Raw genomic sequence first — 72,089 nt, 5'->3', positions numbered from 1 at the left:
CTACTTGGCAGATTAATGGTTAAGGACAAAAACACTCATGTGCCTAGGAGTGTACATGATATCCAGGCTGTGGGTGTGAATTACTGTGAAAAGAAATGTTAGCTTATATGGTAGCAATTTTATTCACACATAAGAGAAGCAGGGATTATAATGCATGTGGCACCACTCTTAAACAGGAATGAAAATAAGGTATTCTGGCAACTGGTTCTACTAGATTTTTTTATTTACATGTTTTAATGCCATAAATTTGATACATTTTTATTGCTCAAAATGAAAATTTGAATCCTTTAGTCCTTTGTGACATATTTTTGTATAGTTTGAAAGTTGTGCTGGAATCACACACACACACACACACACACACAATTATATATTAAAATAACCTTTGAAGATTGCACTAAACTTTTGTGACACTGAGTATAGAAATAACAAGTTAAAATGGTCTGGAATTACCAATAAAGAATCATTATAAAAAGCAGCAGAGTAGGATCAACAGTAGTATTTGTCTATTTCACATTGTATATTTCTGACGTGATTAATTTGGAAAACATAATAAAGTAAAATATGTTGTAACTATCTCATTATAAATGAAATAACTGTAATATGGTATAGAAAAACAATACATTAGAAGACTTGAAGCCCATAAAGTTAAATGATATGCTTTAGCCAATCAAATAAATTTTGTGTCTTACTCTAAAGAATTTACTTAAAAGAAAATGTGTAAATTGACACATCTATGTAAGGAGCAATAAAACCACCTTACTAAGCTGTATAAGTGTGTGTGCATATTAATATATAGAGAGAGTTTTACTTTTCATTAAAGTTTGCACAGTATAATGCAAAACATTTAAAATTTGGGCTTATGACATTGCATGTGTGCTTTTTATTTTATAGTTAAATATATGTCTAAATAGAAAGCAAGTCATATTAAATAAAAAATGTGTTAGCTCGAAATTTCTGGTTCTCTTTTGAACCAACCAGCAGATAAAAATCTTCTTTAGTAACGATTGATTGAGGTAATCACAAATCTAAATGAAGTATCTCTTTTCATAATCCCCATATACTCCTCTCAGCCAAACACATAATAAAGACTACACATGTCTGCAATGAGCAGATTATTTAGAAAAAGCTAGCTATTTTTGTTTGTTTCAATTTTAAAATAATTACCTTTTTTCTGCATTTTACTTTGTCTATAGAGGGAATTGAACATTTTACCTCAAGAAAAGTTATTCCTAAAAAAAAAAAAGATAAAACCAAAAAAATCCATTAGATTTATTCTAGATCTGCTAATTTTCTTAAGTCCAACATGTGACCCAGTGTCATGATACCAAGATACTATCCTCTGTTAACATTCATTATCACCTGGCAATATTTCTACTTGTTATTTATATATAATCAAAAGAAGAGTATTTAAATATTGACTATAGCCTGCAAACTTGGTCAATATATTTCTATTCAAATATAGAAGCTTGTATATAAAAACTCTATAGGTATATATTGCAACATGTGCATATTATTTTTTACATGGAAATTTAATCATGTGGCACTATATTGAATACTTTATCAAGATGTAATGCTGATTTTTTGGAGATATCTCCACTTAAGTTATGTGACAGGTTCTTTTTCTTTCATTTTTGCTACTGCTAACGTACTTCACATAGCTCCTTTGGCTTGTTAAAATTCATGCTCATGTTTTATCATGATTAACAGCAGTGAAGGGATCTCTCTGTCCATAAGTGCTGTTGCAAATATGTTTACTGATGTTTTTTCCTTTATATCCCAACTTATACTTCTCAAACCCACATGATAATTTTTTTTGAAAATATATAGAAAAATCAATCACTGTGGGAAATGGAGTAGTGATATAGGCACTTGTGGCCAGATTTTGTCAGACTTGGTAATGATTGGTTTAGCCAGGTGTTAAATTAGGGTCATTATGATGTTTAATTAACATTCAAAACTTTAGAAATTTGGACGTTTTCTTTTTCTTTCACATACTCCTGCAACATCTTTTTTAGGCTAGTGTTTATAATCACATTAGCAGTTATTATAAACCTACCAACTTGATTTTTTTTCAGTACAATGAATTGAAATAATAATAATTGTTGCAAACTAGTAACTGCCTAACATATGAACCTGGTTTAATTAAAAGATAGAATTAGTCTCATGACTGCTTATTTCTATTAAACATTAGGTGTTCCTCTGAAATTGTATTTGGATCTAAAACAGCTTCCAGGGATAAAATTTTCAGAATAAACACAACCATTTAATATTGTCAGAAAAACACCAAATCAAAACTAATTTTACCCATTTCTTTTGTCACAAATGACTAAAAAGATTTATTTTTTTCTTATGCTTTCTCTTTATCATATGGCTGATTTCTTCTACTTTTTCAAATATCTGGTTATCTGTGTATATTTTGTTGCTTTGTTGTTTATTTTCTTTCTTATTGAACTGAATAAAATTTTTACAATATTGAAATTTTGAGCTCTCTATTCTTATGTGCACATGAAAAATACACTATTTTGTCAATCCTAAGGCTAGTCCACTCAGAAGGTAAAAGAAAAGGTAACAAACAAGAACTTGAGGATTTTATGACCTGGATGCTTGAATTCTAAAACTAGGAAAACTGCTTTTAATTCAATTTAACATACATCCACACAGTCACTTTTCAAAAGAGATTCTTATTTAATTGCAAGAAAAAGACATACACTGGTTTAGATAAAGAGAAACTTATTGTGAAGTGCTGGTAGAGCAAAAATATTTACAGAATCTCATGTATATCCAAGAATTCAAGGAAGATCATCTGGTCCTAAGGCTTTTTAAAAGACCTCTAAAACAGGAATGTTGTTTCAAATAAAGGTTCAGGATCAAAATTGCTTAGAGCTAGCTCTAAGCTCCATCACTCATTAGGAGTTTAATTTTAGACAAATTATTTAAAAATTCAGAGTATTTTTTTTTGCATCTTAAAAATGAGGATGGTAATAACTACCTTGTGGAGATGTGAGGATTAAATGAGATTATTCATGTTGCTAAATTTTTTTCATGGTAGATTTAGTGCATGGTAAATCATTACTACTGAAATTATGTATGTTTGCTTCTTTCAGCCCCACTCCAGAATGCCAACAATGTTTGTACTTCTAATCCTGAGAAAGTATTTGTTCATTTATAAATATTATATCTATATGGAAGCAACTCTTTGAGCCAAGATATGTCATTGCTTGCTGGACAACCCATAGATGATACATCCTTGGATACAGTTAGCTGCTGCTGAGAGAAACAGAGTCATGTGTTGTGAAATTACTTCCTAGGCAACAGGGACTTGAAATGGTGAGACTTCCATAAGATGGAGATTTGGGCATATCAGACAATAATTGAAGGCATCGCCTAATATAATTACTTTTTGACAAATGGTGGACATGTATAACATATAATCTTCCAACATCAAAAACAATAATAAAAGTAGTATATTGAGAATGAAGAGGTGACCTTTTAGAGGAGCAATGAACAGACTAAGAAGCTGTATGAAACAGAGAGATTTTTCTATTGTTGCTTTCAAAAATGGATAGTGGGGTTTGAGTATATATTGTAAAGCATCTTGAATGACAAACAAAAATATCTGAAAAAAGGCTTCCCATTAATGATTTTGTTTAATTCTAATTGTTCATGAATATCTTTATCCTAGTTTTTATAGTTGTTATCCATGAGCAAGTGAACAACTGATATTTAATTGTATAGTAGCCAGCATTCTCAATTATTTTGACAGAGTAACCAATTAACTGTTTCAATTCTTACTTCATTTTCATGGGTAGGTAGCATTAAGAGAGATTCTTACCTTCTCTTTTTATTTTATACAGCATTTCTATATTTCACTATTCATTAATACACAAATGGCTGCCCATAGAGTATCTGACATATGTTGTAAATTGTGTAAAATCAGTTAAATTGGTGGGCATTTAAAGGAAATAGGCAAAGAAATTAAGAACCAGAGTTTAAAAATAATAACGTAAATTTTGTATTTATACTTTTAACCTGGTAAATATAAATAGTAGGTCACGTTGTTTCTTCTTACATCTTTGTAATAGATTTTGAATCAGTTTCCATTTGCAAAAAATTGCATGTTAGTTCAGTTAGTCTTTCACTTAAAATAAACCGTAAAGTTGAATGCCAGAAAGTTAAAATAGTGAGTCATTTTTCCTTTTGAGCTAAAGTAACTTTATTACTACCACAATGATTATTAAGACATCACTATTCCATTAATTAGGATTTGAGTAACCCCAATTCTTGCCTAATTGCTCTTATTTTTTTCTCATTAAGAACATTTTAATAGAAAGATATTTTTCCTGTTGTAAGCAAGAAGGTGAGTTGATATTAAAATCATTTCTGTTATTTCATTAAATTGGGTTAACAAGGTGAATATTTTATAGCACGACAAAGGTGCATAATATAGTACTTGTCAATGTCATTCTTAATAATTTACTCTCCCATCTCTGTTTTATGAATTATGCTTCCCTTTGAACTATTTCTGTGGTTTTTCTTTTAATTTTACTTTTATGTTTAATTGATATTGCTTCATTCAGCCATTACTAGAAGTCTCCTCAATGCTATTCACGTTTTATAATTGTTTCATTATTCAAATAAGCTGCAATTCAAAATGTTGCTCTTTAGTCTCTTTTAATTACCTCAGTCTACTCACACTAGCCCCTTAGTCTGCTTCCATTGTTTTGGTGTTTGTGTGTGTGTGTGTGTGTGTGTGTGTGTTTCTGCTCCGACTTTGTACTCTGTCCATTCATTTCAAAAAAAAATAGCCTAGGGGCTTCCCTGGTGGCGCAGTGGTTGAGAGTCCACCTGCCGATGCAGGGGACACGGGTTCGTGCCCTGGTCCGGGAAGATCCCACATGCCGCGGGGCGGCTGGACCTGTGAGCCATGGCCGCTGAGCATGCGCGTCCAGAGCCTGTGCTCCACAATGGCAGAGGCCACAACAGTGAGAGGCCCACGTACTGCAAAACAACAACAACAACAAAAGCCTCTATCAATTCATCCATGTTTTATTGCAATTGCTACAATTCAGAAAGTGCCATTTTTCCATCTAATAATGAAAATAAAAGCATGAATCACTGAATAGTAGGAATTATAAGAATTTGTTCTTCTAATAAAGGATTTCTGTGAATAAGGAAGGGGAAAAAATGGAGTATCTTTCTATTACATATTTTTTAAACAACATATTTTTCCAAAAATGAGAGAGTAGGAACAGACAAGCATTGCTACTACCTAATTCAAACCACCATTTCTTCTCTGGATTACTAAAACAAATGCATCTTGTCTCTCTGCCTTTACTCTAGTCATAACCTATTCCACACAACAAGTGCAATAAACATTCTCAAGGGTAAATGAAATTGTATCAGACCCTTAAACTCCAGTGGCTCCCCACAATATCCAAAATATTAACCAGTTTATCATAACCTATGAGGCCCCTGAATAGTTCCCCTGCTTCACCTCTTTCCATTCTTGCCACCAGTCATTGTATTCAGCCTCACTGGCCTTTTTCTTCTCCTTAAATACTCCAAGCTGTATCTCATATCAAGACATTTAGTACCAAGTCTTCCTGGAAAAACTTTACCCCATATTTTTGCTTTGCTGCTTCCTTCCCATCATTCAAGTCTCAATTAAGTATCCCCTCCTCAGATGCGCTTTCAATAACCACTATAAATAAATTAGTACCATGCTGCTATTCGCTTCCAAATAGAATTTTATTCTATTTACATGTGATGATAGTAACAAATCAGTCACTTGAGTTTTCACAACATGTTACTCTTGGAAATAGAAAACAATTGGGCTTTTTCTTTTTTTTTTTTGATCTAAGAATTACCTCATCATTAAAATATATTGGTGCTATCTCTTGGCTGAAGAGTTTTTCAAAAAAGTTAAGCTATTAAAAATATTTTTTCAAATTCTGGTATCAGATCAAATAATAAAATAAAATATCATATTAAATAGTAAAGTTGATTGCTTTATTGACTACAGTGTTGAACAGACTTCAGTGTGAGCTTCTAAAACCTGGTGTATAAGGCTATTCAGTTTCATTCATTCCATGGGCTCTGTGACAGTCATAAGGTATTAAATTTCACTAACACAATAATTGGAATGAGTTGTGGTTCTTTTTATACAGCTATATAAACAGAAACTAGAATTATTAGTGATTAATATCTAAGTATACCATTCTATTTATTATATACTTCTTTTCCTCCTATTATTAGTATCAATTATTTCTTTTTACTACATGAAAATACTAAATTCATGCTCATTACATTTAATCTAAATTGTGAAATTTTTCTAAGACTGTTTCCATTAGTAATTATCATTGATCCTTTAAACACACATTTTTCTGGAAAAAAGAAAAGTAGGGATTTACAAAGCAATTTGAAAATAAGAAAAGAAAAATGATAGTAGTTGAGAAGTAACATTTCAGTGACTGTGTAACCTGGAAAAAAGAAACACTGCTAATTGATTTAGAGCTACATTTGCAATGTCATAACTCTTATGAAGTATGATGAACTGTTAATTAGGCCAAAGTTACACAACTATCCACACAGTTGAATGCAAACTCATTGAAGATATTTAGCATTCATTTTATAATCATGAAAAAAGTGGTTGAGATGGGAATTGTCTGAGATAGGAAGGTGATTAGCCTTGAGATTACCTCTTTGACTATTCTCACTGATCTCTAACAGCTTTTTCTAGTTTGTATTTAAAAGGGAATGTTTGTTATATATGTTTTAAAGTTAGGGATCTTCCTTAATATTTATTTCCCAAAGGAGAATGGATAATTTACTTTGGGTTTATATAAGAAGAGAATTATACATTTAAAATTCATGGTTTAAGATATCATTTATCTAAGTATAGTGCCATATTTGTGTCCATCTCTAATACACAACAGCACAAATTTGAAATTAATTTGAACTATTTTATTTAGATTAGTCAAAATTGGATCCCCAGCAACAGTCAGATATAACAGATCTAACAGAACTGTCAATTTAATGTCAGTGCTGTGTTTGTTTTGAAAGATTATTAGAATCCTCAAATTCTACTTAATGTTGAATAAGTAAAAGGGAGCTATGTGTGAAAAGCAGGCATCTGTTTATTATTAAGTTATAAAAGGAAACACTACATTTTCTAGAGAGTAAAACTTTCTACAAAAGTTTCCTCTGTTCAAGATTATAATGAAGCAGCTTCCCTGGTGGCACAGTAGTTAAGAATCCACCTGCCAATGTAGGGGACATGGGTTTGAGCCCTGGTATGGGAAGACCCCACATGCCGCAGAGCAACTAAACCTGTGCACCACAACTACTGAGCCTGTGCTCTAGAGCCCACGAGCCACAACTACTGAGCCCACGTGCCACAACTACTGAAGCTCACGTACATACAGCCTGTGCTCTCTAGGCAACATGAGAAGCTGCTTCAATGAGAAGCCCATTCAACGCAATGAAGAGTAACCCCCACTTGCTGCAACTAGAGAAAACCCCCACACAGCAATGAAGAACCAATGCAGCCAAAAATAAATAAATAAAATAAGTTTATTTAAAAAAAGATTATAGTGAAATAATTTATGATCATTTACCTTTATCTGTTTTGCTATCATGTTGAATTTCAAAGCCATATATAAAATTATTTTCTTAAGTTTCATATTCTACCCATTAATATCTTCAATATGATCTACTTTGTTACCATGTCTAGTAAGTTCAGCTTCAGAGCAACTAAACAAGATCCCACTAAGTTTCTTCATGTGCCAGGCACTATATTATAAACTGGATACACACATGATTGAAAAAGATTTACTGCCCTCAAGGATCTCTTGAAGGGAAAAAGTCAAGTAAAAAATGAATACAGTACACTATGATTCATATGATAATTCAGATATGTTCAAGAATAGAAAAAAAAGTGATTAACTGGGATGGGGAAGGCGTGGAAAGAAGTATTTTATTGACGGTTTGGATTTTGAAGACAGAATGATTGTTTTTCTCGAAGAGGTAATATGTGGGGCATTGCAATCCTAGGAATTTCCAAGTGAAAAGGCAGTGAAGGTAGGAAAGGGTATGAGTACTTCATGGTGAAACAAAGAGCTCAAGTTTGCTAAAATGGAAAAGGGTGAATAGGAGTCTAGCAGAGGACAAAACTGAAGAATTCATCAGACTATGAAGATTTTCTCCTGATATCCTAGGTAGCTTGAAATATGTAAAAATTGAATCACTAAATTATTTTTCCTATGAATTTTCACTGCATTGTTCTCATTCCCTTGAGTTTAAGTGGATACAAATAAGGACACTATTTTATTCTTCTACCATGCTACAGGACATTAACCAAAACTCTGGTTCAAAAGTGTCTGTCTTTTGTCAGTCAAGATATTGGTAATTTCATCCATCAACCAATTTCAAATAATTTTAATACAACTCAAATTTATTTTTATTTATGAATAATAGGAGAAAAATAATAGCACAACTAAGAACAAACATGTCTCTAAATGAAATTTTATACATCATCCTTCTCCAATGTGAGTGTCATCCTGAGGAACAAACAGAAAAAGCCTTTTTCAATTCAATGATTAGTCACTGATCATTGGTGTAATAGTTTAATAAACATAGCCCTAAATTTTGTTTCCATTTTTACGCACATATTAGATGTAAAATATCCCACCAATGAAATAAGGTCTTAGGAAAACATAGCAAGATTCTGAGCACTTCTGTGTGTTTATTAATTGCTAATTATGATTACAAACTGTTTTAGCTTTTTAGGAATTGACCTCTAATTTTCCATTCACATTTTTTCATATTAAAACAGCCTATTATAGATAATTAGGTAATTGTAATTAGGTACACAGTTATGGTAATCATGTAATTATCTGGAAGTTAACTGGGCATGCAATGGATGCATTCTGTCATGAATACTGAGTTTATATATGCAAACATAGTTTCAGAATGCACAGTTGTTAATTGCAAGTCTTGACATCAAATTCTGTTTATTTTCGAGTGTATTAATGGACTTAGGCATTGGCTGATGTGTACTAATATCACAGAAAGAAAGACAACCACCCAGACAGCAATGCCTCCTGATATCAACACAATCTATAGTGTATTCTTGCCACTCTTCTACCCCCAAAAATAATCTAAGTCTTATTAAGCCTCTGGATCCAACTACCAATTTATAGGAACTATAGAGGACAGAGGAACATATTAAACAACCCCACAGGGATGCAATCGACAAAATTCACACCATGGGAAATTCTATACATACATGATATGTATTTTTTAGCAAATAAAGTATAATGGCAAAAATATTAATAGAGAACCAATGGATTAAAAAAGTCATAAGAGACATAAAACCAACTGCATTGTATCTACATAATTTTCATCATGAAAAAAATATACACTGAATTGTGTGTGTGTGTGTGTGTGTGTGTGTGTGTGTGTGGTGAGAAAGAGAGGGAAACATTTTGGGGAGAAATAGAAATTTGAATACTGACTGGATATTTGATGAAAGTATGGAAGTACTAGATATGATAATGGTATTGTAGTTATGATTTTTAAAGACCCTTATTTATTTCTTAACTATTTGTTTTAAAATAATTATAGATTCACAGAAAGTTTTAAATATAGAGCAGAGTTTCTACATAACCTTCAGTTTCACTCAATGGTAACATTTTGAATAAATCATCAAAATCAGGAGACTGGCATTGGTAAAATCCACCAAACTTATTCAGATGTCACTAGTTTTACATTCATTCATTTGTGTGTGTGTGTGTGTGTATTTAGTTCTATGTAGTTTTGTCAAATGTGTAGATTTTTGTGACCATAATCACAGTCAAGATATAGAACAGCTCCAACACCTCGAGGATCTCACTTACTTCTCTTTTATAACCACAGCCACCTCCTTTCTTTTCCTCTTTCCAAAGTCTGACAATGAAAAATTTGTCTTCTCTCTATATAAGTTGTTCATTTCAAGAATGTTATATTAATGGAATCATACAGTATGTAAACGTTTGGAATTGGCTTTTTCACTCATCGTAATTCCCTTGAGATTCATTCAGGTTGTGTGTTCAACAACTCATTTCTTTTTATTGCTAAGTAGTATTTCATGGTATGTATGTACCATAATTAGTTTAAACATTCACCCATTAAAGGACATATAGATTGTTTTCAGGTTTGGGCTATTATGAACAAAGCTGCTATAAATATTCATGCATGGGTTTTGTGTAAATGGAAGTTTTAATTTCTCTGTGATAAATGCCATAGAGTATGATTTCTGGGTCATATGGTAGTTGCATGCTTAGTTTTAAAAGTAACTATCAAATGGATTTCAAACACAGTATGCACACCATTATACATTCCCACCAGCAATGTATAAATTATCCAGTTTCTCTGCACCCTCATATGCATTTGGTGTTGTCACTGCTTTTTAATTTTAGATATTCTGATAGATGTGCATTGATATCTTATTGTGATTTTAATTTGTATTTCTCTCATGGTTAATAATATTAAACATCTTTTCATGTACTTAGTTTGCCAGCTGCTAAAATTGCTTGGGTAAAATATCTGTTTATGTATTTTACCCATTTTTGAGTTGGAGAGCTTTGTTTTGTTTTTAACTATTAAGTTTTGAGAGTTATCCATATATTCTAGATTTAAGTCTTTGTCAGATATGTGTTGTGCAAACATTTTCTCCCACTCTGGAAGCTTGATTTTTCATTCTATTGTCAAGATATTTCTTACAGCAAAAATTTAAATTTTTGTGATGTGCAATTGATCATATATCTCTTTTATGGTTCATACCTTTGGTATCATGTCTAAAAAATCTTTGCCTAATCATAGGTCTCAGAGAATTTCATGTATGATTTCTTCTAAAAGTATTAAACTTTACATTTCATATTTAGATTTATGACCCATTTTGAGTTTATCTTTGCATAGTATGTGACACTCAAGTCAATGTTCATTATTTTGCATATCAATGTCCAATTTTTCCAACACCATTAATTAAAAGACCATCCCTCCTCCACTGAATAACCTTTGTGCCTTTGCCAGATATCATGGGCAGTGCTTGTGAGTCTATTAGTAGACACATTATTCTATTCTATCGATCTAAGTGTCTATTTCTTTGTCAACACAGTCTGTATTAATGTCATCTTAATGACAGGTATTACAGTTGTTTGAACTTTCTTCTACATTAAGAAAAAAAAAACAATTTTATCTATTCTGTTTCTCTGCTTTTACACATACATTTAAAAATCAACTTCTCTATATTTGTCTGTATAGCTATAAAAGTCTTGCTGAGATTTTGTTAGGAATTTTATTAAACCTGTAGATCTATGTGTGGAGAATTGATACCTTCACTATGTTGAATCATCTGATCTATGCACTTAGATATCTCTCAGTTTACTTAGCTTTTTTTAAACATCTTTATTGGAGTATAACTGTTTTACAATGGTGTGTTAATTTCTGCTTTACAACAAAGTGAATCAGTTATACATATACATATGTTCCCATATCTCTTCTCTCTTGTACCACCCTCCCTCCCACCCTCCCTATCCCACCCCTCTAGGTGGGCACAAAGCACAGAGCTGATCTCCCTGTGCTATGAGGCTGCTTCCCACTAGCTATCTATTTTACATTTGGTAGTGTATATATGTCCATGCCACTCTCTCACTTCGTCACAGCTTACCCTTTCCCCTCCCCATATCCTCGAGGCCATGCTCTAGTAGGTCTGTGTTTTATTTCCATCCTAACCCTAGTCTCTTCATAACATTTTTTTTCCTTAGATTCCATTTACATGTGTTAGCATATGGTATTTGTTTTTCTCCTTCTGACTTACTTCACTCTATATGACAGACTCCATGTCTATCCACCTCATTACAAATAACTCCATTTCATTTCTTTTTATGGCTGAGTAATATTCCATTGTATATATGTGCCACATCTTCTTTATCCATTCATCTGTTGATGGACACTTAGGTTGCTTCCATGTCCTGGCTATTGTAAATAGAGCTGCAATGAACATTTTGGTACATGACTCTTTTTGAATTATGGTTTTCTCAGGGTATATGCCCAGTAGTGGGATTGTGGGGTTGTGTGGTAGTTCTATTTTTAGTTTTTTAAGGAACCTCCATACTGCTCTCCATAGTGGCTGTATCAATTTACATTCCCACGAGCATTGCAAGAGTGTTCCCTTTTCTCCACACCCTCTCCCCATTTATTGTTTCTAGATTTTTTGATGATGGCCATTCTGACCGGTGTGAGATGATATCTCATTTTAGTTTTGATTTGCATTTCTCTAATGATTAATGATGTTGAGCATTCTTTCATACGTTTGTTGCTTTAAAAAAAAAAAATCTTTCATTAGCATTTTGTACTGTTCATCATGCAGATTCTGTAGATGTTTTAATAGATTTATGATTAAGTATTTAATATTTGAGGAGCCATTTTAACTGGAATTGTGTTCTTAGTTTGTTTCCATGTGTTCATTGCTAGTATTTAAATGTTATTCATTTTGGAATGTTATTCTTGCCCACAACAATTTTGAACTCACTTATTAGCGCTAGGAGGATTTTCTTTTTTTTTTTTAGATTCTCTAGTATATTCTGTATAAGTAGTCATGCCATTTTCAAACAGAGAGTTTTATTTCTTCCTTTCTAATCTGCATACCTTTTCTTTTCTTTTCTTGCCTTTTCCACAGGCTAAACTTCCAGTACTATGTTTAATATGAATGGTGATAACATCTATCTTTGCCTTGTTCTCAATCTTAGAATGAGAACATGGAGTTTTTGACCATTAATGTGATGTTAGTTTTAGTGTTTTTGGCCTGTTGATAAGTTGGATTATGTTATTTTATTAATAAATATTGAATAAGCTTTGCCTCCTTTAAATAAACTGCACATGATTGTAGAATACATATATTTTTTATATTGCTGGATTCTATTTGGTATATTCTGTCAAGGATTTTTGTGTCAAAGTGTATGAGATATATTGGTCTGTAGTTTTCTTATTTTACACTGTATGTCTGAATTTGGTATTAAGGCATACTGGCCCCATAAAATGAGCCAGTATTTTGGATTATTTGAGTCTCTATGAATTCATAATTACACAACACTTCAACAAGAAACAAAAGGAATAAAAATTGATTAATAGATGAATGAAACAAAGGGGAGAAAATATGAGGAAACAAAGGTAAAATATAGAAAAAAAGGTTGAAAATGAAATGGGTGCATCTCTTTGGATTTTCAAATAGTCTATGAAAAAAGCAGAGTTCTGATAGCTCATGACTGGAGAGTCCTCAGTAGAGTAGATGAATTCCCTTAAGAGTAGTATTACTGTAAAATTATTTATTTAGAAACAGTGATCCCTGGTTTCTTATTGTATCTTTTTCTTTTTACTGAATTTTTTTCCTTCAATGCACACCTCTCATTTTGGAAAGAAATGTTTTTCCTCAACAAAAAAGAAGCAAAATACAAATTTCTCTACTTTGTCAACAAATTTTATAATGTTACACTGACCACCACCTTAAAGCATCAATTCTGAAACTATAAGGATACAATATTTCATTTCCTTCAAAATAATTAAAATATATTATGTTTTCCTATTACAGATTTTGTTTCAGTATAATCACCACTGAAGGGGAACAATCCTTTTTCTTAGATAGTAATAGAGATATTTAATTTGCTTTAGTACTTTCCAGTTTACAATACAATTTCTCTGTCTCTTGATTCTATCACTGATTTTATGAGGTATGAGAACAATAGTTTTAAGAAGCGATTTTGAAATAGAGGTGAAACTGGTGGATAAGTCCAGTAAGTTTAAGCAGCAAAGACAAATCTCATACATAAGGATATTAACTGAAGTGATGGAACACAAATTCTTCATGTAATTAGTGACATCCTTGCAACTGTTTGACCTAAGTACTATCGTTTTTACATACCATTTAGAAAAATACAGTTGAACCTAACATCTTTAAGAAAATACAAATAAATATGATGCAATAAAAGATATACAACTAACAATTCATTAGCCATCTTAACAGTTCTGCTTTTTAAGAATATATCCTTTTGTAATCTATGTACCAATTGTCATGTCTGTCACTTGCACACTCTTCTTTAAAAAAAAAAGACTAATAATAATTTCTTATCAGGCTGGATTACATATCTGATTCACCTGTAATTTAGTTAACACCTCACACCAAAAAAAAATATATATATATATAGCCTTGGAGTGTGATCATGTTTAACTTTAAATGAATTTTATTTAATTTCAATTTTTTTTGGATATGTGCAAACTCATGGACTTGTGAGCAAAGATAAATGATTATTTTTGTATGCTGTTGGTTTGTTATGCAGCAATATTATGGTAAAAGGTAACAAATACTTCTAACAATTAATGGGATGTATCCACAAGTACAAAAAAGTGATATAAAAGTTCTCATTTGTTTAATTAATGGAATTTACTTCTGAAAATATAGCTTATATGTAATCATTATTATAATTTATAGTATATTTATATTGCTTTCTATTCTGAAGAATTTTTTGAACTTGCTCTTATTTTTAAAAATTAATTTCTATTTCTTAAAGATAATGAAAGAATGATAAAAAAAATTCAGGCACATATAAATATAATAAAATTATGTAGAAAAGTAATAGATGTGAAATATTTGTTTTGGTTAAAATGAAATATAAAAATTCTCTTTGCTAGGACATGAACAATGCTATAGACCAATTGTACCTCACAGACATGTACAAAATATTCCACCAAACAACAACAGAATGCACTTTTTTCTCAAATGTATATAGAGCATTCTCCAGAATTAGTCAAAAGACAGGCAACAATACAAATCATAAGTTTAAAAAGATTGAAATCAAAGTTCTGGAGATTTGCTTCACAACAATGTGAATATAGTTAACACTGCTGTACTGGACACTTAAAAATGATTAAATGGTAAATTTAATGTGTGTTTTTTTAATCAGAATAATAACTTAAAAAAAAAGAAAACATGAGCAGCTTCTATGACCAGTTAGAGGTCATATACAAATTGCTTTAAATGGGCAAGGTAAAAGATGACATGAGATTTAAGTTTTCTGAATTAGATATGTTCTTACAAAGTTGCTCCTTGGAACATTTGTCTTTCTGAGTTCCAAAAAAGATAGAATCTAATATGTTATTTATATTTTGGGGGGTATATACATGCATATTAATTCTAACCTGAGGGCCTTGGTCTGTTATTGAAAATAAAGATAAATTTTCAATGTTAAAAAAAAAAAAGATTGTAATAATACAAAGGGTAGGGTGGTGAGGTTGATAACTAATTTGGTAAAGCATATGGATATTAGCAAACAGAATAATGTATTACCATTAATGGGCTTATTATTTTTGAAGATATTTGGGATAGCTACCATGACATAATGTAGGAAATAAGTTTCAATAGTATATGTATGTATATTTGCTCATTATATACTTTTTAGGTTTATTTATAACTTAAGGAAAATCATTTATAGGCACCATTTTTGCTATCTTGTTATACCTTGCTGCAGCTGGTGCTTGTGGGCTCCACTTTGGAGCTCTCCCTCTAATCCTAACACTGGTGGAAATGCCCCACTGGCAGCCCTGCCCACCTCCATGCCACAATGACAACCCACAGACAAACTAGGCAATGGTCCCACCCACTGCTGACACTGAGGCCTCAGCTGCATCCCAGCTACATCAGGTAGATGTACACAACCCACAGAGAACATGTCCCTTGAGTGCTTGCCTCTGGTGGACAGGAGAGTTTGTGCTTCTGGACCCCATGGGATATATTCTGTTCAAGGCCACTTTTTCAAGACTAGTAGAGGTAGGTGATTTGCTTAATACATAGTAACATACTCAGAGATTGAGACAAAATGAGGAGACAGAGAAGTACAATCCAAATGAAAGAAAACAAGAAAACATCAAAAAAGACATGAATGAAACAGAGATCAGCAATTTGCCTGATAAAGAGTTCAAAATGTTACTCATGAATATGCTCAGTGAACTTGGGAGAAGAGTGAATGAACACAGTGAGATCTTCAACAAAGAAATAGGAAATACAAGAAAGCTCCAAACAGAAGTTACAGAGCAGAAGAACACAATAACTGAAATGAAAAGTTTACTAGAAGGTTTCAACAGCAGATTGAATGAAGCAGTAGAATAGATCAGAGAACTAGAAGAAAAAGCATTGGAACTCACCAAAACAGAGTAACAAAAAGAAAATTAATTTAAAATGTGAAGATACAATAAGGGACCTCTAGGACAATATCAAACAAAATAACACTTGCACTATAGAGTTTCCAGACAGAAAAGGGAGAGAGAAAGAGCAAGAAAATATAATTGCTGAAAATTTCCAAATTTGGGGAAGGAAATGGCCATCCATATCCAGGAAGCCCAGAGAGTCCAAAATAAGATGAGACCAAAGTAATCCACATCAAGACACATTACAATTAAAATGGTAAAAGTTAAAAAAATCTTTAAAGCATTAAGAGAATAACAACTTGTAATAGAAAAGAGAAAACCCATATGGCTATGAGCAGATTTTTAAAAATAAACTATGCAGGCCAGAAGGAAGTGGCATGACATATTCAAAGTGCTGAAAGGAAAAATCACCCAACCAAAAATTCTCTAACCAGAAAAATTATCATTCAAAAGAAATTTAAAAATTTTCCAGATAAGTAAAAGCTAAGGGAGTTCTTCACCACCAAACCAGTCTTGCAAAAAGGTAGAGGAATTTATTTTTGCCAAAAATAGACAAGATGTCAGGGTAGAAAGACTTGAGCTACCAACTTCTCAAGAAAACATCAAAATCATAACTAACTGGGGAACAAAAATACTGGAACCTACCAAAAAATATATTATACATCCAAAGACAAAGAAGAAGCCACAGCAAGATGGTAGGACAGGTGCATTCACAGTACAATCAAATCCCATACACTCCAGGTGGGTGAGCCACAAATGGCAAAATAAATATATCACAGAGTTTCTCCCATAGGACTGAGAGTTCAGAGCCCCACATAAGACTCTACAGTCTGGGGGTCTGGCATAGGGAGGAAGGGCCCCCAGAGCATTTGGTTTTGAAGGCCAGTGGGGCTTGATCACAGGCACTCCACAGGACAGTGGGAAGTGGAGACTCCACTCTTGAAGGGTGCACACAAAGTTTCATGCATACTGGGACCCAGGGAAAAGGCAGTGACTTCATAGGAGCCAGGGCCGAACCTAACTTCTGGTCTTAGGGGGTCTCCTGGGGAGGCAGCTTGTGGCTGTGGCTCTTCCTGCAGACATAGACACTGCTGGTGGAGATTTCAAGGAGTGTTCAGCTACATAAAATCTCAAGGAGGCACACATACTTCTTAGGTCATCAGCACCAAGACCTGGCCACACCAAAAGCCTGTAGGCTACAGCATTGTGACTCCTCAAGCCAAACAACCAACAAGGCAGGAACAAGTCCCACCCATAAGCAGACAGGCTGCTTAAAGTCTTCCTGAGCCCATAGCATCCTCTAATCACACCCCTGGACACAGCCATGCCCACCAGAGAAATAAGACAAAGCTCTACCCACAAGTGGGCAGGCAACAGTCCATCCCACCAAGAAGCATGCATGATCTTCTTATAGCAAACTCATCCACCAGGAGGCAGACACCAGAAATACCAGAAACTACGATCTTACAGCCTAAGGAACAGAAAACGCAAGCAAAGAAAGTTGGTCAAAATGAGACATCAGAGGACTATAATCCAGAAAAAAGAACAAGATAAAAACCCCAGGATAACAACTAAGTGAAGTGGAGATAGTCAATCTACCCGGAAAATAATTGAGGGTAATGATAGTAAAGATAATACAAGGTCTCAGAAAAAGAATGGAAGCACAGACTGAGAAGATACAAGAAACGTTTAACAAAGAGACAGAAGATATAAAGAACAGACTTGAACAGTACAAGAACAGAGTTGAACAGTACAATACTTGAAATGAAAAATACACCAAAAGGAATTGATAGCAGAAAATGAGGCAGAAGAATGGATAACTGAACTGGAAGATAGAATGGTGAAAATCATTACCACAGAACAGAATTTTAAAAAAAGAAAACAGGGGGAGCGAGAAGATGGCGGAAGAGTAAGACGCGGGGATCACTCTTCCTCCACACAGATACATCAGAAATACATCTACACGTGGAACTTCTCCTATAGAACACCCACCGAACGCTGGCAGAAGACCTCAGACCTCAGACCTCAGGCAAGAAACCCCCCCACGTACCTTGTTAAGGCAAAAGAAAAAAGAATAAACAGAGACAAAAGAATAGGGACGGGACCTGCACCAGTGGGAGGGAGCCGAGAGGGAGGAAAGGTTCCCGCACACTAGAAGCCCCTTCGCGGGAAGAGACTGCGGGTGGCGGAGTGGGAAGCTTCAGAGCCGCGGAGGAGACCACAGCCAACAGGGTGCGGAGGGCAAAGCGGAGAGATTCCCGCACGGAGGATCGGTGCCGATCAGCACTCACCAGCCCGAGAGGCTTGTCTGCTCATCCGCCGCGGCGGGCGGGGCTGGGAACTGAGCCTCGGGCGGATCCCAGGGAAAGGTCTGGTGTTGGCAGAGTGAAAACAGCCTGAAGGGGTTAGCGCACCACGGCGGGCCGGGAGGGAGTTCGGGAGAAGTCTGGAGCTGCCGAAGAGGCAAAAGACCTTTTCTTCCCTCTTTACCTCCTGCTGCGCGAGGAGAGGGGTTTAAGCGCGCCGCTTAAAGGAGCTCCAGAAACGGGCGCGGAGCTGCCGAAGAGACAAGAGACTTTTTCTTGCCTCTTCGCTTCCTGGGGCGCGAGGAAAGGGAATTAAGGGCACCACATAAAGGAGCCCCAGAAACGGGCGCGAGCTGCGGCTGTCGGCGCGGACAACAGAGACGGGTGTGGGGCGCTACGGTTGCTGCTGCCGCCACCAAGAGGCCTGTGTGCGAGCGCAGGTCACTCTCCACACCGCCCCTCCCGGGAGCCTGTGCAGCCCGCCAGCGCCCGGGTCCCGGGATCCTGGGACAGCTTCCCCGGGAAAACGCGCGGCGTGCCTCGGGCCGGTGCAGCGTCACGCCGGCCTCTGCCGCCGCGGACTCGCCCCACATCCGTGCCCCCCCACCCACCGCCTGAGTGAGCCAGAGCCCCCGAATCAACTGCTCCGTTAACGCTGCTCCTTTGACCCCGCCCTCTCTGAGCGAAGGGCAGACGCCCTCGGACGACCTGCGCACAGAGGCGGGGCCAGGTCAAGGGCTGAGCCCCAGGAGCTGTGCGAACAAAGAGAGGGGGTGGTCCCTCCCAGCAGCCTCAGAAACAGCAGGTTAAAGCTCCACAGTCAGCTTGAAGTGCCCTGCATCTGTGGAAAACCTGAATAGACAGCGAAATATCCCAGGTTGAGGAAGTGGACTTTGGGAGCAAGATATACTATTATTTTCCCCTTTTTTCTTTGTGTGAGTGTGTATTTGGGTGCTGCTGTGTGAGACTGTGTCTGTGTAGCTTTGTTTTCACCATTTGTCCTGGGGTTAGACCGACCTTTTTTTTTTTTTTAATAGAAATTTTTCTTCTTAATAATTATTTTGATATTTTAATAACAGTATTTTACCCTACTTTATTTTGTCTTCTCCCCTTTCTTTCTTCCTTTCTTCCCTCCTTTTCCTATTTCCCTCCTTCCTTCCTTCCTCCCTTCCTTCCTTCCTCCCTTCCTTCCTTTATTCCCTCCTTCCTTCCTCCCTTCCTTTCTTTATTCCCTCCTTCCTTCCTCCTTTCCTTTCTTCCTCCCTCCCTTCCTTCCTTTATTCCCTCCTTCCTTCCTCCCTTCCTTTCTTCCTCCCTCCCTTCCTTCCTTTATTCCCTCCTTCCTTCCTCCTTTCCTTTCTTCTTCCCTCCCTTCCTTTCTTCCTCCCTCTCTTCCTTTATTCCTCCCTCCCTTCTTTATTCCCTCCTTCCTTCTTCCCTTCCTTTCTTCCTCCCTCCCTTCCTTTCTCTATTCCCTCCTTCCTTCCTCCCTTCCTTTCTTCCTCCCTCCCTTCCTTTCTTTATTCCCTACTTCCTTCCTCCCTTCCTTTCTTCCTCCCTCCCTTCCTTCCTTTACTCCCTCCTTCCTTCCTCCCTCCCTTCCTTTCTTCCTCCCTCCCTTCCTTTCTTCCTCCCTCCCTTCCTTTCTTTATTCCCTCCTTCCTTCCTCCCTCCCTTCCTTTCTTTATTCCCTCCTTCCTTCCTCCCTTCCTTTCTTCCTCCTTCCCTTCCTTTTATTCCCTTCCTTCCTCCCTTCCTTTCTTCCTCCCTCCCTTCCTTTCTTTATTCCCTCCTTCCTTCCTCCCTTCCTTTCTTCCTCCCTCCCTTCCTTTCTTCCTTCCTTCCCTCCCTTCCTCCGTTCTTCCTTCCTTTCTTGACTTTCTACTTTTTTCTCCCTTATGTTTTGAGCCGTGTGGATTAAAGGCTCTTGGCACTCCAGCCAGGTGTCAAGGCTGTGTCTCTGAGGTGGGAGAACTAACCTCAGGACACTGGTCCACAAGAGACCTCTCAGCTCCACGTAATATCAAACGGCGAAAATCTCCCAGAGATCTCCATCTCAACACCAAGACCCAGATTCACTCAAGGACCAGCAACAAACAGTGCTGGACACCCTATCCCCAACAAAGAGCGAGACAGGTCTACAGCCCCATCCATTAGCAGAGAGGCGGCCTAGAATCACAGTAAGGCTACCGACATCCCCACACACGCCCCCAGACGTGGACCTACCCACCAGGGAGACGGGATCCAGCCTCATCCACCAGAACAGGGGAACTGGTCCCCCCAAACAGGAAACCTGCTCAACCCACTGAACCAACCTCAGCCACTGGGGACAGCCACCAAAAATAGATAGAAATTCGAACCTGCAGCCTGCAAAAGGGAGATCCCAAACATAGTAAGATAAGCAAAATGAGAAGACAGAAAAACACACAGCAGATGAAGGAACAAGATAAAAGCACACCAGACCTAACAGATGAAGAGGTAATAGCCAATCTACCTGAAAGAGAATTTTAGAATAATGATGGTGAAGATGATGCAAAATCTTGGAAATAGAATAGACAAATTGCAAGAATCAGTTAATAAGGACCTAGAAGAAATAAAGAGGAAGCAAGTAACGATGAGCAACACAATAAATGAAATGAAAAATACTCTAGACGGGATCAGTAGCAGAATAACTGAGGCAGAAGGACGGATAAGTGACCTGGAAGATAAAATAGTGGAAATAACTACTGCAGAGCAGAAGAAAGAAAAAAGAATGAAAAGAACTGAGGACAGTCTCAGAGATCTCTGGGACAACATTAAATGCACCAACATTCGAATCATAGGGGTCCCAGAAGAACAAGAGAAAAAGAAAGGGACTGAGAAAATATTTGAAGAGATTATAGTTGAAAACTTCCCTAATATAGGAAAGGAAATAGTCAACCAAGTCCAGGAAGCACAGAGAGTCCCATACAGGATAAACCCAAGGATAAACACGCCGAGACACATAATAATCAAACTGTCAAAAATTAAATACAAAGAAAACATATTAAAAGCAGCAAGGGAAAAACAACAAATAACACACAAGGGAATCCCCATAAGGCTAACATCTGATCTTTCAGCAGAAACTCTACAAGCCAGAAGGGAGTGGCAGGACATATTTAAAGTGATGAAGGAAAAAAACCTACAACCAAGACTACTCTACCCAGCAAGGATCTCATTCAGATTTGATGGAGAAATTAAAACCTTTACAGACAAGCAAAAGCTGAGAGAGTACAGCACCACCAAACCAGCTTTACAACAAATGCTAAAGGAACTTCTCTAAGCAAGAAACATAAGAGAAGGAAAAGACCTACAAGAACAACGTGAAACAATTAAGTAAATGGTAATAGGAACGCACATATCAATAATTACCTTAAATGTAAATGGATTAAATGCTCCCACCAAAAGACACAGACTGGCTGAATGGATACAAAAACAGGACCCATATATATGCTGTCTACAAGAGACCCACTTCAGACCTAGGGACACGTACAGGCTGAAAGTGAGGGGATGGAAAAAGATATTCCATGCAAATGGAAATCAGAAGAAAGCTGGAGTAGCAATTCTCATATCAGACAAAATAGACTTTAAAATAAAAACTATTACAAGAGACAAAGAAGGACACTATATAATGATCAAGGGATCGATCCATGAAGAAGATATAACAATTGTAAATATTTATGCACCCAACATAGGAGCACCTCAATACATAAGGCAAATACTAACAGCCATAAAAGGGGAAATCGACAGTAACACAATCATAGTAGGGGACTTTAACACCCCACTTTCACCAATGGACAGATCATCCAAAATGAAAATAAATAAAGAAACACAAGCTTTAAATGATACATTATACAAGATGGATTTACTTGATATTTATAGGACATTCCATCCAAAAACAACAGAATACACATTTTTCTCAAGTGCCCATGGAACATTCTCCAGGATAGATCATATCTTGGGTCACAAATCTAGCCTTGGCAAATTTAAGAAAATTGAAATCGTATCAAGTATCTTTTCTGACCACAACGCTATGAGACTAGATATCAATTACAGGAAAAGATCTGTAAAAAATACAAGCACATGGAGGCTAAACAATACACTACTTAATAACGAAGTGATCACTGAAGAAATCAAAGAGGAAATCAAAAAATACTTAGAAACAAATGACAATGGAGACACGACGACCCAAAACCTATGGGATACAGCAAAAGCAGTTCTAAGAGGGAAGTTTATAGCAATACAATCATACCTTAAGAAACAGGAAGCAACTCGAATAAACAACTTAACTTTGCACCTAAAGCAATTAGAGAAGGAAGAACAAAAAAACCCCAAATTTAGCAGAAGGAAAGAAATCATAAAGATCAGATCAGAAATTAATGAAAAAGAAATGAAGGAAACAATAGCAAAGATCAATAAAAGTAAAAGCTGGTTCTTTGAGAAGATAAATAAAATTGATAAACCATTAGCCAGACTCATCAAGAAAAAAAGGGAGAAGACTCAAATCAATAGAATTAGAAATGAAAAAGGAGATGTAACAACTGACTCTGCAGAAATACAAAAGATTATTAGAGATTACTACAAGCAACTCTATGGCAATAAAATGGACAACCTGGAAGAAATGGACAAATTCTTAGAAATGCACAACCTGCCAAGACTGAACCAGGAAGAAATAGAAAACATGAACAGACCAATCACAAGCACTGAAATTGAAACTGTGATTAAAAATCTTCCAACAAACAAAAGCCCAGGACCAGATGGCTTCACAGGCGAATTCTATCAAACATTTAGAGAAGAGCTAACACCTATCCTTCTCAAACTCTTCCAAAAGATAGCAGAGGTAGGAACACTCCCAAACTCATTCTACGAGGCCACCATCACCTTGATACCAAAACCAGACAAAGACGTCACAAAGAAAGAAAACTATAGGCCAATATCACTGATGAACATAGATGCAAAAATCCTCAACAAAATACTAGCAAACAGAATCCAACAGCACATTAAAAGGATCATACAACATGATCAAGTGGGGTTTATTCCAGGAATGCAAGGATTCTTCAATATACGCAAATCAATCAACGTGATACACCATATCAACAAACTGAAGGAGAAAAACCATATGATCATCTCAATAGATGCAGAGAAAGCTTTTGACAAAATTCAACACCCGTTTATGATAAAAACCCTGCAGAAAGTAGGCATAGAGGGAACTTTCCTCAACATAATAAAGGCAATATATGACAAACCCACAGCCAGCATTGTTCTCAATGGTGAAAAACTGAAACCATTTCCACTAAGATCAGGAACAAGACAAGGTTGCCCACTCTCACCACTCTTATTCAACATAGTTTTGGAAGTTCTAGCCACAGCAATTAGAGAAAATAAAGAAATAAAAGGAATCCAAATAGGAAAAGAAGAAGTAAAGCTGTCACTGTTTGCAGATGACATGATACTATATATAGAGAATACTAAGGATGCTACCAGAAAACTACTAGAACTAATCAATGAATTTGGTAAAGTAGCAGGATACAAAGTTAATGCACAGAAATCTCTGGCATTCTTATACACTAATGATGAAAAATCTGAGAATGAAATTAAGAAAACACTCCCATTTACCATTGCAACAAAAAGAATAAAATATCTAGGAATAAACCTACCTAAGGAGACAAAAGACTTGTATGCAGAAAACTATAAGACACTGATGAAAGAAATTAAAGATGATACAAATAGGTGGAGAAATATACCATGTTCTTGGATTGGAAGAATCAACATAGTGAAAATGACTGTATTACCCAAAGCAATATACAGATTCAATGCAATCCCTATCAAATTGCCACTGGCATTTTTTACAGAACTAGAAAAAAGAATTTCACAATTTGTATGGAAACACAAAAGACCCCGAATAGCCAAAGCAATCTTGAGAACGAAAAATGGAGCTGGAGGAATCAGGCTCCCTGACTTCAGACTCTACTACAAGGCCACAGTAATCAAGACAGTATGGTACTGGCACAAAAACAGAAATATAGATCAATGGAACAGGATAGAAAGCCCAGAGATAAACCCACACACATATGGTCACCTTATCTTTGATAAAGGAGGCAAGAATATACATTGGAGAAAAGACAGCCTCTTCAATAAGTGGTGCTGGGAAAACTGGACAGCTACCTGTAGAAGTATGAAATTAGAACATTCCCTAACACCATACACAAAAATAAACTCAAAATGGGTTAAAGACCTAAATGTAAGGCCAGACACTATCAAACTCTTAGAGGAAAACATAGGCAGAACACTCTATGACATCAATCACAGCAAGATCCTTTTTGACCCATCTCCTAGAGAAATGGAAATAAAAACAAAAATAAACAAATGGGATCTAATGAAACTTAAAAGCTTTTGCACCGCAAAGGATACCATAAACAAGACCAAAAGACAACCCTCAGAATGGGAGAAAATATTTGCAAATGAAGCAACTGACAAAGGATTAATATCCAAAATTTATAAGCAACTCATGCAGCTCAATAACAAAAAACCAAACAGCCCAATCCAAAAATGGGCAGAAGAACTAAATAGACATTTCTCCAAAGAAGATATACAGATAGCCAACAAACACATGAAAGAATGCTCAACATCATTAATCATTAGAGAAATGCAAATCAAAACTACAATGAGATATCATCTCACACCGGCCAGATTGGCCATCATCAAAAACTCTAGAAACAATAAATGCTGGAGAGGGTGTGGAGAAAAGGGAACACTCTTGCACTGCTGGTGGGAATGTAAATTGATACAGCCACTATGGAGAACAGTATGGAGGTTCCTTAAAAAACTACAAATAGAACTACCATATGACCCAGCAATCCCACTACTGGGCATATACCCTGAGAAAACCATAATTCAAAAAGAGTCATGTACCAAAATGTTTATTGCAGCTCTATTTACGATAGCCAGGACATGGAAGCAACCTAAGTGTCCATCAACAGATGAATGGATAAGGAAGATGTGGCACATATATACAATGGAATATTACTCAGCCATAAAAAGAAATGAAACTGAGTTATTTGTAATGAGGTGGATAGTCCTGGAATCTGTCATACAGAGTGAAGTAAGTCAGAAGGACAAAAACAAATACCGTATGCTAACACATATATATGGAATCTAAAAAAAAAAAAAAAAAAATGTCATGAAGAGATTAGTGGTAGGAGGGAATAAAACACAGACCTACTAGAGCATGGACTTGAGGATATGGGGAGGGGGAAGGGTAAGCTGTGACGATGTGAGAGAATGGCAGGGACATATACACACTACCAAATGTAAATTAGATAGCTAGTGGGAAGCTACAGCATAGCAGAGGGAGTTCACCTCTGTACTTAGTGACCACCTAGAGGGGTGGGATAGGGAGGGTGGGAGGGAGGGTGACAAAAGAGGGAAGAGTTATGGGAACATATGTATATGTATAACTGATTCACTTTGTTGTAAAGGAGAAACTAACCCACTATTGTAAAACAGTTATACTCAAATAAAGATGTTAAAAAAAAAAAAAAAAAAGAAAACAAATGAGGACAGTTTAAGAGACATCTGGGACAACATTAAACACACCAACATTCACACTACACAGGTCCAAGAAGGAGAACAGAGACAGAAAGGGCCTGAGAAAATATTTGAAGAAATAATAGTTAAATATGTCCAGAACACGGGAAAATAAACACTCACCCAAGTCCAGGAAATTCAGTGAGTCCCACACAGGATAAAACTAAGGAGGAACACACCAAGACACATAGTAATCAAATGGATACAAATTAAAGGCAAAGATAAACTATTGAAAGCAACAAGAGAAAAGGAACAAATAACATACAAGGGAACTACCATAAGTTCATCAGCTGATTTCTCAGCAGAAACTCTGCAGGTAAGAAGGGAGTGGCATGATATACTTAAAGTGATGAAAAGGAAAACCTGCAACCAAGATTACAGTACCCAGCAAGGATCTCATTAAGATATGAAGGAGAAATCAAAAGCTTTACAGTCAAACAAAAGCTGAAAGAATTCAGCACCACCAAACCAGCTTTACAAAAAATGCTAAAGGAACTTCTCTAGGCAAGAAACACAAGAGAAGGAAAAGACATATAAAAACAAACCCAAAACAATTAAGAAAATGGTAATAGGAACATACATATTGATAATGACCTTATATGTAAATGGATTAAATGCTCCAAACAAAAAACATAGATGGGCTAAGTGGATCCAAAAACAAGACACATACATATGCTGTCTACAACAGACCCACTTAAGACCTAGAGGCACATACAAACTGAAAGTGAGGGGATGGAAAAAGATATTCCATGCAAAAGGAAATCAAAAGAAAGCTGGAGTGGCAATTCTCATATCAGACAAAATAGACTTTAAAATGAAGACCATTATAAGAGACAAAGAAGGACAGTACATAATGATCAATCCAAGTAGAAGATATAACAATTGTAAATATTTATGTACTCAACATAGGAGCACCTCAATACATAAAGCAAATGCTAACAGCCATAAAAGGGGAAATTGATGGTAACACAGTAATAGTAGGGGACTTTAACACCCCACTTTCACCAATGGACAGATCATCCAAAATGAAAATAAATAAGGAAACACAAGCATTAAATGACACATTAGACAAAAGGGACTTCACTGATATTTATACGAGATTCCAACCAAAAACAACAGAATACACTTTCTTCTCAAGTGCTCATGGAACATTCTCCAGGATAGATAATATCTTGGATCACAAATCAAGCCTTAGTAAAATTAAGAAAATTGAAATCGTATCAAGTAACTTTTCTGAACACAATGCTAAGAGACTAGATATCAATTACAGGAAAAAAAACTGTAAAAAATACAAAACATGGAGGTTAAACAATATGCTACTAAATAACCAAGAGATCACTGAAGAAATTAAAGAGGAAATTAAAAAATATATATCTAGAAACATATGACAATGAAAACATGACGTTCCAAAACATATGGGATGCAGCAACAACAGTTCTAAAAGGGAAGTTTATAGCAATACAATCCTACCTCAAGAAATAAGAAAAATCTCAAATAAACAACCTAACCTTACAACTAAAACAATTAGAGAAAGAAGAACAAAATACCCAAAGTTAGCAGACAGAAATAAATCATAAAGATTAGATCAGAAAAAAATGAAAAAGAAATGAAGGAAACAATAGCAAAGATAAATAAAACTAACAGCTAGGATTTTGAGAAGATAAACAAAATTTATAAACCATTAGTCAGACTCATCAAGAGTAAAGGGGAGAACACTCAAATCAACAGAATTAGAAATGAAAAAGGAGAAGTAACAACTGACACTGCTGAAATACAAAGGATTATGAGAGATTACTACAAGCAAGTATATGCCAATAAAATGGGCAAACTGGAAGAAATGGAAAAATTTTTAAGAAAGCACAACCATCCAAGACTGAACCAGGAAGAAACAGAAAATATGAACAGACCAATCACAAGCACTGAAATTGAAACTGTGATTAAAAGTCTTCCAACAAACAAAAGCCCAGGTCCAGATGGCTTCACAGGTGAATTCTATAAAACATTTAGAGCAGAGTTAACACCTATCCTTCTCAAACTCTTCCAAATATAGCAGAGGGAGGAACACTCCCAAACTCATTCTATGAATCCATTATCACCCTGACACAAAAACCAGACAAAGATGTCAAAAAAAGAAAACTACAGGTCAATATCTCTGATGAACATAGATGCAAAAATCCTCCAAAAATACTAGCAAACAGAATACAACAGTACATTAAAAGGATCATACACCATGATCAAGTGGAGTTTATCCCAGGAACGTTAGGATTCTTCAGTATATTGCAAATCAATCAATGTGATACACCATATTAACAAACTGAAGGATTAAAACCCTAGATAATATCAATAGATGCAGAAAAAGCTTTTGACATAATTCAACACCCATTTATGTTAAAACCTACCTACAAATCAGGAATAGAGGGAACCTACCCAACATAATAAAGGACATATATGACGAACCTGCAGCTAACATCATTCTCCATGGAGAAAAACTGAAACCATTTCCTTCAAGATCAGGAAAAAGGCATGGTTTCCCACTCTCACCACTATTATTCAACAAAGTTCTGCAAGTTGTATCTATGGAAATCAGAGAGAAAAAGAAAAGGAATCCAAATTTGAAAAGAAGAAGTAAAACGGTCACTGTTTGCATATGACAAGATACTATACATAGAGAATCCTAAAGTTGCTACTAGAAAACTACCAGAGCTAATCGATGGTAAATTTGCAGTATACAAAATTAATGCACAGAAATCTCTTGCATTCTTATACACTAATGATGAAAAATCTGAAAGAGAAATTAAGGAGACACACACATTTACAACTGAAGCATAAAAAATATAATACTTAGGAATAAACCTACCTAAGGCCACAAAAGAGCTGTATGCAGAAAACTATAATACACTGATGAAATAAATTAACAATGATACAATCAGATGGAGAGATATACCATTTTCTTCGATGGGAAGAATCAACTTTGTGAAAATGACTATACTACAAAGCAATCTACAGATTCAATACAATCCTTATCAAATTACCAATGGTATGACTCACAGAAGTAGAACAAAAAATTTCACAGTTTGTATGGATACACAAAAGACCCCAAATAGCCAAAGCAATATAGAGAAAGAAAAACAGAGCTAGAGGAATCAGGTTCCCTGACTTCAGACTATACTAGAAAGCTACAGTGATCAAGACAGTATTGTACTGGCACAAAAACAGAAATATAGATCAATGGATCCGGATAGAGACCCCAGATATAAACCCACGCACATATAGTCACCTTATCTTTGACAAAGGAGGTAAGAATATACAGTGGAGGAAAGACAGTCTCTTCAATAAGTTGTTGGGAAAACTGGACAGCTACATGTAAAAGAACAAAATTAGGACACTCCCTAAAACCATACATAAAAATAAACTCAAAATTGGTTAAAGACCTAAATATAAGGCCAAACACTATCAAACTCATAGAGGAAAACATAGGCAAAACACTCTATGACATAAATCACAGCAAGATCCTTTTTGACCCACCTCCTAGAGAAATGGAAATAAAAACAAAAATAAACAAATGGAACCTAATGAAACTTAAAATCTTTTCACAGCAAAGGAAACCATAAGAAAGACGAAAAGACAACCCTCAAAATTGGAGAATATATTTGCAAACGAAGCAACTGACAAAGCATTAATCTCCAAAATATAGAAATATCTCATGCAGCTCAATATCAAAAAACAAACCCCCCAATCCGAAAATGGGCAGAAGATGTAAAAAGTCATTTCTCCAAAGAAGATATACAGATGCCAGCAAACACATGAAAGGGTGCTCAACATCACTAATAATTAGATAAATTCAAATCAAAACTACAATGAGGTATTATCTCACACTTGTCAGAATGGCCATCATCAAAAAATCTACAAACAATTAAGGCTGGAGAGGGTGTGAAGAAAAGGGAACCTTCTTGCACTGTTGGTGGGAATGTATATTAATAATGCCAGTAGTGAGAACATTATGGAGGTTCCTTAAAAAACTAAAAAATAGAATTACCATATGACCCAGGAATACCACTACTCAGCATATACCCTGAGAAAATCAGAATTCAAAAATAGACATGTACCACAATGTTTATTGCAGCACTATTTACAATAGCCAGGACATGGAAGCAACCTAATTGTCCTTCGACAGATGAATGGATAAAGATGTGGCACATATATAGAATGGAATATGACTCAACCATAAAAAGAAACGAAATTGAGTTATTTATAGTGAGGTGGATGGACCTAGGGTCTGTCATACAGAGTGAAGTAAGTCAGAAATAGAAAAGCAAATACTCTATGTTAACACATATATATGGAACCTTAAAAAAAATGGTTCTGATGAACCTATGGGCAGGACAGGAATAAGGACACAGACCTAGGGAATGGACTTGAGGACATGGGGAGGGGAAAACATAAGCTGGGATGAAATGAGAGAGTATCATTGACATATATACACCACCAAATATAAAATAGGTAGCTAGTGGGACTCAGCTGCATAGCACAGGGAGATCAGCCTGGTGCTTTGTGAACATCTAGGGATTGGGATAGGGAGGGTGGGAGGGAGGAATAAGAGGGAGGGGATATGGCTATATATGTATACATATAACTGATTCACTTTGTTATACAGGAGAAACTAACCACATTGTAAAGCAATTATACTCCAATAAAGATGTTTAAAAAATGAAATAAAATAAAATTCTATGTCAAGTCAAATTATCATTCAATTGTGATGGTACAATAAAATCATTTTCAGAGGAAAAAAGTATACAGCCAGAATATATAAATAATACTTAAAAAGTCAACATTAAAACAATTCCTACTCAATTAAAACATGTACAAAAAATTAAATAGATATTTCCCCTAAAGAATATATACAAAAACCAGTAAATAAAAGAAGAGATGAACATCACTGATCATTTGAGAAATGTAAAGTTAAACCACAATTAGATAACCACTAAAATGGCTATAATTAAAGAGAAGATAACAAGGTCACCAAGGGTGTGGAAAAATCAGAGGATGCAACTATTTTGGAAAAAGTTTTGTAGATAATCAAAAATTTCACTTGGACCTACTAAATGTCCCAGCCATTCCACCCCTATGTATATACCCAAGAAAATTGAAAGCATATGTCCACACAAAAACATGTATATAAATCTTTATAGTAATATATTCATAATAGCCAAAAAGTAGAAACTTCTCAAATGTCCATCAACTATTTTTTTTCCATCAACTTATGAATAGACAAACAAAATGTTGTATATCATCCATACATTGGAATATCATTCAGCCACAAAAAGGAATGGTGTGCTGAAAAAGCTATAACATGAATGAACTTTGAAAATATTATGCTAAGTTAAAGTAGTCATTCAGAAAAAGTACATAGTGTGCAATTTTTTTTATATGAAATATCCTGAATAGTTAAAGCCATACAGAAAAAAAGTAAATTAGTGGTTGCTAGGAAATCAGAGGATGGGGAATGGACAATGATTGTTAATGAGTATGGAGTTTCTTTTTGGGATGATGAAACTATTCTCAAATTAGATAATGGTGATGATTGCAAAATTTTGTGAATAACCTAAAGCCACTGAATTTTATACATTAAAAGATCATTTTTATGCCATGTGAATAATATCATGGATAAAAATATTGAACCAGAGAATAAATTACTGAATTTATGAATAACAATACATCACCAATCTTTTTATTTATTTCTCATTAATTAGTTACTTATAATCTCAGAAATACACAACCTTAAAGAATATACCTAGTGGTAGTTTAAGCATGCTTCTATTGTTTGCTTGGTTGTATGTGTGAGTGTATAGTATTTGTAGTATGTTGAATGATGGCTCCCCAAAAGATATGTCCACCCAGAACCTGTAAATATGAACTTACTTGGAAAAAAGAGTCTTTGGATATGTAATTAAGTTAAGAATCTCAAGATAAGACCATCCTGATTTGTCCAGATACCCCTTAATCTAATGACAAGGGTCCTTATGAGAAGACAGGACATAGAGGAAAAAGTCAGTGTAAAGGTGGAGGCAGATATTGGAGTGATATGTTTACAAGGATTGCAAGCAGCCACTAGAAGCTGGAAGAGGCAAAGTATGATTCTTCCCTAGAGTCTTTGGAGGGAGCACTTCCTTACAGATTTCTGGTCTCCAATAAACAATATTTTTTTATTGGTTTAAACCACAAAGTTTGTGGTCATATGTTATGGTCACCCTAGGAAATAAATACATATTTTGGTACTGGGATGAAAGGTGCTGCTGTAACAAATACATAAAAATATGGAAGTGGTTGTGGAATTGTGTAATGGACAGAAGCTGGAAGAATTTTGATGTGTATTGTAGAAAAAGGCTAAATTGTCTTAAAGGGATTACTAGTGGAAATATAAATGTTAAAAGCAATTCTGGTGAGTGAGGAAGAAGAGGCAGGCACCTTAATCCGGAAGAGACAAGGAAAGATTCTCCCCTAGAGCCTTTGGAGAGGCATTTCTCTACCGACACATTGATTTTAGACTCGGCGTCCAGAACAGTGAGATAATAAATGTCTATTATTTTAGCCACCAATTCTGTTCTAATTTGTTATGGCAGCCCTAGGAAAACAATACAAATAAAAAATTCCAATGAATCTACAAAAGTATCTGAGAACAAATAAATACATTTTTCAAGATCCCAGGAAAAAAGGTCAATCCACAAAACCAGTTACATTTCTATGTAAAAATAATGAACAATTTGAACAGAATTTCAAAACCATTTACATTTTCAATAAATAACCTATTCCTTTAAAAACATACAAATGGCCAATAAACACATAAAAATATGATCAACATCATTAGTAACTAGGTAAATGCAAATAATATCCACTACTGGATACCACTTCACACCCACAGGTGTGCTATTATCAAAAAGACACACAGTAACACATGTTGAAAAGGATATAGAGAAATTGGAAATCGCATGCATTGCTGGTAGAAAGGTAAATTTGTACAGCCACTTTGGAAAACATTCTGGCAGTTCCTCAAAAAGTTATACATAGTTGCCATATGACCTAAAATTCCAACTTCTAATTGTATACCCAAGAACTGAAAGTATACATCCACCTCAAAAATTGTACAGGAATGTTTATGGCAGCATTATTCATAATAGACAAAAACTAGAAACAAACCAAATGTCCATCAACTGATGAATGGATAAATAAATGTGGGATATCTGTACAATGAAATATTAATCAACAACAAAAATGTACTGCAGCATGTTACAACATAGGTCACTCTTGAAACATTATGTTAAGTTAAAGAAGTCAGTCATAAACAAACCACATACTGTGTGATTCTATTATATGAAATGCCCAGAGTGGGCTAATTTGGAGAGAGCCGTTTGGTGGATGCTTAGGACTGAGTATGGGGTGGGGAGAAGAAATGCAGCTTTACTGCAAATAGATACAGGATTTTAATCTAAAATTAGACTGTTATTGTGGTTGTGAAATCCTGTAAATGTATTTAAAGCATTGATCTGTGCAATGTAAATGTGTTAATTGTATGATATGTGAGTCATATCTCAGTAAAGCTATTTTATACAATAAAATTTTAGGGTATAAAGCATTCTAAGAAAACATATGCAGGGTTTGTATGTCGAAAATTACAAAACGTTGGTAAAAGATATCAAAGATGTAGTGGAGATACATATTACATTCTTTCATTAAAATACTCAACATAGGAAAGATATAAATTTTCTACAAATTGACCCATAGATTTAATATGATTCCAATGAAAATGTCAGTGTGATTTTTTGGTCGATATAAAAAAGCTTATTCTGATATTGATATAAAAAGGCAAAGTCACTAGAATTGTTGAAACTATTTTTTAAAGTAAGAATAAAGTTGGAGAAATTACAATATCATTTTAATATTTATTATAAAGCTACAGTAAACAGGTGAAAGAAAATATATAAACCAGTAGAACAGAATATATAGTCTAGAACTATTCCCACAAAAATGTAATCTGTTGAATCTTGAAAAAAGTTGAAAAGCAATTCAATGGAAAACAGATAGTCCTTTCAACAATATTGTGAAATTTGAATACCCATATGAAAAAACAAATCTTGACCTAAACTTCCAACCTTATACAAAAGTTAACTAAAAATGAATCATAAATAGCTTTAAATATCAAATGTAAAGTTATACAATGTTTAGAAGAAGAGATGTGAGAAAGCTAGCTGACCTGGCATTATACAATTATTCTTAGATATGACACTGAAATCATGACTCATTAAAAAATAAATAAATAAATTGAACTTCATCAAAATTAAAAACTTTGGCTCTACAAATGACACTGGTAAAATAATGAATAACACGGTACAGACTAGCAGAAAATATGTGTTAAGTCACTTATCTGACAAAGGACTTATATTCAGAATATATACAGAATTATCAAAATTTAATAGTGAAAAAACATAAAACTCATTTTAAAATGTGCAAAAAACTTTAAGAGATACGTTACCTAGTGAGAATGCAGGGAAATTTTAACTCTTATTCATTGCTGGAGGAAAATGTAAAAGGATACAGGAGCTCTGCAAAATAGTTTGGTAGTTTCTTATGAAGTTAAACATACATTTAACATATGAGCCAGCAACCTCACTCCTAAGCATTTACTGTAGATAAATTAAAACTTATGTTTACACAAAAACCTGTAGAAATACATTTATAGCAGCTGTAATTATAATCGCCTAAATCTGGAAACAACCCAAATGTCCTTCATTGTGTAGATGAATAAGCTAACTATCATATATGCACCTAATGGAATACTGCTTAGCAATAAAAAGAATGAATGATTGATATGTGCAACAACTTGAATGAATCTCAAGTCATCATACTATGTGAAAGAATCCAATCTAAATATGTAACATACTGCATGATTTCATTTGTACGCCATTTTCAAAAATTCAAGATAATTCTAAATTCCTTGAGTTAAGGGTGGAGAGAGGGTATAACTACAAAAAGATAGCATATGGAAGTGTTGGGAATGATGGAATAGTTCTGTTTCCTGCTTGTAGTAGTGGTCAAAATTCATAGAATTATACACAAAAATGTCAATTTTATGTTAATTATAATAAATTAAAATTTAAATTAGATAAATAGAGAGAGAAGTGATCGGTGTTTTCTGATGGAAAAAAAGATAACAGAAGTCTGAGTAAGGAACATGAGTCCATAATAAATGACCAAGAACATTTGATAAAGAATTGCATTAAACTTCTTTGCATTAAATCTGTAATTACCAATTTTAAAAGCTCAGTAGTTGGCTTAAGAAATGAGCTGAAGAATTAATGGAATTTCAAGGGTTAAATGGTAACTGATTTTACTAAGAGTAAAATGTGAAATGTAAACACAAAATTTACTTTCATTTAAGTGTTATATCTATGTTATATAGATATATAACATAAATATATGTTATATTTTTATAAAAATCAATATGTTATAAAGAGTATACTTTGCAAATGTACTTTGGAAAAAGGCCATAATCACAAATTTCGAATGTAACCATCAGTTAAAATTCTTATGTTAACACTCTCAAGCATATTCCACTAAGTTGCCATAAAAATAAATATAATTTTAACACTGTCACCTAAAATCAAGTTCTTATCCCTAATATTACAATAAAGTTTCTATATTTTATGTACCCATATTTATAGTGATGTATTATCTTTCTTATTCTCTCTAAACTGCAGTAAGACATAATTGTGATGAAGTTTTGAGAAAATAAATATGAAATGTGCTCTCATATTTCTTTGCCACATAATTTTACCATTTTAGGACATGCATATGATAAACACTTTTGTACATCTATCTTTTACACTTTTAATACAGAAAGATAAATTAATTTAATCCAGAAGTAACATTTGACAAAATCTATATCGGGCACTAATTTCATAATAAATCAATGCTGAGTCATTATGGTGGTACTCAGAGTTCAAGTTTTCCTTTTCAAGTTATTGACTGCTGATATTTTAAAGAGGTGTTATTTGTATTCAATATATCATTGTAATTTTTACTTGACTTAAAATCTCTGAGTTTAAGAGAAAGTTCTACTTAGCAGAGGAAGTAATTATGCATTATACACTGTTGTGCATTATGCAATGTTTTTAATACAGCTGGAACAAGCCTTAGTTATGAAACTGAAACCTGAGTCAAGCAAAAGGAGAAATGCTGTTGCATTTTTGTGGTCTAGTACTTTTCTAAATGTAACCCTCATTTAGTTAACCTAGGAAAGGACAAAAGAATACATCTTGCTAATTTGGACTTTCATATAATCTTACATGTAGGGAAGGAAATCATGGTCCTTATTGTAGCTTTTATTAATTATGTCACAAGTGATAGTTTTGCAATATTATCCAGAAATGGAAGAAAACACATATAAAGGTTTTAAATTATATCTGTTGATCTGCTATATCTATACATGTACTAACAACCCAATTTGAGAAGTAAGAGCTTTTAGAAACTGATTGAGTGTATAAACATCTTTTTGGAGGCTGTTTGTGTCTAGGTTTTCAAATCTTACTACCAGCAATTGGACAGCAAGACTTAGCTTATAACCTTATGATTCAAAACGAAGACCATCTTCAATTGTAATTTACAGAGAAATTTAGATAAGAATATTTTATACTCGATTATTTAACTTCTTATATAAGTAAATCTATATTTTACAGGCACAAAGTATGAAGCTGATACTGTAATCCTTATAGATAAAAAGGCAATACACAATTTAGAGCCATAATTAAAGAAATTGAAATACCTATTTACTGTATGATATCTTTGCCATAAATCCTTAATGTGATAAAATCCTTATTTAGTCCTCCAGTTTAAGTAACAAAACTCATCTGATGTTTTATTTTTTTATTATTTGTGAAGAATCTATCTGTGGTTATGGGAAATTTTTCTCAGTTAAAACTTTTACATAAACATGAGCAAAATAGCTGAATAAGATGTTCCCTGTTAGTATCCCCCAGAACAACAATAATTTGGCATCCATCCATGGATAAAAGGGCCTCAGAGGGAGCTTTGATATACTAGTAGGAGTTTGTGAAACCTGGTACAGTCCAAGACTGAGCAGAGCTGTTTCAGAAGGAAGGCCTGAACCCAGATGGCTTAACTACAGCCTCAGTAGGTCTTGGTCCTGGTATCAGTACCATATGCCAAGGGACCTGGGAAAAGATATGCCCACCTATGCCTCAGGTAAAAGGCATACTGATCTCAGTCCTGTCCATAGACCCTGGTGTGGTCTGTGAACTGGCTCTATCCCCTCTTGGCTGCAGTCTGGAAACCCTTGAGGTAATCCCAATAAATTTGATAGGTACAGTCTAAAATGGGCCTGTAAATGGGCTCCAGTCTCACCCAGAAGCAGTCCATGAAGAGTCCTGTTGGCAAAATGTCCCAGCAGGAGACACCATCATCTGAGCCACTGGATACACTGAAAACTGCTCCAGCTGCCTCAAAACCACCGTCTGCCCATAGTCACAAGGGTCCAGGGTCCAAGCAGCAGACACTACTCTCTGTGTTCCCAAGACCCTGAGAGGGCCCCATACTTGGCTCCACTCTCACAGCCACATTCCTTGCTAATAATAATCTCAGTAAAGTTGCAGAATACAAAATCAAAATACAGAAATCAGTTATGTTTCTATACACTATCAACAAACTATTTGAAAAAGAAATATTTAAAAATTTCATTTGCATTAGCAACAAAAACAATGAAATACTTAGGGATAAACTTAACCCAGGAAGCAAAAGATCTATATGATGAAAGCTATAAGACATTGATGGAAAAAATTGAAGACACAAATAAATGGAAATATATCCCATATTCATGGATTGAAGGAATTAATATCATCAAACTGTCCATACTACTGAAAGAGAACTATAGATTCAATGCATTCAATGCAACTCCTATCAGCATTCCAATGGAATTTTTCACAGAAAAAAAAAATTACCCTAAAACTTGAATGAAACCACAAGAGACCCCAAATAGTCAAAGCAATCTTGAGAAAGAAGAACAAACCTGGAGGCTTCACATTTCCTGATTTTGAACCATATTACAAAGTTATAGTAATCAAAACGGTATGATACTGGTGTAAAAACAGACACACTGACCAATCAAGAAGAATCAAGAGCCTATAAATAAACTCATCCATGTACAGTAAACTACTATTTGACAAAGGAGCCAAGAATACTCAAAAGAGAAAGGTAAGTCTTTTCAATAAATTGCGCTTGGAAAACTGGATAGTCCCATGCAAAATAATGAAATTGGAACCCTTTCTTACACCACACATAAAAAAGAATTTAAAATGGATTAAAGACCTAAATGTAAAACCTGAAACTGTAAAATGTTTCTATAAGTCTGAGGAAATTGGTAAATGATACTGATATTTTATTTGCCAAAACAGCAATCAGTATCATTTTAGGGATACCTTTAGAATATGGATTAATTGATACATTCTAGGGCCTTTGTCACCCTGATCCACATAATACAACTATATCTGCTTATGAGAAAACATAGGAGTATATGCTTCTTGGGGCTAGTATATGCTTCTTTGTTCACCACTACACAGATAAAAGTTTCATTTAGGACTTGGTTACAGAAGAAAGTAGGAAAAAGTGATTTTGGCATCTTCCATTTCTCCTTTTGATTCAGAGGCAGTGACGTAGGGACTGAACCAAATGCCAAGATTAATAGCAAAGAAAGCCTTCACCACTGAAAACTTTACCTCTCCATCCTTCAGACTTGATTGAATGACTATGATAGTAACAGGAATGTTCCAATAAGCAGGGAAAATCCCTACAACTTAGTTCATGCTATCTCCCAAAGTCAAATATACTCTTATAGCAAAGAGGACAAAGTTCTAAAAATAAAATAAAACAAAATTAAGTAAAATATTAAAAAATAAATGCATATAAATGTTCAATGGAAAAGTAAATTTTCACAGCAATGAGAGCAGCACAGTGAGGGACTGATGGATGAAGTTTATGAGGCTGGGAGATAGGCAAAGCTGCTCATCTTTCTCCTTGGCCCATCTACAAGGATTTCAGGTTTGAAGTATGAGAATTTTTCTCTACCCTAGGTCTCTACTCTTGTACAGAGGACTGAAGAGAAATAAAAATGAATATTTTTTTCTTTTAGAAAAGGCAGAATAAATGATGAGGTCAGAGGCAGCAGGCAACTCTTTATAATCTTGTTCAGTAGCCTACACCAAAGATACTATCTGGGGTGAAGTATCAATTAGGGAAACTAGGTGATATTGCATACAAATTTGTCCATTCCTCCTCACATGTACTCCATTTGGGTCTACTAGATACTATAAAGATCTGAATTCTGCCTCTGGTTCTTTATGGAGCATTTGATCTTTAAGCCACAAAATTTACCAAAGCATTTTTGTTTACTCTGAACATTACCTAAAATCAATAACTTAGTCTAGCATCTTTGATGAGACTAACTGTTGTTGTTTTTTTAAGTGACTTTTTACTACTAGTTTTTTTTTTCTTTTGTGCATTTTGAAAATTAATTTTATTGGAGTATAGTTGATTTACAATGTGTTAGTTTCTGCTGTACAGCAAAGTGAATCGGTTATACATATATTACATATATCTACTCTTTTTTTATTCTATTCCCATATAGGTCATTACAGAGTATTGAGTAGAGTTCCCTGAACTATACAGTAGGTTCTTATTTGTTATCTATTTTATCTATAGTTATGTGTATATGTCAATCTCAATCTCCCAGTTTATCCCTGCCCCCACCTTTCCGCCTTGGTAACCATAAGTTAGTTTTCTACAGAGTAACTCTATTTCTGTTTTGAAAATAATTTCATTAGTACAATTATTTTAGATTCCACATATAAGAGATATCATATGATATATGTCTTTCTCTGTCTGACTTACTTCACTCAGGATGATAATCTCTAGGTCTATCCATGTCACTGCAAATGACATTATTTCATTCTTTTTTATGACTGAGTAATATCCCATTGTATATGTATATAGATATATGTATATACCACATCTTCTTTATCCATTCCTCCATTGATGTATATTTAGGTTGCATCCATGTCCTGGCTATTGAAACTAGTGCTGCAATGAACATTGGGATGCACTTATATTTTCAAATTATGGTTCTCTCTGGATATATTCTCAGAAGTGGGATTGCTGGATCATATGGTAGCTCTATTTTTAGTTTCTAAAGGAACCTCCATATTATTCTCCATAATGACTGTACCAATTTACATTCCCACCAACTGTGTGGGGGAGGTTCGCTTTTCTCCACATCCTCTCCAGCATTTATTGTTCGTAGATTTTTTGATGATGGCAATTCTGACAGGTGTGAGGTGATATCTCATTGAAGTTTTGATATGCAGTTCTCCGATAATTAGTGATAGTGAGCATCTTTTCATGTGCCTATTGGCCATATGTATGTCTTCTTTGGAGAAATATCTCTTTAGATCTTCCACCAATTTTTTGATTGGGTTGTTTGGTTTTTTTTAAATATTAACCTGCGTGAGCTATTTGTATATTTTGGAGAAAAATCCCTTGTTGGTCGCTTTGTTTGCAAATATTTTCTCCCAATTTGTAGGTTGTCTTTTTGTTTTGTTTATGGTTTCCTTTGCTGTGCAAAAGTTTTTAAGTTTCATTAGGTCCCATTTGTTTAATTTGTTTTTATTTTCATTTCTCTAGGAGGAGGATTGAAAAAGATCTTGCTGCAATTTATGTCAGAGAGTGTTCTGCCTATGTTTTCCTATAAGAGTCTTTTAGTATCTGGTCTTACATTTAGGTCTTTAATCCATTTTGTGTTTCTTTTTGTGTATGGTGTTAGAGAATATTCTAATTTCATTATTTTACATGTAGCTGTCCAGTTTTCCACTTATTGAAGAGACTGTTTTCTCCACTGTATATTCTTGCTTCCTTTGTTATAGATTGGTTGACTGCAGGTGCATGGGTTTATCTCTGGACTTTGTATCCTGTTCCATTGATCTATATTTCTGTTTTTGTGCCAGTACCATAGTATTTTGATTATTGTAGCTTTGTAATATAGTCTGAAGTCAGGGAGCCTGATTCTTCCAGATCCATTTTCTTTCTCAAGATGGCTTTGGCTATTCAGGGTCTTTTGTATTTCCATATGTAAAATTTATTTTTCTAATATTGTGAAAAATGCTATTGGTAATTTGATAGAGATTGCATTTAATCTGTAGATTACTTTGGTTAGTATAGTCATTTTGACAATATTGATTCTTCCAATCCAAGAATATAGTATATCTCTCCATCTGTTTGTGTCATCTTTGATTTCTTTCATCCACATCTTATAGTTTTCTGACTACAGGTTTTTGCCTCCTTAGGAAGGTGTATTCCTAAGTATTTTATTATTTGGATGTGATGGTAAATTAGATTGCTTCCTTAATTTCTCTTTCTTATCTTTCATTGTTAATTTATAGGAATGCAAGAGATTTCTGTGTATTAATTTTGTATCCTGCAACTTTACAAATGCGTTGATGTGCTCTTGGAGTTTTCTGGTAGCATCTTTAGGATTTTCTATGTATAGTATCATGTCATCTGTAAACAGTGACAGTTTTACTTCTTTTTTAAATTTGGATTCCTTTTTCTTCTCTGATTGCTATGGCTAAGACTTCAAAAACTATGTTGAATAAAAGTGGTGAGAGTCGACATCCTTTCCTTGTTCCTGATCATAGCGGAAATGTTTTCAGCTTTTCACATTGCAAAAGATGTTTGCTGTGGGTTTGTTGTGTATGGCATTTATTATGTTGAGGTAAGTTCCCTCTATACCCACTTTTTGGAGTGTTTTTTATCATAAATCAATGCTGAATTTTGTCAAAATCTTTTTCTGCATCTATTGAAATGATCATATGCTTTTTAGTCTTCAGTTTTTTAATGTGGTGTATCATATTCATTGACTTACATATTTTGGAGAACCCTTATACCCATGGGAAAATCCCACTTGATCATAGTGTATGATCCTTTTAAAGTGTTGGATTTGGTTTACTAGTATTTTGTTGAGGATTTTTGCATCTATTTTCATCAGTGATATTGGCCTATTTTCTTTTCTTGTGTGATATCATTGTCTGGTTTGGAGATCAAGGTGATGGAGTCTTACTGTTAATGTAAAATTGAAATTGGCATTATTTTCTTTATTTATATCATGCAAATATAGCCTGAGAATTACTCAGCTTGGTAAAAGTAAACTGAGAGGTATTAAGTATTTGCAAATTTTAATCATCTCATTTATAAAGGTAAAATTAGTATCCTACAATCCTCATTGGCAGTTCTTGAGGTCATTTCTCCAACTTTTACAGACATAGTAAACCTAGAGAAAAGTAAAAGAGTCTTCTGTCTCTATTAAATTATGTGAAACAGTAACAACTACCTGCATATAAATGTTCACAAGCACAGAGAATAAATGATAATATTCTTTAGACACAACCACTAAACACTTCCCTAAGGGCCTGACTTTTTTCCTTTAAGACTGAAAAAAAAAAATTCCAATATTCCTGACCTGGTTGTTACTGTAGCTGGAATAGCATGGTCATAGTATTTAGAAATAGCTATTTTGATCATACTATTTAATTACTGCTTTAGAAGTTATTTCAAATCCAAAATAAGGAATTAATTTTCTTAACATTCAGTTCAGCACAATTCAAGAAACATTTAATGAGTATTTGCTAGTCAATGTTCTATGTTCTAGTAATAAATAATGAATAGCATATAATGTCAGCCCTCAAAGTTCTCTCAGTATGGTAGCAATGATAGTTATGTTAATCAAATAAGTACATGATAGTGTTATACATTATCAATGAAAAATATCAGTATGCATACCGTATACAACAGCAGCATAGAAGAAGAAGTAACTCAATTGGACATCAGACCCACAGAAGTTTTCACAGAGGGTATGATATCTGAGAAATGTTGCAATGAATGAACAATATTTGCAAGGAAAACCTGTCATTGGGATTAACACTGTTGTTATAATATTCACAATCATATTAGATGTATTTAAAAGAACATATTCTTATGTTCAAAAATCTTTTCTCTTGACCTGTAGTCTAGCTTAGGGTTTCCAATCTCCACTGACAATTAAAGATGAATAATACTTTGTTGTGTGGTTCTCTCCTGTGAATTGAAGCAGCACACCTGGCCTTTACCCATTGGACGTTAGTAACACCACTCCCAATGGTGACAGTCAGCAATGTCTCCAGATATGAGTCTAGGTTAGAGCCACCAATCTAGTTGTATTTCCTATTACCCAGTTAGTTATCAGAGTATTATTTTACTGACATGTTGAAGCTTTGATTTTATCTGATTGAATTGCATCCTCTTATTTGCCTTCTATTACTGAGTCCTGTGGGCATGCAAGTTAATTTTCAAATAGATTTAGTTTTAAAATATTCAAATTACTTCCCTAACCTTTATTGTCAACAATTGCCATGATGACAAAAAAAAAAAATTGTAGTTAGTAAGGTGTATAGTTTCTAGTCTGACTGACTTTAGCAATAAAATACACTTAGAAGTTTTCTTTTACAAATAAAGTAAAGAATGAGAGATCAGGATAAGATTTTATTCCCAGAAGAGCATACAGTCCTAAAATCAAAGGAAAGTTGCCCACTGTGAATTCTACTCCTTTGTAACATTGTCCTTTGGTGATTCTGATGACAAGATTGGAAATATTGGCCTTTCTTTTTTCCTCAGTCTGTTTGATTATCTACCCTGTATATAATAGAATACTGTAAGTATTGGGATCCCTCAGTGGCATGGTCTATATACTGCACTTGCATACTACCACAGACCATAGCAAATTAATGATTTGATGTATTACTAAAAAAAATCATAGAATTTGTCATTTTATTTTTAAAATTTTACATTAAAAATTTTGATTAGCATTTCACTAATAATTAGCAATATCAAAACTACAATGAGATATCACCTCACACCAGTCAGAATGGCCATCACCAAAAAGTCTACAAATAAGAAATGCTAGAGAAGGTGTGGAGAAAAGGGAGCCCTCCTACACTGTTGGTGGGAATGTAAAATGTTATAGCCATTATGGAGAACCACATGGAGGGTCAGCAAAATTTAAAAATAGAACTACCATATGATCCAGCAATCCCACTCCTGGTCATATATCCAGAGAGAAATGTGGTTCAAAAACATACCTGCACCCCAATATTCATTGCAGCATTGTTTACAATAGCCAAGACATGGAAGTAACCTATGTGTCCATTGACAGATGAATGGATAAAGAAGATGTGGTACATATATACAATGAGATATTACTCATCCATTAAAAAGAATGAAATAATGTCATTTGCATCAACATGGATGGACCCGGAAATTATCATACTAAGTGAAGTAAGTCAGACAGAGAAAGACAAATATCATATGATATCACATATGTAGAATCTACAAAAAATGATGCAAACGAACTTATTTACAAAACAGAAGCAGACTCACAGACTTAGAGAATGAACTTACAGTAACAATGGGGGAAAGGTGGGGGGGAGGGGCAGATTGGGAGTTTCAGATTGACATGTACACATGTATATTTAAAATAGATAACCAACAAGGACCTACTGTATACCACAGGGAATTCTGATCAATACTTTGTAGTAACCTAAATGGGAAAATAATTTGAAAAAGAATAAATACATCTATATGTATAACTGAATCACATTGTTGTACACCTGAAACTAACACAACATTGCTAATCAACTCTACTCCAATATAAAATAAAAATTTTAAATTTACATTTAAAAAGTGAATGTGTAAAGTGAGTCACAAATTGTTTGGAGATATACTTAAGTATAGGCACTCTTATTAAATTCATCAATTTAACAAGATGAATTACTTTTACAACAGATGAGTATCAGAGCCACCTCTGCTTTCCTACACTCCTGTGGAAAATACCTCTCCAAATCCTTAACTTAGGGCAGTATGTTTAGTAAGTGTTAATTTTGAAAAATATTGGCTTGCAAATCCATTTCAAATGATGAGGTGAGTTGTATAAATACAATTGAATTCACTATATATGTAGCTTCATATTCCATGTCAAGACTGAATTGAAAAGGGAAATCATATATAAATATGTGTGTTTACTTTTGGCCAAAAGAAGGGAAGTGGTATACTGGTTGCTTTAATGTACTATTTTTGGTGAAATATTTAGGGAAAAGGAAGACATTTCATTATTTTTAAAATTTTCTTTCTTTCATTGTGTTGTGGAAAATTTTCTTTGGTTTTCTCTGTTAAAAAAACAAAAAAGAAAAGTGGGATGGAGCGAAGATGCCTAAGGAACCATGTGTTACAACTTGTGTGAGCTGTGTATTAATTTTGTAATATATTTTCCCTTTTAAAAAAGTAAACTTTGTAGCTAGAAACTTATTTATACTAACTAATTAGGAATATTAATTCTTGCCTTAGGAATCTTCACCATATGGTTACATGGAGACAATGTATAAGGATGAAGGGGGTAGTGTCTGAAAAGCAATACATGATAGGTAAAAGCTATCAATGCTTAAAAAACATTTTCATGTTAAACATGCATTATTGTTCTTTTGAATCATATTTTATTTTTAATCTCATCATTCCCAAGATCACTGGGCTTCTTTGATCCATGATTTCTGAATTTCTTGGAGGAAAAGCAACAAAATAAGATATATATGTCTGGATATTTTAATATTCATTTTTACTTTATCTTTAAAAGTTTTTGTAATATATATAAATAACACAACAAAGAGAAGAGTAGGAGCATGTTACTCAGGACTCAAATTTGACACCTATATAGATGCATCAACTTTTCCTTTATATTAGTTTAAATACAATCTTTATGTTAGTTTTTATTGAAAAAAGGAAAATAATTCATTATGTCAGCAAATAACTTGAATGTTTACACTGGTAAAATATATCTTGCATTTATACATTAGATTTAAGAAAGATGACAGATACATGGATAGATAGATACATTCATACATAGTCACATAAACACACAGATATATAGAACAGGGAGAGATAATTTGTTATTTATTTAGTTTTAAAATCTTTATTGTAGTATAATTGCTTTATGATGGTGTGTTATTTTCTGCTTTATAACAAAGTAAATCAACTATACATATACATATATCCCCATATCTCCTCCCTTTTGTGTCTCCCTCAGACACTTCATATCCCACCCCTCTAGATGGACACAAAGCACTGAACTGATCTCCCTGTGCTATGGGGCTGCTTCCCACTAGCTATTAATTTTACATTTGGTAGTGTATATATGTCAATGCCACTTTCTCAGTAATCCCAGCATACCCTTCCCCCTTACCTGTGTCCTCAATTCTATTCTCTACATATGTGTCCCATCCTGCCCCTACGTCCCTCAGAAACATTTTTTTTTTTACATTCCATATATATGTGTTATCATACAGTACTTTCTCTTTCCGACTTACTTCACTCTGAATGACAGACTCTAGGGCCATCCAACTTACTGCAGAAAGCTCAATTTCATTTATTTTTATGGCTGAGTAATATTCCATTGTATATATGTGCCACATCTTCTTTATCCTTCATCTGTTGATGGATTTTAGGTTGCTTCCATGCACTGGTTATTGTAAACAGTGCTTCAATGAACATTGTGATACTTGATTCTTTTTGAATTATGGTTTTCTCAGGGTATATGCCCAGTAGTGGAATTGCTAGGTCATATGGTAATTCTATTTTTAGTTTTATAAGGAACTAATATACTGTTCTCAACAGTGACTGTATCAATTTATATTCCCACCAAGAGTACAAGAGGGTTCCCTTTACTCCACACCCTCTCCAGCTTTTATTGTTTGTAGATTGTTTGATGATGGCCATTCTGAGTGGTATGAGGTGATACCTCACTGTAGTTTTCATTTGTATTTCTCCAATATTAATGATGTTCAGCATGCTTTCATGTGTGTGTTGGCAATCTGTATATCTTCTTTGGAGTAATGTCTATTTTGGTCTTCCGCCCATTTTGGGATTTTTTTTTTTTTTATTGAGCAGCATGAACTGATTGTAAATTTTGGATATAAATCCTTTGTCCGTTGTTTCATTTGCAGATATTTTCTCCCATTCTGAGGGTTGCCTTTTTGTCATGTTTATAGTTTCCTTTGCTGTGCAAAAGGATTTAAGCTTCATTAGGTTCCATTTGTTTATTTTTGTTTTTATTTGTATTTCTCTAGGAGGTGTGTCCAAAGGTATCTTGCTGTTATTTATGCTACAGAGTGTTCTATGTTTTCCTCTAAGAGTTTGTTAGTGTCTGGCCTTATATTTAAGTCTTTAATCCATTTTGAGTTTATTTTTGTGTATAGTATTAAGGCGTGGTCTAATTTCATTCTTTCACATGTAGCTGTCCAGTTTTCCCAGCACCACTTATTGAAGAGGCTGAATTTTCTCCATTGTATATTCTTACCTCCTTTATCAAAGGTAAGGTGACCATATGTATGTGGGCTTATCTCTGGGCTTTCTGTCCTGTTCCATTGATCTATATTTCTGTTTTTGCACCAATACCATACGGTCTTGATTACTGTAGCTTTGTAGTGTAGTCTGAAGTCCAGGGGCCTGATTCCTCCAGCTCCATTTTTCTTTCTCAAGATTGCTTTGGTTATTTGGGGTCTTTTGTGTTTCCATACAAATTGTAAAATGTTTTGTTCTAGGTCTGAAGAAATGCCATTGGTAGATTGATAGGGATTGCATTGAATCTGTAGATTGCTTTGGGTGGTATAGCCATTTTCACAATGCATTTACTTTGTATCCTGCTACATTACCAAATTCACCAATTAGTTCTCATTATTTTCTGGGAGCAATTTTAGAATTCCCTATGTATAGTATTATGCCATCTTCAAATAGATGACAGATTTACTTCTTTTTTTCTGATTTGGATTCTTTTATTTCTTTTTCTTCTCTGACTACTGTGGTAAAACTTCCAAACCTAGGTTGAATAATAGTGGTGAGAGTGGGCACCCTTGTCTTGTTTGTGATCTTAGAGGAAATGGTTTCAGTTTTTCACCACTGAGAATGATGTTGGCTGTGGGTTTGTCATATATGGCCTTTATTATGTTGAGGTAAGTTTCCTCTATGCCTACTTTCAGGAGGGTTTTTATCATAAATGAGTGTTGAATTGTGTTGAAAGCTTTGTCTGCATATATTGAGAACATCATATGTTTTTTCTCCTTCAATTTGTTTATATGGTTAGTCATCTTGATTGATATGTGTATATTGAAGAATCCCTGCATTCCTGGGATATACCGCAATTGATCATGGTGTATGATCTTTTTAATGTACTGTTGTATTCTTTTTGCTAGTATTTTCTGAGGATTTTTGCATCTATGTTCATCAGTGATATTGGCTTGCAGTTTTTGATATTTGTGACATTTTTGTTCGGTTTTGGTATCAGGGTGTTGGAGACCTCATACAATGAGTTTTTGAGTGTTCCTCCCTCTGCTATATTTTGGAAGAATTTGAGAAGGATACATGTTAGCTCTTCTCTAAATGTTTGATAGAATTTGTGTGTGAAGCCATCTGGTTTTGAGCTTTTGTTTCTTGGAATATTTTTATCACAATCTCAATTTCAGTGTTTGTGATTGGTCTGTTTATATTTTAGATTTCTCTCTCGTTCAGTCTCAGAGGTTGTGCTTTTCTAAGAATTTGTCCTATTCTACCAGAATGTCCACTTTATTGGCCTATATTTGCTGGTAGTAATCTCTCATGATCATTTGTAGTTCTGCAGTGTCAGTTGTTATTTCTCCTTTTTCATTTCTCATTCTACTGATTTTAGTCTTCTCACTTTTTTTCTTGATGAGTCTGGCTAATGGTTTATCAATTTTGTTTATCTTCTCAAAAACACAGCTTCTAGTTTTATTGGTCTTTGCTATTGTTTCCTTCATTTCTTTTCCATTTATTTCTTATCTGATCTTTATTATTTCTTTCCTTCTCCTAGCTTTGGGTGTTTTTTTTTTGTTGTTGTTCTTCTTTCTCTAATTGTTTTAGGTGTAAGGTTAGGTTGTTTATTTGAGATATTTCTTGATTCTTGAGGTAGGATTGAATTGCTATAAACTTCCCTCTTAGAACTGCTTTTGTTGCATCCATAGGTTTGGGGTTGTCGTGTTTTCATTGTCATTTGTTTCTAGGTATTTTTGGATTTCCTCCTTGATTTCTTCAGTGTTCTCTTGGTTATTTAGTAGTGTATTGTTTTACCTCCATGTTTTTGTATTTTTCACCAATATTTTCCTGTAATTGATATCTAGTCTTATAGCATTGTGTTCAGAAAAGATACTTGGTATGATTTCACTTTTATTAAATTTACCAAGGCTTGATTTGTGACCCAAGATATTATCTATCCTGGAGAATGTTCCATGAGCACTTCAGGAGAAATTGTATTCTATTTTTTTTGGATGGAATGTCCTATAAATAACAATTAAGTCCATCCTGTTAATGTATCATTTAAAGCTTTTGTTTCCTTAATTATTTTCATATTGGATAATCTGTCCATTGGTTAAAGTGTGTTGTCAACGTCCCCACTATGATTGTGTTACTGTCAATTTCCCCTTTTATGGTTGTTAGTACTTGCCTTATGTACTGAGATGTTCCTATGCTGAGTGCATAAATATTTCAATTGTTATATCTTCCTCATGGATTGATCCTTTGATCAATATGTAGTATCCTTCTTTTTCTTTTGTGGTAGTCTTTATTTTAAAGTATATTTTGTCTGATATGATAATAGCTACTCCAGTTTCTTTTGATTTTCATTTGCTTGGAACATCTTTTTCCATCCCCTCACTATCAGTCTGTACGTGTCCCTAGGACAGAAGTGAGTCTCTTGTATACAGCATATATATAGGTCTTGTTTTTGCATCTGTTCAGCCAGGATATGTCTTTTGTTTGGAGCATTTAATATATTTACATTTAAGGTAGTTATTGATATGTATGCTCCTATTACCATTTTTTTTACTTGTTTTGGGTTAGTATTGTAGGTCTTTTCTTTCTTTTGTGTTTCCAACCTAGAGAAGTTCCTTTACCATTTGTTGCAAATCTGGTTTGGTGGTGCTGAATTCTTTTAGCTTTTTCTTATCTGTAAAGTTTTTAAATTTACCGTTGAATCTGAATGAGACCTTTGCTTAATAGAGTACTCTTGGTTTTAGATTTTTCCCTTTCTTCACTTTAAATATGTCAGGCTTGCAGAGCTTCTGCTGAAAGATCAGCTCTTAACTTTATGGCAATTCCCTTGTATGCTATTTGTTATTTTCCCCTTGGTCTTTTAATATTTTTTCTTTGTATTTAATTTTTGACAGTTTGATTAATATGTGTCTTGGCATGTTTGTCCTTGGATTTATCCTGTATGGGACTCTTTGTGCTTCCTCGACTTGATTGACTATTTTCTTTTCCATATAGGGAAGCTTTCAACTATAATGTCTCAAATATTTTCTCAGTCCCTATTTTTTCTCTTCTTCTTCCAGGACCCCTATAATTTGGATGTTGATGTGTTTAATGTTGTTCCAGAGGTCTCTAAGACTGTCCTCAATTGTTTTCATTTTTTTTTTCTTTATTCTGCTCTATGGTAGTTATTTCCAATATTTTGTCTTCTAAGTCACTTATCCGTTCTTCTTCCTCTGTTATTCTGCTATTGATTCCTTTTAGATAATTTTTAATTTCATTTATTCTGTTGTTCATCATTATTTGTTTGCTATTTAGTTCTTCTAAGTCCTTGTTGAATGTTTCTGGTATTTTTTCCATTCTATTTCCAAGATTTTAGATCACTTTTACTATCATTACTTTGAATTCTTTTTCAAGTAGACTGCTTATTTCCTCTTCATTTGTTTGCTCTTGTGGGTTTTTACCTTGCTCATTCATCTGCTGTGTGTTTCTCTGTCTTCTCATTTTGCTTAACTTACTGTGTTTGGGTTCTCCTTTTTGCAGGCTGCAGGTTTGTAGTTCCCATTGTTTTTGTGTCTTCCCTCAGTGACTAAGGTTCGTTTAATGGGTTGTGTACTTCCTGGTGGAGTGGACTACTGTCTGTGTTCTGTTGTATTATGATGGATCTTATCTTTCTGGTGTGGCAGGACTATGTCCTGTGGTGTCTTTTGGGGTGTATGTGACCTTATGATTTTAGGCAGCCTCTCTACTAATGAGTGGGATTGTGTTCCTGTCTTGCTGGTTGTTTGGCATACAGTGTCCAGCCCTATAGCTTGCTGGTCATTGAGTGGAGCTGGGTTTTAGAGTTGAGATGGAGATCTCTGGGAGAGCTTTCATTGTTTGATATTACATGGAGCCTTTGGTTCCTTTGGTTCTTTTTTAGATATTCAAGGTGTCTCCTAAAGTACTCCATATCTTTACTCATTATAGTCACATTTTCTTGAGATTCTTTAATATATTTCTTATGATGATTTTTAATGTACATATCTGCTAATTAAAATTGTTTGCATTTGTTCATCTATTTCTATTGACTTTTTTTTGCCTCTCAGTTTGTGTCACGTTTTATTGCTTCTTTATTTGTCTAGTAATTTATGTTTATATAGTTACCATTGGGAATAGTATCTTGTAGAGACTCTGCAGTTTCTTATTTTCCTCTAAAGAGGATTAAGTTCTCTCCTTCTAGGTAGTTAAATTACTGATGAAGCACTTTTTTTGCAGTGGAAACTAAATGCTAGCCTTTGTTGGAGTAGGTCTTTATAATCTTGCTCTTAAGACTAAGACAGATCCCATAGTTCTGGGACATGAGTCTTTCTTTTACAGCATGACTTTTCTGGGTTTTCAATGGAAAGTTTTAGGTGTTTACTGAGCTACTTTATTTTGTTGATTCTTGAATTCACCAGCATCTTGCAGCTGTTGAAATCTCTGCTCAGCTTTACAGCTTTCTTTCAGTCTTGCTTCTTTCTTCTGGGTTTCTAAAGTTTTACTATTTTTCCCCCTGTTCCTTGGAGACCCATGACAATTTCTCAGGTTTCCTGGGTGCTTATCCTGAAGAAGTGAAAAGACACAAAGCAGATAGGAGCTTAATTTTAGGTTGGAAATATCGAGGTCCAGAACTCCAAATTGCTGTCAGAGGTATGTATTCCAGGTTCACTTACATGTGGTATCTAACATTGGATATATCTTCTTAGTTGTGTTTTCTGATGCTAATAATCTTTATTTGTATTATTATTACTCAGATATTAACTATTCATGCCTAGGTACTAAAACTACTTTGGCTTTCCAGGTTTCTGACATGTCAATAAACAAAGTGCCTTTTTTTGGGGGGATGCCATGATGCATGGCTTGCAGGATCTTAGTTCCCTGATCGGGGATTGAACCCCAGCCCTTGGCTGTGAAAGCATGGAATTCTAACCACTGGACAAACAGGAAATTCCCCAAAGTGCCATTTTCATTTATGTAAAATGTCTCTTCCTTTAAATCCCATGCTTTACTTCATAATGCCTTTTATTTCATGAAGTTTTGTCTGAGAAAAAAAAAATTGTGTCTGTTTCATTTTATAGTAATTCTCAACAAACCATTTTTTAAAGTTTAAGTAAAATGACACAAAGAGATTAATCACATGAAAAACATATAATTGACACCAATTATTTTGTAGTCTGGTATTATTATTTTCTAACACTGTGATCAATCATTCTAGTATTGTAGAATTTCAATATGTATAATGCAGTTGAAAATTTTGACAGAGAATGTTTGTTATTTAGAGAAGTGTCTATTTTTGATCTTTTTCAAAAGAGTTCAACTGAGAAATCAATTCCCTTTATAAATTAACCTTTAGTTTACAGCAATTAAAGAAATATATACTTGTGGCAGTAGGGTGAGGAAATGAGTGAATGGACATCATACACTAAATCCTGAATAGTTTCCTTTCCAATATAAAAACATGAAAGAAAGCATTTTAACTGATATTCTGCAGCTGTATATTTGTTTTATATGTTACATTTATTTACATGAAATTTAGAATATAAAGTAAAGTTATGACTGTTTATATACTGATGCAAAATTCTAAAGACTAGCATGATTGATCAACTCATTCTGGCTGCCTGAATGATGAAAAATTTTTGCCAAATTCTCCTTTAATAATTTTTAAAGAAGTAACTGTAATGACTGTATAAACTAGGGAATAACTGCAGCTGGTTTATATAAATGGTCAGAGCAAATCTGTTTCATTAGATTTCTTTAATTTTTTTTTCTGAACTATATATTATATTCCTTATAAGATAAGACTCAGGCTTCCCTGGTGGCACAGTGGTTGAGAGTCCCCCTGCTGATGCAGGGGACACGGGTTCATGGCCTGGTCCAGGAAGATCCCACATACTGTGGAGTGGCTGGGCCCATGAGCTATGGCCGCTGAGCCTGTGCGTCTGGAGCCTGTGCTCCACAACGGGAGAGGCCACAACAGTTAGAGGCCCACGTACTGAAAAAAAAAAAAAAAAAAAAAAACTCTATTCATGGCTCTAATATGGAAGCTTCTGCAAATGTTTTAAAATTGTTTAAATTAACTAAGCTATTTTATGATAAGCATCCATTTTGTGGACTATTTTATAATTTATTTTCTGGTTGAAATATTTAACTTCGTGAACATTATTGCTAGTCACTTAAAAAATAGTCAGTGAAACAAACTTATAGGGAAACAAACAGCAACTAAGAATATAATGAACATAGGGAAGAATTCAGGTAACAAACATATTGTGTTTATTATATATAATAATATGTAATAATATAACATAACAATATAATATCTATATCTCTAAAATTTATCAATAAAAACAGAGTAAGAAAATATAACTCCATTAACATTTCTCATGAGCTCTTTTATAGGACTCGATTTCAAAGAGAAATCAATCAAAACATTTTTATTTTAAACTTTGATACTATTATGGGAAGGCTAAATAAAAACCAAATTAATAAAATAGCTCAGTATTACTACATTGAAAACCATTTAATGACATTCCTTTAATTTTCTTGTATTAGACTGTCATAAAAACAGTTATCTTGCCAAAAATATTATGATAGTGTTCCTTTCTTTGAGTTGATATATAAATAATTAATTTACATATAAATGTATATGTTAATAGCAAACTGTGCTACCTACAGGAAAATATGGATATGGAAGAAAATGAAAATTATCAGTGACTTCCAAAGAGGTTAGGTGGATTTTGAAGGAATAAAGTAGTTATCATTCCCAATCATATGAGCAGATTTATGTCATATTCAACAAACTGGTAGTTTTTAAATGCTCAAATACATTTAATTGCTGCATCCTTCTTGACATCTGTGCCCTTATATTTCTGTTTTTACTATTTATTTTGTTATAAATGTTAGTAGAAGAAATTGCATGGTGATATTTCCCATCAGTCTTTTCATTAAGAACCAATTTTATTTGCTTTAAAGATATGTGCAAGCCTTGATGCATTATTTTGTTACTATAGCTTATTGATTGTTTTCTTGGACTCTCCATGTATAAAATTTTACATTGTCATATATGAATATTTTATTATCTTTATTAGTATTCTATATTCTGCAGAGAAAAAAGGCATTTATATACCTATGTAGAGATTTCTATAAATCCAAAGTATTTAGAGTGACCAAAAGCTTTTCCTCTTGAGATTTTATATTATGAGCCATACAGTAAAGGTGAAAATAAATAATATTGTTCTCAGTTGGTTTATTCTAATGAGATATTTCTAATAACAAATTAGCATCTATTAAAGATCTCAAAGATAAAGCAGGTAATAATAATTATTTCTTAATAAAACAGTTATTTTAATTAATCCAATAAAGTAAATGCATTTAAAGTCCTGCCTTGTTTATACAAAGAAATATTTTCAAACAGCATTGTATTATTACTCACAATTGGTAGAGATTATAATCAAGAACTTTTCTTTACTACTTTTAGGTACATTGATTCATAAGGTAAGTAGGAAAGGAGTAAACTGATAGGAAATCTCACTATTTTAAAAACTATTTTGATAAAAGACTGAGGAAAAATGTACCATCTTAAACTAAGCACCCTTCTTTTTTTATATCTGATGCCAGGTGATATTGAAATTTGAGATATACTGACAAGAAATGAAGTTGCATTAGGACAATTTATACATTGTAACATATTTTTTGTCCAAACCTATACAAAGTTAAGATAGGGTACTAAGTAGTTCGGTTGTTGAAGCAATAGAAATAAACTAGGACTATCATGGAAAAACAAAGTGTGCCTATCCTAGTAATAATTTATAGCTCACATGTGGAGAAGGGTTTATTTGAAAATGGGCAGAAAATCAATATCTAAATTATCTCTCCTGAGACCTTCAAGATGGCAGAGGAGTAAGATGTGGAGATCACATTCCTCCCAACAAATACATCAGAAATTCATCCACATGTGGAACAACTCCTACAGAACACCTACAGAATGTTGGCAGAAGACCTCATACCTCCCAAAAGGCAAGAAACACCCCACATACCTGGGTAGGGCAAAAGAAAAAAGAAAACAACAGAGACAAAAGAATATGGAAGGAACCTGTCCTTCAGGGAGGGAGTTGTGAAGGAGGAAAATTTTCAACATGTTAGGAAGACCCTTGAGTGGTGTAGACTGGGGATGGTTGGGGGGAAGCTTCAGAACCATGGAAGAGAGTGCAGAAACAAGGGTGTAGAGGGCAAAGCAGAGAGATTCCTGCACAGAGGATCGATGCCAACCAGCACTCACCAGCCTGAGAGGCTTGTCTGCTCACCCATCAGTGCAGGTGGGTGCTGGGAGCTGAGGGTCAGGCTTCAGAGGAAGACCCCAGGGAGAGGACTGGGGTTGGCTGACTGAACACAGCCTGAAGTGGGCTAGTACACCACAGCTAGCTGGAAGGTAGTCCGGGAAAATATCTGGAACTGCCTAAGAGGCAAGAGACAATTGTTTCTGGGTTTGCAAGGAGAGGGGATTCAGAGCACTGCCTAAATGAGCTCCAGAGATGGGCACGAGCCACGGCTATCAGCACAGACACCACAGATGGGCATGAGATTTAAGGCTGCTGCTGCAGCCAATAAGAAGCCTGTGAGCAAGCACAGGTCATTATCCACACCACTCCTCCCGAGAGACTGTGCAGCCTGCCACTTCCAGGGTCCCATGCTGCAGGGACAACTTCCCTGGGAGAACACACTGCATTCCTCAGGCTGTTGCAAAGTTACACTGGCCTCTGCCACCACAGGCTCACACCACATCCCATAGCACTCCTTCCCCCTGGCCTGAGTGAGCCAGAGCCCCAAAATCAGTTCTCCTGTAACTCTATCCTGTCTGAGCAAAGAACAGATGCCTTCAGGTGACCTATATGCAGAGGTGGGGCCAAATTCAAAGCTGAACACCAGGAGCTGTGCAAACAAAGAAAAGAAAGGGAAATTTCTCCTAGCAGCATCAGGAACAGTGGATTAAATCTCCACAATCAATATGATGTACGCTGCATCTCTGGAATATCTGAATAGATGATGAATCATCCAAAAATGGAGGTGGTGGACTTTGGGAGGAACTGTAGACTTGGGGTTAGCTTTCTGCATCTAATTTATTTATGTTTTTATGTTTATCATACTTTAGTATTTAGAGTTTAATATCATTCATAGATTTGTTTACTGATTTCACTGCTCTCTTCCTTTTTTATATTAGATAAATATATATTTTTTTCCCTTTTCTCTTTTTGTGAGTGTATGTGTACGCTTCTTTCTGTGATTTTGCCTGTATAGTTTTGCCTTTACCATTTCTCCTATGGTTCTCTCTGTCCATTTTTGTTTTTGCTTTTTTTCTGTATAGTTTTTAGCACTTGATATCATTAGTAGATTTTGTTTGTTTGGCTGGCTCTTCTTTCTCTCTTGTTTTAAATTAGTTTTTAATTTTTTTAATTTTTAATAGTCTTTTAAACTTTTATTTTAATAACTTTATTTTATTTTTTATAATTTTAGTTTTTTCTTTCTATCTTTCTTTCTTTTTCCCTTTCCTTCAGAGCTTTGTGGCTGACAGAGTCTTAGTGCTCTGGCCGGGTTTCAGGCCTGTGCTTCTCAGGTGGGAGAGCTGAGTTCAGGGCATTGGTCCACAAGAGAGCTCCTGGCTCCAAGTAATATCAAATGGTGAAAGCTCTCACAGAGATCTCCATCTCAATGCTAAGACCCAGCTGCACTCAATGAACAGCAATCTACAGTTCTGGACACTCTATGCCAAACAACTAACAACACAGGAACACAATCCCATCCATTAGCAGAGACACTGACTAAAATAATAAGTTCACAGACATACCAAAGCACAACACAGGATGCATTCCTGCCCACCAGAAAGACAAGATCCAGCCTCATCCACCAGAAGACAGACACTAGTCCCCTCCACCAGGAAACCTACATAACCCACTGAACCAACCTTAGCCACAGGGAGCAGACACTGAAAACAACAGAAATAAGAAACTTGAAACCTGCAAAAAGGAGACCACAAACACAGTAAGATGAGCAAAATGAGAAGATAGAGAAACACACAGCAGATGAAGGAGTAAGGTAAAAACCCACAAGACCAAACAAATGAAGAGGAAATAAGCAGTCTCCCTGAAAAAGAATGCAGAGTGATGATAGTAAAAATGATCCAAAATATTGGAAATAGAATGGAGAAAATACAAGAAACCTTTAACAGGACCTAGAAGAATTAAAGAGCAAACAACAAAGATGAACAACACAATAAATGAACTTAAAATTTCTCTAAAAGGAATAAATAACAGAATAACTGAGGCAGAAGAACGGATTAGTGACCTAGAAGATAAAATAGTGGAAAAAACTACCCCAGAACAGAATAAAGAAAAAAGAAAGAAAGGAATTGAAGACAGTCTTAGAGACTTCTGGGACAACATTAAATGCATCAACACTCGAATTATAAGGATCCCAGAAGAAGAAAAGATAAAGGAAGGAACTGAGAAAATATTTGAATAGATTAGAGTTAAAAACTTACCCAATATGGGTAATGAAAAGGTCAGTCAACTCCAGGAAGCACAGACAGTCCCATAAAGGAAAAATACAAGGAGAAACATAACAAGAGACATATTAATCAAACTATAAAAAATTAAATACAAAGAAAAATTATTAAAAGCATCAAGGGAAAAACAACAAATAACATACAAGAGAATACCCATAAGGTTAATAGCTGAACTTGCAGCAGAAACACTGAAAGCCAGAAGGGAGTGGCAGGACATATTTAAAGTGATGAAAAATAAAAACCTACAACCAAGATTATTCAACCCAGCAAGGATCTCATTCATATTTTAGAGAGAAATCAAAACTTTTAAAGAGAAGCAAAAGCTAAGAGAAGTCAGCACCACCAAACCAGCTTTACAACAAATGCTAAAGGAACTTCTCTAGGCAGGAAATACAAGAGAAGGAAAAGACGTATAATAAATAACAAACCCAAAATAATTAAGAAAATAGTAATAGGAACATGCATATTGATAACTACCTTAAATGTAAATGGATAAAATGCTCCAACCAAAAGACATAGTCTGGCTGAATGGATATAAAAACAAAATCCATATATATGCTGTCTATAAGAGACCAATTTCAGACCTATGGACACATACAGACTGAAAGTGAGGGGATGGAAAAAGATATTCCATGCAAATGGAAATCAAAAGAAAGGACTACCAATTCTCATATCAGCCAAATAGTTTTAAAATAAGCACTATTATAAGAGACAAAGAAGGCCACTATGTAATGATCAAGTGATCAATTGAAGAAAAAGACATAGCAACTGTAAACATATATGTAACCAACATAGGAGCACCTTAATACAAAAGGAAAATGCTAACAGCTATGAAAGGGGAAATTGACAGTAACACAATCATAGTAGGGGACTTTAACACACCACTTTCACAATACACATATCATGCAAAATGAAAGTAAGTAAGGAAACACAAGCTTTAAATGATACATTAAACTTAATGTACTTAACTGATATTTTTTGGACATTCCATCCAAAAACAACAGAATACATTTTGTTCTCAAGTGCTAATGGAACCTTCTCCAGGATAGGTCATATCTTGGGTAACAAATCCAGTCCTGGTTAATTTAAGAACATTGATATCATATCAAGTATCTTTTCCAACCACAAAGCTATGAGAAAAGATGTGAAATACAGGAAAAAGTTTGTACAACATACAAACACATGGAGGCTAAACAATACACTACTTAATAACCAAGAGGTCACTGAAGAAGTCAGAGAGGAAATCAAAATACCTAGAAACAAATTACAATGAAAACAAGATGATGCAAAATTGATGGGATGCAGCAAAAGCAGTTCTAAAGGGGAAGTATATAGCAATACAATCCTACCTCAAGAACCAAGAAACATCTCAAATACTCAACCTCACCTTACACCTAAAGCAGTTAGAGAAAGAACAACAACAACAACAATTTTAAAAAAACCAAAGCTAGCAGAAGGAAAGAAATGATAAAGATCAGATCAGAAATAAATGAAAAAAAATGAAAAAAACAATAGCAAAGATAAATAAAACTAAAACCTGGTTCTTTGAGAAGATAAACAAAAATGATAAACCATTAGCCAGACCCATCAAGAAAAAAAGGGAGTAGACTCAAATCAATATAATTAGAAATGAAAGAGGAGAAATAACAATTGACACTGCAGAAATACAAAAGATCATGAGATATTACTACAAGCAACTCTATCCCAATAAAATGGACAACCTGGACGAAATGGACAAATTCTTAGAAAAGCACAACCTCCTGAGATTGAATAAGGAAGAAATACAAAACATAAACAGACCAATCACGAGCACTGAAATTGAGACTGTGATTAAAAATCCCTAAACAAACAAAAAAAAAACCCAGGACCAGATGTCTTCACAGGTGAATTCTATCAAACATTTAGAGAAGAGCTAACACTTATCCTTCTCAAAATCTTCCAAAATAAACAGAGAGAGGGAGACTCCCAAACTCATTCTACGAGGCCACCATCACCCTGATACCAAAACCAGACAAAGATGTCACAAAGAAAGAAAACTACAGGCCAATATCACTGATGAACATAGATGCAAAAATCCTCAACAAAATATTAGCAAACAGAATCCAACAGTATATTAAAAGGATCATACCACAAGATCAAGTGAGGTTTATCCCAGGAATGCAGGGATTCTTCAATATATGCAAATCAATCAATGTGATAAACTATATTAACAAATTGAAGGAGAAAGCCCATATGATCATCCCAATAGATGCAGAAAAAGCTTTTGACAAAATTCAACACTTATTTATGTTAAAAAACATCCAGAAAGTAGGCAGAGAGGGAACTTATCTCAACATAACTAAGGCCATATAAGACAAACCCATAGCCAACATCGTTGTCAATGGTGAAAAAATGAAAACATTGCCTCTAAGATCAGGAAGAAGACAAGGTTGGCCACTCTCACCACTATTATTCAACATAGTTTTGGAAGTTTCAGCCACAGCAATCAGAGAAGAAAAAGAAATAAAAGGAATCCAAATCGGAAAAGAAGAAGTAAAGCTTTCACTCTTTGCAGATGACATGATAGTATACATAAGGAATCCTAAAGATGTCACCAGAAAACTGCTAGACTTAATCAATGAATTTGGTAATGTAGCAGGGTACAAAATTAATGCACAGAAATCTGTTGAATTCCTATGCACTAATGATATTAAATCTGAAAGAGAATTTATGGAAACACTCCCATTTACCATTGCAACAAAAATAAAATAATACCTAGGAATAAACCTACCTAAGGAGACAAGAGACCTGTATGCAGAAAATTATCAGACACTGATGAAAGAAATTAAAGGTGATAAAAACAGAATGAGAGATATACCACATTCTTGGATTGGAAGAAATGACATTTTGAAAATAACTCTAGTACCCAAAGCAATCTACAGATTCAATACAATCCCTACCAAACTACCAATGGCATTTTTAACAGAACTAGAACAAAAAATTTCACAATTTATATGGAAACACAAAAGACCTAGAATAGCCAAAGCAATCTTGAGAAAGGAAAATGGAGTTGGAGGAATCAGGCTCCAAGACTTCAGACTATACTACACAGCTATTGTGTTCAATACAGTATGGTAAGGGCACAAATTCAGAAATATAGATCAATGGGACAGGACAGAACCCCAGAGATAAGCCCACACACATATGGTCAACTTACTTTTGATAAAGGAGGCAAGAAAATACAGTGGAGAAAAGACAGCCTCTTCAGTAAGTGGTGCTGGGAAAACTGGACAGGTACACGTAAAAGTATGAAATTAAACACTCACTAACACCATACACAAAAATAAACTCAAAATGGGTTAAAGACCTACATGTAAGGCCAGACACTATCAAACTCTTAGAGGAAAACATAGGCAGAACACTGTATGACATAAATCACAGCAAGATCCTTTTTGACCCACCTCCTAGAGAAATGGAAATAAAAACAAAAATAAACAAATGGGACCTAATGAAACTTAAGAGCTTTTGCACAGCAAAGGAAACCAAAAACAAGATGAAAAGACAACCCCCAGAATGGGAGAAAATATTTGCTAATGAATCAACTGGCAAAGGATTAACCTCCAAAATTTACAAGCAGCTCATGCAGCTTAATATCAAAAAAACAAACAACCCAATCCAAAAATGAGCAGAAGACCTAAATAGACATTTCTCCAAAGAAGATATATAGATTGCCAACAAACACATGAAAGAATGCTCAACATCATTAATCATTAGAGAAATGCAAATCAAAACTACAATGAGATATCATCTCACACTAGTCACAATGGCCATCAAAAACTCTAGAAACAATAAATGCTGGAAAGGGTGTGGAAAAAAGGGAACACTCTTGCACTGCTGGTAGGAATGTGAATTGATACAGCCACTATGGAGAACAGCATGGATGTTCCTTAAAAAAATACAAATAGAACTACCATATGACCCAGCAATCCCACTATTGGGCATATACCCTGAGAAAAGCATAGTTCAGGAAGATTCAAGTACAACAATGTTCATTGCAGCTCTATTTACATTAGTCAGGACATGGAAGCAACCTATGAGTCCATTGACAGATGAATGGACAAAGAAGATGTGGCACATGTATACAATGGAATATTACTCAGCCATAAAAAGAAATGAAATTGAGTTATTTGTAGTGAGGCTCATGGACCTAGGGTCTGTCATACAGAGTGAAGTAAGTAAGTCAGAAAGAAAAAACAGATACTGTATACTAACACATATATATAGAATCTAAAAAAAACCATATATATATATATATATCGTGCTTGTAACAAAATAGCTTCAACCGAGGAGGTTCACAGAAAGCCCCGACTAGCAATCTCTGTTCCATGATAGTAAGCAAATAATTGCAAACTACCACGTTAGGCTTAAGCACCAAGAAATGTTTATTTAAGCATAGGTATGCTCTCAGAGAGAGAGAGAGTGAGCTGATTCTGCGAATTGAAAGCAGCATTCCTATACGGGCTTAAGGGGGCTTTTAGGGAGCATTTTGCAGGGAGGTGAGGGTGAGTGACAGGGGATCATTATTTTTTTGACAGTCTCAAGCTATGTAACAAGTTTACTGCTGAACTTGCTCTTACTTTGAATCGCTAAGAAATGCCAACTCAGCGTGGCAGGCAGGCAAGGCCACATGTACATTTTATTATAATTATGGTATAATGAGTTTGGGTTTACTATAGGTTATACATCTGTCTAGTCTGGGCATGCGCAGCCCCGGGAAGTTCCCTCGTCTTAATGTGCCTCTCTTTATCAGGAAAAGCTGCCCACCACATGATTATAGTTTCACCTCTTCTGTGTGGGGTCAAGGGAGAGTCCCTAGATGGCTGGTTGTGTGACTTGATTTCTTCTTCTTGTCTTTCTCACCACTGTCATCTCCTTGCTTTTAATGTCTGACTAACAGGCCTAGAGTGTTTTTTCCTCACAGTCACTCGAGAATGAGAAATATGTGGTCTCTTTATCTCTTATCTGAGCAGGGCTCAGCTCCTCCTAGCTCCTGCTATTATGTTTATCTTGGAGTGTCTGTCCACAGGGGACAAGCTCCAGCTGCTTAACCTGGGGCCCATCTATCTCTTTCCTCACAACCCATCAGCTTGATGGAGTTACCAGCCCTGTTCTTTTAGATAGAACTTAATATTCTTGTAAAGATAAGAGATTTGACAGCTAGGAGAATATTTTTCTTTTTTACAGGTTTTCAGAGTACCCATATGTTAACTGAATTTGTTCTTAACATGGAGAATAAAGCCTTTCCTAGTTTTAAATAACTATTCCTTTTACTGCTCAATTATGTTAATTTATGAACAGTTGACACTATACACTTTTGTTGTGTTCAACTTTGTTGGCATTTTTGATGTTTTTGTGAGACACTGTGGGGTGTTGTTTCTTTGCTATTGTCATTTTCAAAGTATGATTATTAAAAAATGATGGGAAAAATAGTACTTTCATTCTGAGGAAATGGTGGTTCAAATGAATATTTCAACCAAACTTCATTTTCATTTGTACTGAGTTGTAAATTTTCACTGAATTTCATTTCTATCTAGTAACAGGAATATCTTCAGCCAGAAAACCATAAAGCTTCAAATTGTTTCTGAAAAATGTTCTTTCATAATGATGGCATAACTCATAAACGCCTTTTCACCTCAGCTTTTAAGTTATTTACATTGTCTAGTTAAAAACCACACACTTTAGGAAGGATGGAAAAGGCTAAGTAACTTTCTACCGTAATGTTAAAAAGCAAAGTCTTCCAAGCAAAGATTATTTTCTCTGTGCCTTTATTTACAGTAATGCTTTCTTTATTTGTATCATATTAATGAAAACTAAACTTCATTTACACAAATAGACCATAAAAATAAAAGGAAGATTTTGACCTATACAGTATACTATTATATATTGTGCAAGTGAAATGTTAAATTATGCAATTTTGGTATGAAAAGTACAATTTTGTTTTATTATCATATTTTTGGTTGATAGTACATGAGTGATGGTTCTTGCCATCATAAATTTGACTTTTAAAACATTTTTAACTCCAAATTATGAAGAATGTAGCCAACTAGAACATATTTTCATATTTAGGAGTATGGAAAACAAATAACTGTCAAAATGATCTAAGCTTTCAATCTAATTATTTTTGTTGTTGTTAATTATTTTAATAGCTTTCTTGTAACTGTTTCCCCTTAGAAACATTTGGGAAAACATGAAGAATTAGGCTTTTCATGCTTTAGAAAAAAAAAAGAAGGATATTCTCTTTACTGATATACTGCTCTCACATTGAATCTTTTACATGATGATCCCAAAGTCTGTTTACTTAATTATTGATATAGAAAATACCATATCAAGGGGAATTATTCATATTATTCACCTCTTTTCTAACAAAGCCTTACATTCTTTCAACTAAGGCTTCTTTCAGATTTAATTGATATATTTCCTGGAGAACAATAACAGATTTCACAATATTGGGCAACTAATCTGTTGTTTATTAATTATCCATGAAGTTTGCTAAACATACCAGGTCTATCTAAGAATATTCAACAAATAGGTAGTTGTTAGATCACTGTTTTTCACTTGAACTTATTAACATGGCTTCTGCCATTAAGCAGGTTACTATTATGTGATAAACCCTGATTTTAGTATAAAAATGAAAAATTTTTATAATATATAATTATTAAATTGATTTGTATAAACTATAAATATTATGCTAATTCAGAGAATGGGTAACACACTAAGACAGAAAAATGCTACATAGAGAAGCTAGACATTGAGGTGAGCATTATAAAAAACAATTAGAAATTGAAAGTTCAAATAGGTATAACTTTCTCTAAATACAATGGTATCACCTAAGTTCAATTAAAAAATGAATGCAATTTAGAAGTAGTGGAGACTATAATCTGATGTTTATTAACCAGAAAGGTAAACTATACTAAAGTTCACATATCACAAATATAAATTCCATTTGATTTTTAAAATAGTGAGCAAAAAGTGAGGAATGATAAGACAAAAAATAGCAATGTTATTTCTTGCCCTGGTCAAAGATTTACTTTTCATATATATAGATATGTAGATGTATAAATATAGACATATATTAGTCAGTTTGCTGATATAGTGCTTCATTATATGCTAGGTAATCTCTGTGCTTAGTCTGTATTAAAGTAGAGGAATAAGATAAAGGGTACATGAGAATGCTTATTATTGAACTGTTTTCTACTTCCTCCAAAAACAATGACACAGAATAATATATAAAGATTCAGTGGTTACTCTAGTTGCAACTGGTCCTGTTGTTGTCACAGTATATCCCTAGATGTCAACCCAAACAGATTAAATGTTAATCTAATGCAAAACAGAGACCTTCTATTGAGAATCAATGAAATTTATATCTTAGAAGACATGGAAATGTTTCGGTTTGTGGGTTTAAGAACACGTATGCTCATACTATCAAGAGTATAATGACACCATGATCTCATGGCATTTCTAATAAGTCAGCTTGTGCCCTAGGAGAAAAACCTAATATCTATACCATTTTCACTCAGATGGACTTTTCTCTCAGATCAGCTACCTTTTAAAATATAAATTTATTTATTTATTTTTATTTTTGGCTGTGTTGGGTCTTTGTTGCTGTGCACAGGCTTCTCTGTAGTTGTGGCGAGTGGGGGCTACTTTTTGTTGCAGTGTGTGGGCTTCTCATTGCACTGGCTTCTCTTGTTGTGGAGCACGGGTTCTAGGCATGTGAGCTTCAGTAGTTGTGGCACGTGGGCTCAGTAGTTCTGTCTCACAGGCTCTAGAGTGCAGCCTCAGTAGTTGTAGCTCATGGGCTTAGCTGCTCTGCAGCATGTGGGATCTTCCTGGACCAGAGCTAGAACCCGTGTCCCGTGCATTGACAGGCAGATTCTTAACCACTGCACCACCAGAGAAACCCTCAGATCAGCTATTGATATGTCATTCTGATTTTATATCTAGTCTTAAGAATAAACTTCTCATGAAAAGTATAGCTAAAGACTGTTGAACAAGCCTTGTGTGGGATTTTTGTATGATTTCATCAAGGTTGGAGAAGCAGGTGTTTCTCATGAATTGTTTATATGTTCAATTTCAGTTATTCTTGTAACTGACAGAAAGGGTAGAAATCACATAATTTCTTGCCATTCTTGTCTCAGCATCATATCAGTTTCTATTCTTCAAATACATGTTAAGAATACTGTCCACAAACTCTCCCACAGGGAGCACTCTGGTTTTCACAGTGCAAACAGCCTAAATAGAGTCAATAGTCATGGTTAGTTTAGAGTCCAAATAGTTGCATTCCTGATTCTTTTGATGACAGTAGTCAACTCTCATACATAGTTATCAAAAATACCTATTATTCCTTGTTGCCCATGTGCCAATTAGAATGTTACAACCATTTGTAAAGATATTTACATATTTGATTTATACACTGCTTATGGAGTTAATGTTAATAAAAATAAATATATGGAAAAATATGGCTTTTTTAAAAAAATAAATATTTATGATATATTAAGATTAGGCTATCTGCAGACTTCATGTGACTATTTTGTGTTATAATTTATAGAAGTTAAGCCTAACATTTCCTATCTAATAACTTTCAATCTGGAATTTGTGCTGTTTCAGTTTAATAGTATCACTATAATAGTATGTGATCTTTCATTTATAACAAATGTAAGCAAGTAGCAAGAGCTATAAATTAAGAAATATACTCATATGAATTTTGACTCTACTCAAGGACTGACACATCTTTCCTCAGGAATCTTATTCTTTTCCTTATCACTATAATTCTACATTAGATTCAACAATAAACCAGTATTAATTCCCTATGTTCCCTTGATAAGATTTTTTCTGGGCTTATTTATGGAAACCACTAACATCTTATAAATGATATTATTCATTTTCTTGTGATTGGAATGCTCCCAAGTGCACCTTGTTATTTTGATTCTTTGTATATTCTTGCAGTTTTCTTTTCTCTTTCTGGTTAGCTTTAAATATGAGCAGATATTTGTTCAAAAAGAGTCTGTGGACAAAACATTGCTTTGATGATTTTCATTTCAGGCTTTGACTGTAGAAGTTGTTAACAAAGAGAAATTTCCTCCAAACCCATTTCAAAAATAATTTAGAGCCTAAGGTCCAGAAAAGGTTCTGTGGACTCATCTCAACTCTATCCTGCTAAATACAATTATAAGTTCTGGAAATAATGCAAAAACTTCAGGAGTAAAGTAAAAGAGTGGTTCAGTGCCTTACAATACCCACACAGCAGAAGAAGGCAACCCTGGCCCAGCATAACTAAACATTCAACATAGCAGCAGAAGATGGCTCAAGTAAGAAATTCCTCTCCTGGATCTAATGAAAATTTCAAAAATAATACTAGACAGCCCTGTGGCACTGTCAGGGGTTATTCTAATAACAACAAATGGCTTGTATCCGGGAAGTCTTCTCTTTCCCCAAAGGTCTTTCACCCACCTATAAACACCAGCTTCCTGGCCCAGCCTTGGGAAGTGCCCTCCATCCCTGTGGGCTAGAGGGTCCTTTTTCCCACCTGAATGCAACAGGAAGGAGAATCCCTCTGGAAACAAATAGCTTGATGGGATGACTACAGTATGTAACTCCCTTTCCCAAGAAACAAACACCAGGTATTTCAGCAACTCTACAGAGGCTATTAAGTAGAAGATCCTAGGACAAGAAATGGTCCATAGAAGCACTCTCTGTCGATGTGGGCCAGAGTATCCTATCACCCACCTAGAGATAACAGGCAGACCAGCCAAGAAAAGTACCTCTATCACTGTGGGAAACAGCATTGGATATCACAAGAAAACAATAAAGATGAATGAAACAAGATGAAAAAATTATAATACCGATAAACCCCTGACAATACAGGCAAACATAGAGGAGACACAAATAACTAACTTCAGGAATTAAATGGAATATTGCTACAGTTCCTTTAGTCATTAAAAGGGTAATAAGGGCATACTATAAACAAATTTACATTCATACATTTAACAAGTTAGTAGAAATGGACCAATTCCTCAAAAACTCCCAAACTACCAAATCTCAACCAAGATGAAATAGATAATTTGAATAACCCTGTAACTAATAAGGAAATTAAATTCATAAATAAAATCTTCCTGAAAAATAAATCCAGACCCAGCTGAATTTACTGGTGAAATTTTCTAAAAAAATTAAAGACAACAATTACTTTAGATAATCTCTTGTAAAAAATAGAAGAGACAGGAACACTGTCTATCTCATTTTATGAGGACAATATTATCCTAATACTAAACCAAACAATGACAGTAAAAAAAGAAAAAAAGAAAAGTTACAGGCCATTATTCTTTCAAAACTTAGACACAAAAATCTTTAACAAAATACAGTTATGCTTATTATTCACAGATTCTGTACTTGCAAATTTGCCTACTCACTAAAAATTTATTTGTAACTACAAAGTCAATATTCATAGCTCTTTCATTCTCATTTAGCAGACATGTGCAAAGAGGTGAAAACTTTGAGTCACCTGATATGCAAATTCTCACCTAAGTTTGAAAAAGTCTTTTATGTCTTTTGTTTCATTTCATACTGTAAACAAACGTCCCTATTGTAGTCCAATTAGTGCCAAGTTTTTCACATTTTTGTGTTTTTCGTTGGTGATTTCATTGTTTATAATGGTCCCTAGGCATGGTGCTAAAGAGCTGTCTAATATTCCTAAACCCAGGTAAGCTCTGATGTGCCTTACAAAGCAAATATGTATGTTAGATAAGCTTCCTATAGGCATGAGCTGTAGCACTGGTCATGTGTTCAATGTTAATGAATCAACAATATGTAATAACCTTTCTTTACACAGAAACACACATAAAGTAAGATTATGTATTGATCCATTGATAAAAATCATGTGAAAAGAAGCTTAAATAAGCCTAACCCTATATTTTCCTTAAGAACAATTGCTCAGCATTTTCTAATTCAGAGGTTGTGGCAATTTCATAAAACATCAACTGTATTAGCAAATAAAATGCAGCAAAGTATAAACATATATCACAGCCAAGTAGAAAGAATAACATAGAAGTACACACACACACACAAGCACACACACAAATGAGTCTTATAAAACTGATGAAATCTGAATAAAGTCTGTAGATTGTGTCAATGTTAATTTTGCTTTTGTCATATTGTACTATAGTTATAAAGGATGTTACTATTGGGGTAAACCAGATAAAAGGTATAGAGAATCTGTATTACTTCTTACAATTACATGTGAATATACAATTATCTTTAAAGAAAAATGTAATAAAATAACAGTAATTTGCTCCTCTCTCATTCTTTTTCTCAAGCTCTCTCTCACACACACAATCACACACAAACACAAATACCTTCCCTATTTATAATTTCAAAATTTTGCTTTATGACTTTCTTGAAAGGGTTCATTTTCTTTAATAAGGTGTTTTTGTCATATATTTTATCCTACACTGATTAACTGTGGACCAGAGTACAATTTAACAATTAAAGCACCCTTTTTCCAAACCAAGGCTGGCAGAATGGCTCCTGAAAAAAAGGTGATAAGCAGAAGGGCATGTCCACCATCAATGAGGTGGTGACCAGAGAATACACTATCAACATTTACAAGCACAAATATGGAGTGGGTTTCAAGAACTGTGCCCTCAGGTACTCAAAGAAATCTGGAAATTTTCCATGAAGGAGATGGGAACTCTAGATGTATGCATTGACACCAGGCTCAACAAAGCTGTCTGGGCCAAAGCAATAAGGCATGTCCCATACTATATCAGTGTGTGGTTGTGCAGAAATTGTAATGAAGATGAAGATTCACCAAACAAGCTCTATATTTTGGTTACCTTATGTACCTGTCACCACTTTCAAAAATCTACAGACAGTTAATGTGGATGAGAACTAACTGTTGATTGTCAAATAAAGTTATAGAACCTCAAAACAAATAAACAAAAACAATAATAACAATCTCAATTATTTTTACCAAACTCAATTGAAAAATATTTATATTTTGAAGGCAAAGTAATTTTCAAGGTTGCTGCAGATTTTAGCTTCAGTTTTTAACCTTGCTAATATTTATTCATATATATATATATATATATATAGTATCTACAATTTTAAGATATTACTACATCTAATCAACTCAGTCAAAGCTACTGCCCTAAACTTAGACTATTATCATTCTCATTATATACATAAGGAAACAGAGACTTAGAGACTTTTTGACTTGCTCCATGTCTCAAAGCTATAGACAAATAAAATTATCTTGATTTTATTATTTTTTATTTCAATGAATAGAAATTCATTCTATTGGTAATAAATCTGCTTAGTACGTGATTGTATTTCTCCTCTGTTTCTTTTCTTTTTCTTTTTTTTTTTTGCGCTACACGGGCCTCTCACTGTTGTTGCCTCTCCCATTGTGGAGCACAGGCTCTTGACGTGCAGGCTCAGCAAGCATGGCTCACAGGCATAGCTGCTCCACTGCATGTGGGATCTTCCCAGACCATGATACGAACCCATGTCCCCTGTATAGGCAGGCGGACTCTCAACAACTGTGCCACCAGGGAAGCCCTCTCCTTTGTTTTTACACCATCAGATCATTTGGCTCTTGAATTAGGTGATTAAAAATAATTAGCTTCCTATATATTTTGGGGGATGTTAGAGAGTTATCAAGTTATATTACCTCTAAGAAGATATTTATTCTCACAAATGTGTATTGATCTTTTTTTAAGTTATCAAGCACTGTGCTTAGGCTTATTATCCACATAATAAGTAATTTAAGCTGCTCTTGATAAAATGAGTCTATAAGATACATGTATAACAGATATATGTTTATAGCAATTCTAGGATAATATGTTTTATGTTTTGGTTTTTTTTTTTTTTTGCGGTACATGGGCCTCTCCCGTTGTGGAGCACAGGCTCCAGACATGCAGGCTCAGTGGCCATGGCTCACGGACCCAGCCACTCCGTGGCATGTGGGATCCTCCCGGACCGGGACACAAACCCGCGTCCCCTACACTGGCAGGTGGACTCTCAACCACTGTGCCACCAGGGAAGCCCTAGGATAATATTTTTAAGAGAAGGAGACTAGAGGTTGTGTTATTGGGAAAAATTAGGCCTATATTAGCAAAAGAAGTAAATGACTGAGGAAAAATATATAATTAAATTCTATCACCTGAGATTTTAAAAGATTTAAGGGGAAAAGTCTGAGTTCTGGTTGCAGTAGTAATAGAAGCATGGGTTGGGTACCAGGTACACTATTAAGAACACAAAGATTATGACAGAAACAGGTATAGGGAAACTGAGAATGAGGTAAACATAGAAAGAGGAGGGCAGAGCACTACCGGAATTTCAAAGTTTAAGCAGGTCTTCAGATACTAAAAATTTACAGTGGTTGAGGGAACAACAAAAGAAAACATTGGAACACGTGGTTACAGAAATCATCAAACAAAATTTTAAATACTAAAGATGAATATGTTTGTATATATAAAGACTAAACACTTTGGAAAGTTCCTGAATCTTTGGTTGATTGTAATATTTTTTCAAATTTTTAGTCTATTTTTTTAAATAACCTGATTTTACAATATTGGTAAAAATGTTTTCAGATGCCAAATTGATTTTCACATTCTCAGGAGAAAATGATTTAATTGTCTTAGGGAGATTTGTTACTGTGCAACATAGTGGCTCCCATGATGGAGGATTTACTGTGGTGGAGCAAGATGAGAAAAATAATGCTGATACCCAAAAGAGCACATGCTTTTAAGTCAACCAGCCTTAGTTTGAACCCTGAATCCATCACTTTCTATCCATATAATATTACCTAACACCTTTCAATAACAATCAGTGTTAATGGTTATATTATTATCATCATTGTTATATTTGTGATTTGCTATTAT

General features: G+C 34.5%; 1 pseudogene; it reads left to right on the top strand.

The window, feature by feature from the left end:
• Positions 1-41,904: 41,904 nt before the first annotated feature.
• LOC131748094 (large ribosomal subunit protein eL31-like) lies at positions 41,905-70,099 on the top strand (annotated as a pseudogene).
• The last annotated feature ends 1,990 nt before the right edge of the window (positions 70,100-72,089 follow it).

Source organism: Kogia breviceps, chromosome X (assembly GCF_026419965.1).
Source record: "Kogia breviceps isolate mKogBre1 chromosome X, mKogBre1 haplotype 1, whole genome shotgun sequence".
NCBI classification, from domain to species: Eukaryota; Metazoa; Chordata; class Mammalia; order Artiodactyla; family Physeteridae; genus Kogia; species Kogia breviceps.
This window is presented reverse-complemented; position numbering and strand designations above follow the sequence as displayed.